Source organism: Misgurnus anguillicaudatus, chromosome 7 (genome assembly GCF_027580225.2).
Source record: "Misgurnus anguillicaudatus chromosome 7, ASM2758022v2, whole genome shotgun sequence".
In the NCBI taxonomy this organism is placed as follows: domain Eukaryota; kingdom Metazoa; phylum Chordata; class Actinopteri; order Cypriniformes; family Cobitidae; genus Misgurnus; species Misgurnus anguillicaudatus.
The window spans coordinates 8,717,347-8,789,435 of NC_073343.2; the positions used below are offsets into that span (position 1 = coordinate 8,717,347).

A 72,089-nucleotide genomic window follows, 5' to 3' on the forward strand; every position below is an offset into this window, starting at 1 on the left:
ATCAGATCTCATTTTATGACTAATTTGTCTCATTTTATGACTAATTTGTTTAGAAAACCATGAAATTCCAAAAGGATCACATACTTTATCAAGCCACTGTATATATCATTATGTACCTTGATATGCAATTACCCATAGAGTAATAAAGCAATAAACCCCAAGAAGCAGTGGGTTACCAGTGCATTTTATAACAGCTAAGGGGCGTTGTTAGGCACGACGCGAAGCGTTATAAAATGCACTGGTAACCCAAAGCTTCGAGGGGTTTATTGCGTTTATAAAACGGTTACTTCATATGCATAACGTTAGCGGGATTTTATAAAATAAAACACAAATAAGTTGTAATTATATTAGTATAAATATTACTCTTCCGCCAAACAAAGTAGTTCCTCAGAATCAAGTGTGGCTGCAACAGAGCGCAGTTCACAAACAACAGAGACGCAGCAAAGGCACAATGAAAATATGATTAAAGACTGTGGTGTTTATTTCATAAATCAACATTCATCTAATTTATACATTAATATTTATATCGTGCAACTGTTTAAGTGATGATCAAATATGTTTGTAAGCCTGCTAAACTTTTTCCCCGTCAGCGTTTTTTTTAAGTTGCCACCCAGTTTTAGTTAAATGCCTTACAGAAAAAGGATCTTCTTTAAATAAACATAAAATATCAAATGAAAGAACAGTCCATCCGCTTTCCAACAACATCAAAAAACTTTCATCCTACCTTCATTTGTTGTCTTATCAGTTATCACCTCTCAAATTTTCAGCTAAAAGCGGAGATAATTCCATTTTTGTGAGGAACTTAGAGATCAGATTCAGAGCCTGATCAAAACACACGCTAAATCCACCACAACGCTGTTGTGTCGAGTGAATGCCTCAGTGTTTAAGTTGGATAAGATTGCCCTCTAGTGGATAATAGCGGAAATATCAATAAGACAAAAAAAACTTCAGAGAACGTTTTCTCTTTATTGATGAAATGTTTTATTTATTGACATTTATCTGGATATCGCCATAATTGTGCAAAGGTAGAAAAATTAAAAAATGATTAAAGACTGTGGTGTTTATTTTCATAAATCAATACGCAGCAACAGTGGCGCAGTGATACTTGTGATGCGGTCTGAACCGTGGGTTTACCGGGGTATTTTATCACGGCTTAGAACGCGTTTCAACCAATCAGAATGAAGAACCAGAACGAGCCGTTTTATAATATTATTTTTTCTGTCCAACTTGTTTATGTAACATTAAGTGCTACCATTCAAAAGTTTAAGGGTCACATATAACTATAATAGCAAATTTATTAAAACTATCGAATAACACAAATTATAAAACGGCTCGTTCTGGTTCTTCATTCTGATTGGTTGAAACGCGTTCTAAGCCGTGATAAAATACCCCGGTAAACTAAAAAATCCAAAACAAATCAAAACAAAAACACTATCTGGTGGCAAAAATGCATAATAGTAAATGTATTAAGAAATTGAATTTGTTAGTTTAGTTATAGTTATAGTATAGTATGAAGTACTTTTGTACCCGTTTACCACTCAATTCCTCAACTACACCATTAGCTTGCCTGAAAAATATAAAATGTTTATGAAAAATTCACATAAATTATGATCTAAATTTGATTTAAATTGTTTTTAGATATTGATCTAGATGTATAGATGTTATGTGTTGAATTCTGCCATTTGGTGTTTAGAAAAAAACATAAAAGAATTACAGTTTAGGAAATAAATAATTTCGACCAGCAGATGCCCATAGAGACCCATTCATTTTACTGTATGTGGCAAACTGCGCAACATCAGTACTTATTGATATATTTTGTGAATTTATGTTTATATAAACATTAGAAAGGACATTAAAAATAAATATTATTTCAAATAGTAGATTTTTTTGTAGTTTTTGATGGATTTTAAAATGTCTGTTTTTACAAAATGCCACAGAAATTTTACTGAATGTAAGTGTGTTTGTGTCTGTGTGTGTTTCCGTGTGTGTCCGTGTCCGTCTGTTGTCTTTTTGTGTGTGTCTGTTTTATTGTGTCTTTGTGTGTGTGTGTGTGTGTGTGTGTGTGTGTGTGTGTGTGTGTGTGTGTGTGTGTGTGTGTGTGTGTGTGTGTGTGCGCGTGTGTGTGCGCGTGTGTGTGTGTGCGCGCACACGGGTGTGTGTGTGTGTGTGTGTGTCTTTGTTTTGCATCTGTGGCTGTTTTTTGCCAAATTCTGTAAAAAAAATATTCTCTGTGGCAGTCATACCTTTGTGTGTTTGTTTGTTTGTGTGTGTGTGTGATTGAGCATGTCTTTTCTATATTGCATTTGTGCTTTAGTATCAGGCCTACCTTTCTGTGTTAAAATTTTCAGATTTATTCTGGATGCATTGATTTTTTTGACAAATAAAATGGAAATATATATATATATATATATATATATATTTTTTTTTTTTTTGCATTTTCCATTCATTTTAATTGGGGTCATTTTTACCTCCAAAGGGCCTCTTTTGGTGAATTATTTTACACCTCTTTAGAACGACCGAATCAAGCCCAGTTTTTTTATATGAATCTTGACAGATAATCTGGAAAAGTCACTAAATCTTACTCCACTGTGATGAAGGGAACCATGTTTTTAACTAAAGAAAAGTGGCTTGGGGTAAGATTGACCCCAAGGGACTTATTAGGGTTAATTAAAGATTTAAACAGTACATTTACAAAAACATTGTCCTTTTTTAATGTTAAAATAGCTTTGTGGTCCTCCTACGAGATGTCAATCTCAGAAATGGCCCCAAGCCAATTGAAGTTTGAGAACACTGTTCCCATTACAAATACCATTATGAACCATCAGCTGTTTAGCATATAACAAAAAAAATTTATTTTGGGCCAGATGATATCCCACCCAGCAACCAACACATTATCACTTAGACCACTAGAGAGCATTAAAGCTGCCGTTTCCATTTGTTTTGGTGTAGATTTAGCAGTGTAATAGCCTACTGTAATAATGCAGGGAAATCATTTACAGTATAAATATATCTTAGAATTTCTGTGATGGTTTCTATTGTTTATTTTTCAGGAGGGGTTAGCTGTTAACTCATTTTGACTCTTTTTGAACTTTTACCAAATTTACTCAGCAAACTGCATTTTACTTTTTAAAATGAATGGTCAGTATAATGTGACTGGAACTGTGAACACCTGAACAGATTGACCTATATTACTCAACATCTTACTCTTACCACAAACATCACATTCCTCGCACCTGACTCTCACACCTCGCTGACCGTCTGGAGCGTGCCCCTGCTCTCCTCACGAAGGGTGTGTCCGTGCACAAACTTTTAGTAATGACAAAGCGAGTTTTTCTGGTCTCCGATGGACATTGAAAAGACGGACCCGTGGCTCCGTTACTGCATTCATTGGTGAAGCGGATAACGGCAGCGTTAAGATGGCAGCGGCCACGCAACAGTCGATGACGAGTCTGCCAAGCGGATTCCGCGTGTGCTCCACCGCACCGGACATCCTTTACATACCTGAACTGGTGCGTGAGCATAACAATATTTAACAAAGATTTTTTTAAACATTATTATTATTATGGGCTTTTAAATTTAGTATTTAGTTTTTATTTATTTAAATAAGAGGGTGAAATGAAGAAAAATCATGTAAACAAATAAAAAATATATTGTCAATTCTAACAATAATTTTATTCATAATTATTTTAAAATGTATTTCTAACATTCTTAAAACTAAATGTGCTAGAAGGAAGTCTTCAGATCCATGCATTGACGCACCATTTGTGGTTCCCAAAAAGCCTTTATTTGTTTTTTCCTTTTTTAAATCTTCTTTTCCATTACCTTTGGTGCAACAGAAGGTTTTGTGGATGTTAAATGTTCTTTTTCAAGAGCTAAGTTTTTAAGACTATGCGTATTGTTTACCATGAAGTGAAGTGTGTTTGTTATTGGATGCAATTGAGTGCTGGGATGCTTCTGGTGACATTTAGGGGTGGGTTTGGGTCTCAAACTTTGACACTAGGTTAATAAAGACAGTGCGCAGTTAACATATAGAACTTGTAGACCTGCAACCTGATGAAGGGAAGTGTGTTGTTTATAAGAAATAATGTGCTTTTAGGTTCTAGCACTTGTGGGGGTTTATTTAGGAGCTTGTGTATCAGTAACTCAAAATTAAACCTGAGGTAAATGTGTGTTTCAGTGAAGTGATAGAGATTAGATATTATGTTTTTTATTAGGTCGATTGGGGTTTAATCAGTAAGTGTCTGTTTATGAATTTAGTCATTTGTTGGGATTTCTATGGCTACTGAAAACTCATGTGATTAAAAAATATATGTAGGCTATATAAGTGCTCAAATGCAAAACCCTAAGTGCGTCTGACATGTTTTCTTGTAAACAAGCATTTTTATCATACTCTTAATGGATTCTGCAAAATAAGTGGATATAAAGCAAGCATTTGATGAATATATAATTCGTGCAGAGAGCATTTTCTTTATTAACCAATATTCTCACTAATATATTTTTTTTGTATCTGAGCTCCTTATATGTAATTGTGTAAATATACATTTCATGCATAAGCAAAACTACGATCTAAAAATATACTTGGTTGGACATTTTCTATGTTCGTTTAAATCAGCATTTGTGTTTGGCCAAATTTTACCCATTGGGTTGAAACAAACAGGCTTTTTCTTAAAGAGCCTGGGTGGTTTGTGTGTATGCAGGATAGAAAAACAGAATATTTTAGTTTGAGTCAGTATATTATTAACATTAATGGTGTGAGTGTTAACAATCTAAATGTAATAGTCTAGTTATTTGCATGGTTGCACTGTGAGTATGCGCTAACAGACGTTGAATGTGTATGCATCTTCAGATTTGTGGAGGGCTGGTGTGGATCCTGGTGTCTTCCACACATGTGGAGCCCAACAACCCTCTGGGATGGGTCATGTTTGTGTCTTTATTCTGCTTTGTAATGACCTTTCTCTGGTTAATCACATTTGCCTGCGGGTGCTTCAAGAAAAGCAGCATCTGCCCTTTGCTGGTGAGTAGAGAAAGTTACATTGCGTCTGTGTTTGTATGAGCTGGCTTCGATTGTGACATTTGTGTGCAGGACTTTCTTTATCATCTGATTGCTGCAATGTTCTACCTGAGTGCCTCAGTTCCCCTGGCCAATGTGACCATCAACATGAAAAATGCAACTGCTGTTGCGATATATCCCTTTAACTACTACCAGATCGACATTGCAGCCGTGGTATGTACACACATATGTATCTCCAACCTGAATTTTAAGCAAGTACTTATTAAGCTAATACTCTATGAGGCTGTTTCCCCGGACAGGGTTTAGATTAATCCAAATCTAGGCTTTAGTTATAGGACAGAAGTTCCTCACAGCTACTTTAACTCATTTAGTTTAAATGACTTAATAAAGACTTTAACGTTTCACAGCCGTTTGGAGTTCAGTTAATGTTTCACTGAATTTTTAACCTCTTTCCCACAGGTACTCTCCCACATTACCACATTGCTCTACTTTATCCACTGCATCCTTTCTGCTTGTCGATGGAAATCCATTTGTTGTTAAAATTACATGACAACAGAAAAAGTAACTTGTAAAACTGCTAAATCTGTAAGAGATGAATCTCAGGGCTTAGTCATAACTGAGAGAGCCCTCCAGACAGAAACCCAAAGTTTTTTTCAGCTCTTAACTTAATAGAATTAACCAACATGCTAGATTACTTTTTACTTTATTAATAATGTATGTTTATTAAAATATGTGTTGTATATATGCAAACTTTTCTGTGAAGTCTCAATCTAATTTTGAGATTAGGAGCATCGAAGTTTGATTTTAATCATTGATTTAATTTTAATTTGCTAAAACAAAAATGATGTTTGGGTTTTCACAGACTTGTCACGCCTTTAGGAGACTAGAAACTTTTAAAAGTATAATACACTGTGAAAAGTGAACATTGGATCTACCTAAATTATATAAATTGGCAAGATATTAAAATATTTAAGTTTTATCTAAGTATTTTCTCACTGAAAATTTTAAGGTGTAAAAACTATTAAAAATTACTTCAATTCTTAAAACCTGAACAATGTAAACTTTTTCAACTTCAAGTTTCAAATTTAATTCAAGTTAATCCAACTTTCACTTTTTGCAGTGTACATGACATGAGCAGGTATAAATGAAGGGATAGTTTGTGAATTTTGTGTACTCACTGAAACTTTTTTACTAGATTAATCATTTTGGTAACACTTTACATTAAGTTATATTTGTTAACAAATATTTAATGCATTAGCTAACTTGAATTAAAGTCGCCATGAAAATAAAATGAAAAACTGTAATTTGTTTTGGAATATTGTGGTATTTTTTTACAAACGACTTATCTGTGAGCTTCATTATTTTTTAAAAATCCATGTGCCCTCGTAATCGTTAATCAAAAAAACGCAAATCTCTCTTTACTTTGTTCATATGGTATGGCAGGTGGGTGGGGTCCGTGAGAATATAGAAGCGATTAGCAATTAGCAACACGAGCCAACTTCAAATGATCCAATCAGATCTCGATGGACAAATTCAAATCCACCCCTGACTTATTTCATTTCAGAAGCCGGTTTCACTCGGACATACGTCACAACGTGGAAAATAAGGCACATCCGTTTCATGGCGACTTTAACAATGAACACTACTCCTACAGCATTTATTAATCTTTGTTATTCATGTTTTTGGCATTTGCTAATACATTTTTAAAATCAAGCATTGTAACTGTTAACATGAACTGGTGCACCATGAATTAACATGAATAACTGTATTTACATTAACTAACATTAACAAGAAGAAACACATGCTAAAAAATTATATTGTTTATTCATGTTCATGCATTTACATTAATACAACCTTATTTTAAAGCGTTACCATTATTTTTTTAGCTACAAAATACTATGAACTATTACAATAAAAGACAACAATCTGAGACTATATATGGAAGGTATCAAAAATATGTATCAAAGTATTTACAGGGTTCCCACACCTTAGTTAACTTCAAATTCAAGGACCTTTCAAGGACTTTCTAGGTCCAATAACCTCAAATTCAAGGACTAAATGTGGGGACACATTTTAAGTCAGAGCAAGGTTACATTGTGTTACCTTTTAAGATACATTGTTACAGTTCCCTTTCGAGGGAACTCGCGCTGCGTCACTGTGGTGACACTTTGGGGACGCCTCCAGGGGTAAGGGAATTTGAATGTGTATATCAAATTCAATCAATGGTGAGGCTTAATGACAAAGGCAGGGTGAAGCGGGAGCCAGGAATTATATCACGAAATATTGCCAAAGACAGCGTTACAGAGACGCAGGAAGTATGGCAAAAGAGATGTTCCCTTCTCAGAAAAACAAGTGTTACAAACGTAACCCGAGACATTTTCATTTGTCAAACACGACTATGCAACAAAGCATTATGGTATGAATCAACTTTCGCATACAGAAGATATAAGCATTTAAAGCGAACAGTTTAGCATGTGTGCTTAAAAAGTCTAGAATTTTTATAATATTATCCTACACTACACAGGGAATGATATGGATTTTTTTCCAGAAAACTTCTTGCATAAAATAGATTCATGCACTTTCAATGACCTGTATCTATATATCTATATTTTCAAAAACTTCCCAGGGCCTTGAATTTTTTCCCAGATTCACGAATTTTTAAGGATTTCAAGGACCCATGGGAAACCTGTATTTACAGAAAACATGTATTAAAATATTTACAGTCTTTATGGAAGAAAATTTGTTTTTACTTAAAGTTCCACATTCAGTGTGTCTATCTCAGCCTTACTTTTACACACAATCAATGTTATTAACATGTTGATGTAATGAATGGCAACATAGTACAAACCAATAAAAGACTCAAGCTTGCATGTAACAATCAACAGACAATAGCATTTAGGAAGGTTTGTCAAGATAGATGAATATTCTCTGAAAGACTTTTTAATCTTTTAATGAATTAACTACGATATTATGTGTTTAATTACAAAATTAACAACAATTATCTGATAAAGACTTGATATCTTTATTTTTGTGCCAGTTAATTGCTGCTTATTACTGTACGCTAACGCCATCAAATCTGAAAAAAAAAAATACTGATACATTTAACTATTTTATGTTGCAAAACAGCAAGAATTCAGATTTTTAGCTAAATTTCAGAATTTTTTATTTTATTTTGAAAAATGTGCAGATTTGTTTGGCAAGTCAACTAAATTATCAAATATTTTTTATGATTTTCACGCAAATGCAACAGATTTTCCATCACTCCTTGATAAAGCATTTGACTATTATGTAATATAACTTAAAATCGTAAAACTGTGTCCACAAAACAATTTTACATACAGAAAATATAGCTTGTTACTGGAAAAGCGACCCTATTTTAATAACAGCTTAGCTATTGGATACTGAATAATGAAGATAAAAAATGTAAGATGTTATTAAAAAACAGTTGGCTGTGTCACAAAAAACCTTAACAAGATTAATAAACTATTACTTGGGTGAAACAGAGAAACAAAGGCATCTTATAGGTCTTTTGTAAATTTATTGATGCTCTTACAGTAATGTGTCACATACAGGTAAGTACAAGCAGAATCTGGAAAATTGAAAAGCAGGATTTCATCCGTCTTCAAACATTCACGTCTTTCCATGGGCTAGCAACACACCAACACTCATTCCTGTGGGTATGCAGCATTTCCATACCCTTAAATGATAGTTTAGGAGCATGCTTTCAATCCAGGCACCTGCTCCCAGCAAACAGCGTTACAGCCTACTAAACAGGATGTAATTGTTCAGTCAAGTTTAGATCACCAGATGGTCCTTTTGACCCCTGCCCAAACAGATCTTTTAACCCCCTGTGCTGCCTTTACTTCCGCCCAGTGCAAACGTGTGTTGGGCACCTCATCCTCCACTTCAGGCTCCTTACGGGCACCGAGTTGTGGCCGGGCCACTATGATAGGCAGAGGACCCTGCTCGTTCCTGAACTCCACCACGTTAAGCTGCTTTTTATCAGCTAGAGTCTGATGAGTCTCCTGTAGAGGGGAAGAGAAGAGGAAGGTGGTTGTGTATATACTGTATTTAATGTACTGAAACTCACTGTGGATAAAATGTGTCTACCAACTTCATATAAAGTGTAAATGCCAGACAGACATGTCGGTCTGTCCCAATTTCATGCGATTATGCCCATTTAATTTCCCGTTGAACAACTGCTTATTATGTGATCTTTCTCATCACAATTCCCACTTCTCATGGGAGCCAATCAGCAAGCACTCTTAAAATGTGTGGATTTACATTGATTTAGCTTGAACTCTTTCTGGTTGTTATCTATTATAATTTGGCACAAGTGTAGCGGGCTAACATCATTAGAGTAGTCAGCACAAAATGATCTGTCTCTATGAAGACAGGACTGTTGGGGAAATAAACTACTATGCACTGGCTGTGCATTGTGTCCATGTCCAAACCACAGATTTTACACCACTTTAAAAAAGGTCCCCCTTTTGCTTGGGATTTTTTTGGGTCCTCCTTATCTGTTATTCTTCCTCAAACTAACATACAGCGCAGTGGCGGCTCGTGACTGCTCATCCGAGGAGGCGCTAATTCAAAATAAGTGTTTGGATTGTCACGTGTGTGGTTCCCTTTTCCAAAATATGTGTCCTGCGTGTCGAGAGATGCTGTGTGCATCACGTGTTTTGTCAAAGTAAGTGCCTGCTGCACACGCGTCAAAACCGTTTATGACAAAAGAGACGCTCACGTTCCCAAAATACACGCAAGACACTTCCTCAACAGTAAACTCTGATTACGCATGAGATTATGCGAGTATCTGGCAAACGCGAGTGTCTCTTTTATCATAAACCCTTTAGACGCGTCTGCATCAGGCACCTATCTTGGCAAGACACGTGATGCACACACGATCTCTTAAAGCGCAGAACACATATTTTGAAATTACGAACCACACTCATGACAAGCTACATACATGTTGTGACAAATTTCGCATTGGCGCTTCAAAAAAAGAAGTCACCAGCCGCTACTGATACAGCGTCTCACTCAGTCGAACACGAATTGGCCACGCTCACTTTTTTTACATACGTTGGTACTACAATGGTAAATACTTTCATACTGCCCAGTCTTAATAAATAATGGACAAATTTTTTTTAAGATGTAATAAAGATGATTGGCTATGTGGCTGCAGTGTCTCCTGACTGGCCAGGCCATGAAACAGTGCCCTGGTGATGTTGAGGAGGTTGACAGACCCCTCCACTTTAGCATACATGTCCTCGATTCCAATCAGCTTACAGAGAGTGATTACAGCCCTATGACAGTGCAAGCCATAACCTGAGAGCATATGGAGAAAACATGGCACATCACATGAAAACATGGAGACCACAGATGGGGTAAGATGGCAGGTCTTAAAGGGACACTCCACTTTTTTTGAAAAAATGATATTATGCAGTGCCTGAAAATAGTCCCCCAAAGTAACCAAAGGGACTACTTTCGGGCAGTACGTAATATCACTATGCCTGCTGCAGCCATGTTACAGCCAGGGTTCTTCTCCCACATTTCATTACTAAGTTGTCAGAGATGAGATGCGATCAAGGTGCGAGAGAAATCCTATGGGTGAGTGCGGTGAGATGTAGCTGGCTGCAGTGGAAACAAACAAGCCTGTGGATTTGAGTCTTGAGTCGCAGACTTCTCAAATCAGAGCATCATCAAATTTGTGGGTTATATTAGGTGTGAAGAGAAATTTGAAATGGGTACCACCATATCAAGATTTTCAAATTTTTTCATTGAGGGGTATACATGCCCCTAAGACTGTGGTGTGACATTCACGCAGAAATGTAAAAAGCTTTAACACACATAACAGGAAATGGGCTTGCTGGTATATAAAAATTGCTTTGTTTGTGTGTGTGTAACAATGTCCATTACCTTTGTTCTGTTTCTTCATTCTTAGTGTGGTCCTTTTAAAGGTGGACTCGATGTCATGATATACTGCACATAAGGGTAAAAAGACAAGTATTAAAAACAGGCTAATTGGAGGCATATTTTTTATGTTTTAAACGGTTTCTGCTTTTCTCGTTCAAGAGTCACTTTTTTGTTGACATAATCTTTAAATTCTTCATGAAAGCCGTATCAAGGTATGCCACTAACAGAGCTAGAATAAGCATGTATAATCATATCAGAGGTGGTTCTGCAGGTTAAACTCATTGCAAATGAAATGCTACATCAGAGTGAACTAATTCCTGTGTAAATGCATTAAATTACTTTTAAATACAGGTTCATGATTCAGAATGTTGTTAAATAAAGCTTCTTTAGACTTTATGTCCTTGGCTGTTATACGTCTTTGATGGATCTCAAGTATGTTTGTTTGCAGAGTAAATTCTCTTCTGATGCCACTGCAGATTTTTTCAAATAACATATGAGACAGCTATTAAAAATAAAAACTGCAACAAATAATCTATATAATTTTAGGGGTCCCCAAAAATGTTGTTAGAGGACCCACCTAGGTAGGTACAATATCCATATTAAAGGGACACCCACACTTTTTTTAAAAAAATATACTCATTTTCCAGCTCCCCTAGAGTTAAACATTTGATTCTTACCGTTTTTGAATCCATTCAGCTGATCACTGGGTCTGGCACTACAACTTTTAGCATAGCTTAGCATAATCCATTGAATCTGATTAGACCATTAGCAATGCGCTCAAAAATAACCAAAGAGTCTTCAGTAAGACAGATGGAAAACAAAATAAAAGTTGCAATTTTCCAGGCAGATACGGCTAGGACTATACTCTCATTCTGGCGTAATCATCAACGACTTTGCTGCCGTAACATGGCTGCAGGAGGCACAATGATATTACGCAGTGCCGGAAAATAGTCCCCTGCCATTGAAAGTTACTTAGGGGACTATTTTCGGCTGCTGCGTAATATCATTGCGGTTATTTTTAAGCGCAATGCTAATGGTCTGATCAGATTCAATGGATTATGCTAAGCTATCATCTAAATTAATTCCAAAAAGGTAAAAATCAAATGTTTAACTGGAAAATGACCATATTTTCAAAAAAAGTGGAGTGCCCCTTTTAATACCCATTCAAGTAATTGTATATGTAAATATAGGAAAAACAATGCACATTAATTCTATATTAGTGAAGAGTAGCTGTTATGAATGGAATAGAAGTTTAATTGCAATACCAAAATATCTTATGGTATGATATATCAAATCCAGTTTCATTCCTAGTCCAAAAGTTCACCCAAAAATGAAAATGCTGTCATTATTTACTCACTCTCATGTTGTGAGTAGAACAAAGAACGAAAAATACAGGTTTGTAACAACACGAGAGTAAGTAAATGATGACAGAATCTTCATTTTTGCGTGGCTTATCCCTTTAATTAGACAAAATAGTTTTTTTGGGTGTCATTCACCGTAACAGCAAAATAACTCGACACATTTATCCCAGCGTGTGAACCATAGTTTGAAAAACACTGAATTATCTTCAGTGGAATATTTCTGCTAAACCACACAATAACATTTCAGTTTCTGCAGGGTAACCACAGAAGCAATGTATGACTCACTGGTATGGTTGTTGTATCTCTCAATGTAGAAGAGATAATGCACAGCACGGTTCTTTGCCTGTAAAACACACAAAAATGAACTGTAATCCGATCTGGCTTGATGAAGCAGAACTGAAAAACCAAACATTTGAAGGCTCAAATCCAGCAAATTGTGTCAGGGGAATTAGAGAGGTATTGAGCTAACAAGTCTGTTCCACCATTATTGCACCTTTGAGCAACTCATTTAACCTGCGGTTGCTTTGAGTGGACCGTGCAGTCACAGTGTACTTTATGCTACATTTGGTGAACCACAGAAAATCAGGTTCTTGATCGGAATGTCGTCTTGTTTTCAAGTAAAAACAAAAATAAAATCCTTAACGCCAAATCTATTTCTCTCACAAAAACTGCAAGCGGTTTATATATAGTGCAGACTTTTCATTTGTTTTTATTTGTATGTCACTTAACTGTAGGCGAATTTAGATACATTACTGTATTTAAATATTTGACATAAAACTATAAAAGGTGGGTTTCCCATACAGGGCTTATCCAAGTGCCAGAGCGAAATGCATTTCTGCATGTCTGCAAATGGTAACACTTTGCTTGAAGGGGTGTGCATAAGACTGACATGACACCTTCATAATTATGACATGACACATGTCATGAACATGAAGGAGATTTTATGCACATTTATGATAACTGTAATTAAGTGTCATTTGTTCAATTATGTTACTTTTAATGCAAAGATTACATTGTTTGAGATGTCTTTGTCATGACAACTTGACATTAATCAATACATTATAACTTGTCATAAATCTGTCATAAACACGACATAGCTGAATAATTATTAAACTTAAGAAACTACCTAGCTTTATGGGTTAACATTACATTAAACTGTCATTTAAATATCATTAAGTGTTAGTACTATGTCAAATAAATTCAAATACCTTAACAAAATGAAACAGACACGTCAAAAGATTATGCTTAACTTTACGTATGCACTGTAAAAAATACTTTGCTGCCGTAAAAAATTTTGTTGAATCAACTTGGATTTACAAGTCATTTCAACTTACTATTATTTATCTTGACAAGAGATGAGTTGTTATAACTACAGGTGAGTTGTTATAACTTATAAAAATAAGTTAACTTTTCTTTACTATATTTTATAAGTTGTGACAACTCATCTCTGTTGACATGCCTTGTAAATCTGAGTTGATTAACAAAAAATGTTAAGACAGCAAAGTATTTTTTACAGTGTTTGCACAAAACATAGTCAGGTCCATAAGTATGTAATTTTAGCTCTTTACCAAAATGTATTCCAGTTACAGTGATATTATGAATATTGGCTTACAGTGCACTCTCAGCTTTATTTTGAGGGTATTCACATCCAAATTGGTTCAAGGTTTTAATAATTACAGCCGTTTAATAAGTAGCTCCCCCTTTTTAAAGGAGTCAAAAGTAATAGGACAGTTGACTTAAAAGCTGTTTTATGGACAGGTATTGTCTATTTGTTAAATAACTTCCTCATGAATGACAGATGTTAAAGGTCTGGAGTTGATTTTAAGTGCGGCAATTGCATTTGAAAGCTGTGGCTGTGAACCCAAATCATTCAGGGACATCTCCATGCAAGTGATACAGACCATATCTAGGTTTCAGAAACACAACAAATCCATCAAAGAGATAGCAGGAACATTAAGAGTGACCAGATCAACAATTTGGTACATCCTGATTAGAGCTCAGCAACATAAAAATCTTGTACGTCTATATAGGATAACAGTGGTGGATGATCGCATTATCCTCTCCATGATAAAGAAAAATCCCTTCACAATGCCCAGAGAAGTGAAAAATTAATCTGAATGCTTCTGTCTTCTGTTACATCACCAAAAAAACACCAGTGATCCAGTGCCTTAGGAAAGCATGCATGGAAATGCAATCCCACTGCCTGAACACTATTTTAATGAAGATGTTGTCTGCTGATATCATGAGATGTTCTTGGCCTTCAGGTTGATATTAGTTTAATCTCTCCAAAAAAAGCTTTTTGAGAGCTTGTCTGACTTTTTTGGAGTCTAATCTCCCCTTCCTATTCTTGTGGCTTTTGTTTCTTGTGGTGAACCCTCTGTATTTCTCCATGTATTATCTTCTCTTTATTGTTTTGATTGACTATAGCCTCTTTCACACAGTAATTCTGGTAAATTACCATGAATTTACCAGAATGAATTTACCAGTAAATACAAAAATGTGCTGTTCACACATGCAGTGACGTTCCGTCTTTTTACCAGTAAGACATCATTCACACATCAGTATCAAAATACCGGTAAACTCGGAGAGAAAGCGGAAGTTACCTGTGGCGCGCGGCCGGCGAGCTCCGTCCGTGTCGTATTTGTAAACGGCGGGTTATGACTTAATATCCACGGTTCGTATCTTGTTGTTTTCACATCTGTGGCAAACGGTCGCGAAGTTGCTCGTGACCAAACAACATTGCGTTAGGCGGCGTCAAACGGAACCTGCGCGTTTGCACATTAGGCTTCACAGATGGTGTGCTAAAGACGTTGCCAATTTGGCAATTAGATGGTAAGCTGTTTTAAACAACTTTGGTGAAGAAATGTGGATGTTAACTTCAGGTGTGCTCAACTTTTAAGCAACATGTGTGTGGAAATGTCCGTAAACAGTCTGGGGGAAACCGCGTCACCTGTATAAAAAACTTTCTGATTGGCCCGCCCGATCTGTCAGCGCGGTCTGACGTCATCTAAATACGGGTAATGCTATATTTTTCGTTCACACACAGCGTTTACCGGCAAATTACCGTTAATCTTACAACCTGTCTTACTGGTAAATTTGGAGCATTGATTTACCGGAAAGGTTCTGTTCACACATGACATGTTAACTGCAATTTACCAGTAAATTACCAGTAAAGACTGTATGTGTGAAAGGGACTAATGACATCTTTACCTCCTGTGTTGTGTTCTTCATTTGTCTGAACGTTGTAAAGTGTTTTTTCTTTATCATGGAGAGGACAATGCGATCATCCACCACCGCCACCCCACACAGACACACAGGATTTCCATGTTGCTGAGCTCACCAGTGTGTTGTTTTTTTAATCAGGATGTACCAAATTGTTGATCTGGCCACTCTTAAATGTCCCTGCTATCTCTTTGATGGATTTGTTGTGTATTTGAAACCTAAATATGGTCTGTATCACTTGCATGGAGATGTCCCCGAACCGAATGACTTGGGTTCACAAACACAGCTTTCAAATGCAAATGCCACACTTAAAATCAACTCCAGACCCCCAACATCTGTCACTAATGAGGAAATCATCCAACAAATAGACAAAACCTGTCCACAAAACAGCTTCCAAGCCAACTGTCCTACCACTCCTGACCCCCCTAAAAAGGGGGAGCTACATATCAAACAGCTACAATTCCTAAATCCTTCAGCCAATCCGGACGTGAACACACTCAAAACAAAAGTGTGCACTGTATTGATAATATGACTGTACATGAAACACACTTTGGTAAGCAGCTAAAATAACACAAAATGTGCCTCTGTCCCAATATTTATGGACCTGACTGTAAAAACTGACAACTAACAGAACTCTTCCTCACACCTGAGGGTTCTGAAATTTTCTGACATAGAAGATAAAACAACAACAACAAATACATTTAATTTAATTACTTTTCCAGCAATATGGTTCCAATGCGGCATAGCTTAACCCATTATTGTACTGTTTTCATTTAATTTTAAGTAAATCCGTCTCAAAATGCAATGGAATATAATTTTATCAATTTTAATTATTATTATTATTGTTGTTATTGAATGATTGATTTTATTTCTTAAAGACCTGGAGAAAATTATTAACACTTAATGACAAATTATATTTGTACCACTGTAGTTGAGGTCAAGAAAAATATCCATGATGCTGTTATAAAACTATTTGACAGTGTTTTAACACTTAATGACATTTTAATGACAAATTCAATTTGTATCATGGGTAAAAAATGGTCAGTTATGTTGTCTTGGTAATATCAAGTTGTCATGACAAGTTATGATGTATTGGTTTATGTCAAGTTGTCTTATTACACGGCTCTCTGGAATGCTTGATTCTGATTGGTCAGTTGAGTCATTTGCAGGTTCGTTCTTTTCAAATAATAACTGCTCCAAAGTAATAACGCATAGCTGGTACTTCTTGTATGTTTAAAATTCCTCAGACCAAACCAAGATTTTCGTTTGGCGCCATATTGTGACAAACACTGGACAACCACAATTAACAATGGAAAATTTCGACATTAATTTTAACATGTATGCTAGTCCTGAATTAGGCTAAACCCTGTTTGGGAAACTCCCCCAATATGTATAAGTGAAATAAATAGGAATGGATTTAGTTGTTTGTTTGTTTTTTCTTTATCCCTCTGTGCAACTGCACCTGCCACAAAAAGACCCAACATAGATCCGTATTTTTATGTTTATGATGGAATGCACATACATGTCCAACACAAACTTATAGTCAATCTTTCTCTGAGGCATAAGTTATAAAATCTGCAAGATGTGGGAATTTTAATTAAAAACGCTTTATATGTTTAGCCTGTTGAAATAACATCAGCATTACAAAGAAATTGCTTATTAAAGTTTTCAGCCAGCTTGCAAATCAGCTCTGCCAAAGTCCATTTATACTGGCATTTGAGTGTTCATTTTGGACCTGCATGTGTCAGACCATCAAAATGAGGGCAAATTGTCTTGATTTCCAGTAAAATACACACATAAAAAATGTGATTTTATAATAAACGTGTACGCATGACTGTGCCTTACTTTTCTGAGTGCTGTGTTCCTGTCCGCTGCCTTGCCCAGTGCAAACCCTGCAGAGAAGTGAACCAAACAGCCCATTAACTCCGATTATGGCCATTCTGTCTTTTCACATAATAAACTGTGTTACTACAGGGTCATTCAATACACTTTATGACTATTAAAACACTGGCATGATAGCCAGACTCAGCTGAGGGTGAGATTATTAGATCTGTCTCTTCTCATAATGTCACCGCCATCTGTTACTACTAACAAGCCATCCAGCCTTTAGAGAGCCATTGTTAATAGACTGAGCATGTGTGTTTGGACTCACCTGCGGCCCCGTTTCCATTGCCCACAGCGACCAGAGCGCTAATAGATCTCTTCCTCCCCTCCTTTGCTGTGATGTTAAACACGCTCTTGACCTGTCAAACGAAGAACAAACATCACATATTGGAGCTATTTTTATGTGTACTTTCTCTATGCAGCCAGCAGGGGGCAGTATAACCACACTTGCAAAGGCTCCATCGAAATTAATCTCAAAACTGCAGTGGTGCTTAGGCATGCTGTAATTGTGTAATATGAAGCTCTTATAGACTAGAATTATTTTTATTTTACAACTCACAGTCCGATGCGGTACAAATGATGAACAAAGAAAATTACATGAGCTCTTTGATACACGAGTACCTTAAATTTTACATTTCAGATATACATATCTGATTATATCATGAGCCATCAGTCAGTTATTCAGTTTCACAATGCGATACAACTATTTTGCTATTTAGCAATGGCAATGCACAGACTGTCTACTAGGACAGACTAGCACAGGATTAGCTACTGTATCTTGGATGGAGGTCTGATGCTTCTCCGTGATTCCATTTACACCTGATATTAAACGGATAGTTTTTTTATTATTATCATTTACTCACACTCACTTTCTGAATACAATGGAAGATATTTTAAAGAATGCTTGTAACCAAGCAGATTTGGGGCACCATTGACATCCATACTAGGAAAAAAAAATAATAGGGATGTGCCGATCAGTTCACGTGGTTTCAGACTCGATCGGAATCGGACGTTACCTCCCGATCAGGACTCGGGACACATGGGTTTAAATTAGGCCAGGGTCGTCCGGGGCTTCAGCACATAGGCTGAAGGTCTTGCTCTGCTCTGTGCCAGTGTACGCGCTGCGCTGGTGCTTGTGAACTGACGAGAAGCGAATAATGACATGTTTTCATTCATAGGCTTCACGCTCGTGTGAGACTCATAGATTTGCTTAATTTAAAGTTCAGGTTTTAAAGTTTGGGTCAACCTGTGGCACAGCTTTAAAGCTGAAACTTATAAAATCCTATCAGAGGTCTAAAATGTCATTGAAACATACCAGTGGCTTTGCTGTCATCAGGATTAAACGTGCTCCCCCTCGAACCCCCCCTCCCAACAGAGTCCCCCAAAACAAATCCCAATTTAACCCCTGTACATACCGTGAGGAAAATAAGTATTTGAACACCCTGCTATACGTTTCCCACTTAGAAATCATGGGAGGGTCTGAAATTATCATCGTAGGTGCATGTCCACTGTGAGAGACATAATCTAAAAAAAATCCAGAAATCACAATATATGATTTCTTAACTATTTATTTGTATGATACAGCTGCAAATAAGTATTTGAACACCTGTCTATCAGCTAGAATTCTGACCCTCAAAGACCTGTTTGTCTGCCTTTAAAATGTCCACCTCCACTCCATTTATTATCCTAAATTAGATGCACCTGTTTGAGGTTGCTAGCTGCATAAAGACACCTGTCCACCCCATACAATCAGTAAGAATCCAACTACTAACATGGCCAAGACCAAAGAGCTGTCCAAAGACACTAGAGACAAAATTGTACACATCCACAAGGCTGGAAAGGGCTACGTGGAAATTGCCAAGCAGCTTGGTGAAAAAAGGTCCACTGTTGGAGCAATCATTAGAAAATGTTAGAAGCTAAACATGACTGTCCATCTCCCTCGGACTGGGGCTTTCATGCAAGATCTCACCTCGTGGGGTCTCAATGATCCTAAGAAAGGTGAGAAATCAGCTCAGAACTACAAGGGAGGAGCTGGTCAATAACCAGAAAAGAGCTGGGACCACCATTTCCAAGGTTACTGTTGGTAATACACCAAGACGTCATGGTTTGAAATCATGCATGGCACGGAAGGTTCCCCTGATTAAACCAGCACATGTCCAGGCCCCTCTTAAGTCGAGCCTGGGTCTTCCAACATGACAATGACTCGAAGCACACCAAGGATAACCAAGGAGTGGCTCTGTAAGGAAGCATATCAAGGTTCTGGCGTGGCCTAGCCAGTCTCCAGACCTAAACCCAATAGAGAATCTTTGGAGGGAGTTCAAACTCTGTGTTTCTCAGCGAAAGACCAGAAATGCCTGACTGATCTAGAGAAGATCTGTGTGGAGGAGTGGGCCAAAATCCCTCCTGCAGTGTGTGCAAACCTGGTGAAAAACTACAGGAAACGTTTGACCTCTGTAATTGAAAACAACGGCTATTGTACCAAATGTTAACAATGACTTTCTCAGGTGTTCAAATACTTATTTGCAGCTGTATCATACAAATAAATAGTTTAAAAAAATCATACATTTTTTTAGATTATGTCTCTCACAGTGGACATGCACCATGACCCCGCCATGATTTCTAAGTGGGAAAACTTGCAAAATAGCAGGGTGTTCAAATACTTATTTTCCTCACTGTATGTATATACTATATATATTCTCATTATTTTTTAACACATATATAGTTATGCGCTGGCACAGAGTTAGACCCTTTTGACTCCACAAAGAAACAGTAACTCGTACGGCATGACATCACTTTGTTGCAGAGATGCTACAGAAGTGCTCTGTTTGTTCACAGAGTTGTTGAATGTTAAAATAAGGTGAATTAAATAAAAAAATAAGGCTCTTCTTTATTCTTTTTTTAATGTATTATAGAAGTATCGGATCGGGACTCGGTATCGGTAGATACTCAAAATCAAATGACTCTGAGGCAAAAAAAACCTGATGGGGACGTCTATAATGCCCCAGATTTTTTTGGTTACAAGCATTCTTTAAAACATAAATACCTTCATTTGTGTTCAGCAAAAAAAAACTTTATACAGGTTTGGAACAACTTGAGGGTAAGTAAATGATGACAGAATTTTCATTTTTTAGTGAACTATCCTTTTAACATCTCTTTCGATTTGATCACAAGTGGATGGTACGAAAAACAGGTGTACACTATGATTACATTCAGATGTGCACTGCAGTAAATTGCAGTGTCAATGCTAATCTTTCTAGCGATCAGATCGCCCCCAACAAATTATAATACCAGATGTAAACAGCGCCTGTTACAAAACCCCCGTAATTTGATATGATGCCACTTGAGTGGAAGCACTAAACAAAAATGATGACAGGGAAATAACAAGAACAATGTTTATTTGAAAAAAAAAGTGAGAGAAAGATGGGGGGTAACTCCCACCTGCCTTCTGTACGTGAAACAAATGCCATCTGTTCCGACTGTTAAACACAAAACTCTCTAAAAGCAAAAACAATTCCCACTAATCCCCTTTTTTTTTCACACTTCACAACAACAGAGGTTTGTATACACACACACAAACTCACATCTGCTCATTAGCTCTACTTGGACTGGGTTGTGTTATTATCCAATCACTACAACTGTTGTCTTAACCCATAATTATCACTGAAATGAAACAACTCCACATCTCTACACTAATAAAGGAAGACATTCTTGTGTGTACGGTCTGCTTATAATAAATTAAATCTACATGGGCATAGTTTACACGCACACACATTTAACGAAATGAAAATGAAAAATACCCCAAAGAAACTAAAAGAGAAAATGAGGTCATCTGACGTTTACAGCTCATGATAAACGGCAGCAGAAATCGCTCAGATTGAAGTTTTATAACTATAAAAGTCTTCCTCTTTTTTGAATCCATCTCCATAACTGTTACATCTTTATATCACTCTTCTGTAACCATCAGCCATCTCTCCATCCCTTCTCTCTTTCTCTAATGTATCATCTGCTCTACAGCACCATGGCTCTCGTCCCTCTCTCTTGGCAGATGATTTGTCCTTGGGAGAGTTCCTTGGCTTTACAGGAAGTATTTGGTTTAATTAATATGCTTTAAAAGCACTTGGGTTTTTACGGTCTTTGCTTGTTCCCTCTCTAGGATGCCCGTGAGACTGAGGGAGGGCTGAAGAGGACCGCAGTGAAAAGCGAGGATAATGTCACCGAGCTTTTTAGAAACACTTCAAATGATTTTGCATCTTACGAGAACTGCACAAGCTTTAATTTCTGTGTAAAGTGTTCTGAAGTGTCTAACTAACTCCGTGCAGCTTGGTTTACATCTCAAACTCATGTGTTGCATACAATACATTTCAACATAATACAACACGTCCATACACAGACTTAAATTCTTCACACAACGCTATTGCAAAATATCAGAAAACAAGAAATATAGATTAAATCGTATAAACCATTATTGAGCTTTTTGTTCATTTTGCATCTAAAAAAAAGCAACGATTACCTAATTATTTTGTCCTTGCGTGTTTCACGAATACAAACTATCAGTGAACACTTTTGGCAACATATTTCTTTAATGCGTTGGACACTGAGGTCTGGGCAGGGTCTGACTCACAGTCTGATGCGGTTCAGTCTAGTCACTTTTGCCAAGAGCACTGACACATCCATCAACAAAACAGAAAGACAGCATGGAAGAGAGAGAGACGTACAGAGAGAGGAGAGAGTTCATTGACCACAAATCATCCAAATGATCAGCTTTTGTTCTGATTGTCGAAGTGTTCACGAGGGGGAAAGCTTCAGCTGTAAACCTGTCTACTTCTTTGCCAGTAAGGCTTTATGGAAATTAAACGATTAGAGGACGAAAAGGAAGACAGCATGCAAAGTTCAGCAGAACGAGAGAGAGAGATAGAAAGAGAGAAGACCCGAGGTGAACCACTATACTGTTTTCTATTCTAAACTCAGCAACATTTCTGCCAAATGAGTCTGGTGGTGCCAGCCTGGGGCTCCATATAGAGATTTGTTTATCAAACGTTCATTGTTGTGTATAATTAGATAATGCTCCAGACGCTCCGCACTACATGCTAATTTTATGCTGTGCAGATCTGCTATCCCGAATGCCTCCCATCAGGCAGTTAAGAGTATTCGAAAAACTTTGAGGAAATTAAAAGAGAGACACACGCATGCGCCTACACTTGAGACTCACACACACGGCAAAAAAAACACTTCCTACGAATATGGCAGATTATAGTTTAGTTCCTCCACTTAATATTGTAAATATTTGTTGCCATATTCTGAGCACTTGTTTTCCAAATTTTTATTTGAAATATGTACACAATGCATTAACGCTTATTCATTATGAACAAATATTACATCTCAAAAAATTGCCATATTAGTTTTTTTTATTGGCATATTAAGTGACTTAATTCCCCACCAGCCATTTTTTTAAAAGTTGCCCGCCAGCATTTTTTTTGTGATTTTCACAAAAGTTTCACAAAATGCCTTCCAGGAAAATGTTCTTCTAAAAATATATAAACATGAATATATCAAAACAAACAATAAACAAACAAACAAAACGGGGAAAAAAAACATTTCATACTATCTATATTTTTTTTATAAACTGTTAAATGTGGGTATTTTTTTAAGGATGTCCCGATCAAGTTTTTTTTATTTTGAGGAACCGCCGACACCGAGTCCCGATCCGACACCTCCAGTAGCCATAAAAAAAGAATAAAGAAGAGCGAAAAAACAGACCCGGGAGGGTCCTTATCTGAACTATTTCAGCTCTTTGCTAAAAAATTACATTTTTAGGAAAAACACCAGGGATGTCCCATCCGATCACGTGATCGGAAACAACCCTGCATATGTATCCTGATCGGGAGGTAACGTCCGATTCCGCTCAAGTCTGAAACCACGTGATGGGGCCCGATTTCCGATCACGTGATTGGATCGGGACATCCCTAGTATTTTCCTAAAAATATAATTTTTTTAGCAAAAAGCTGAAATAATTCAGATTATCAAAACATACACAGAGTTTAAAATTAGTAAGAAAAAATTTAATCATCGTATACAGATTAAAGACACACTATGCAGTTATTTTACCTTAATATAACAGCTTCAAAGTTATTTCGGTGGTAAACAAAGTCATAGTAAGGCGAATCATCCTCCTGTTGAAGCTCGGGGAGGACGCCGCTACCAAAACCAGCAATGCAAGCTTGAGAGAACCGCCCCTGACAAATCTTGCACGAATCACGACTTGCTTTACGGCAACGACGTCACACACATTAGGCTTGTTCGACTTCGTGTGGCGCTGCAAGAACCGACCGCCGGATGACGTCAAAGTACCGCGAGAATGATCCAATACGGCACTTTGACGTCATCCGGCCGTCGGCCCCCGCAGCGCCGCATGAAGTCGATCAAGCCTATAACAACAACTGCACGCGCGAATTTGAGACGTGAGGCTTAACAATTTAAAAGTTAAGAAAGCGCGTTCGGAAGTGAGTAGGAAAAGGAAAAGAGAATCTGACCGTGTTAGGAACCGGACAAGAGTCTCACTCGTTGGCGTGAGCTAAAAGACAGCACTGGATGGGATGCTGATCTGGCGATCTTGTTGATGGACTAGTAAGTAAATCTCTCATTTGTAAACTTGTTTGCGGTCTATGTTGTAGCACTTGCTTGTAGTATGTCATGCGATTATCATGACAACAGTTGTCAATATCTCACATAATTATCAGGACATAAATAAGCCTAGAGGTTGTAAATAGTGTAAACATGCACAATTTACAAACTATTATGATAAATAGCAATAATCATGTATAGTGACATTATAACGAACAATGTTATGAGATAATGCAAAGTACACAATTAACTTTGTCATGGCATTTTGTAATGTTTACTTGTGATTTAGCTGCAATCATGTAAAAACATTATAAGCTAGCAAACGCGGTACTTTATTATTATTATATGCACTCTACACTTGGAATAAACTTCTTATCCTATTACCCTATTACCATCATCTGTAGTTTAGTAGACTATGCAGTAGCCTAATATTTGTATGAAATTGTGAAACATTACCTGGTCATTATCTTTGGAGTACTACAGGTGGAAATTACAGTTGCAAGTATTCTCCAGCGACTCTAGGGGTCGCTGTTTGACAAAAACGACGAATTGCATCGAGCGGCTTTAATATAAAACCTCATCAGAAACACGTTTTTATTTTAATTTATGCAAATGTTTTCTCTTAATTGACAATGGTGGGAAAAGAGTTAAATTAGAATCCTGAAATAGGCAATACCATAATACTAGTTTAATCCAATCAAAGTCTGATATATTAAAATTAAGTTCCTGCCCTTTTCCATTTCCTATTCTGATATTCATATTCTCCTTCACTCAGAAATTTGTCCCATTAGCACTTAAATGAGCTATAAATGCAACTGCATTGTCGTGTTGCACTCACCTCAATGATGCGCGAGTCAAAATCTTCATACGTTTCTGTGGGAAGAAATCAAAACTTTTAATGACAAAAATATCACAGGTTGAGCTGTACACAGATTGCTGTTAAGGGCTCACGAAACCTTTTTAAGTATAATTAGGGACAGTGAGCGTGTTAAATGAGATTTGCAGAGGAGTCCGTTATGACCTCTGCACCCAGGGGTCTGCGTTTGCTGCAGTAACTCATTACAGGTCTTCAACTTTGCCTGTGAGAGGCAAGAATATTTCCTAGATTTGAAGGTGGGGGTGTTTCGTGGCCATTCAGGGGTGAAAAGGTTGGAGCATATCTAGATGTGATTTAGACTCCAGGCCTCAGTGTTGCTGGGCAATCCATCAAAAGACTACCAAAGATTGCACCTGCCTCCACTAGCCAATCAGAAAGCAGGAAATTCATTAGCATGGTGAGATCGTAAGTGGCAGAACAGAGATGAACAGCAGTGTAAATTACAAGGAGATTACATTTTTGGCATCTCGTTTTTGGAGAAGGGTGTGTGTCGAAGCAACCAAAGCATGCAAGTGTTGCATCATATGCATGTAGTGTGTAGCATGAGTGTGTATAGCATGTGTACAGTATACTTTATACAGTATACTCGCTTTTGAAATTAGAATAAATGAGACATTACGCCACTTATTTTCGCTAAGGTTGCCACCCGTGACTGAGATTGGACACAATTATTGTGATGCAATATTTCAACTTACGGCACTGATCTGTTTGTTGCTATGGATTTGTGACATCATTAAATAAACTTGTAGTCAAGAAAACCACTGGAGTCTTTTGGATTATGTAAATAATGGATGTATTTGGAGCTTCACCATGTTGACCCTCATATAAGAAGATAACATGACGACATTTTAATATAAAGTCTTAATTTGTGTTAAACTGAAGAAAGGAAGTCATATAACGATTTCTTCAAAGACAAAGTTAGCTGCCCTGTACTTTTCACACACCCTGAAATTCAGACACCCTGAAAGGGAACACTACTATCAGCAATGATATTAATAACTGAATGTTACTTGCTCACTAGGTTTGAAACAGCTAATATCTACAATCATAAACAATGCCAACACACACCTCCATTAGGGCCTGGGTCTGGAGGGCCCAAACTGATCCCACCCCAGGAGTTGCCAGTCCAGCCTCTCTCTCTCTTGATCTTGGTCTTCCTGCGTTTGTCCCATTCATCTCTCTGGCGTTCCAGGGCTGCTGTCACTTCCTTTTGCTCTGCCTCTCCTCGCTGTGAGGGCTTCTGGACAGAACCATCCTTATACACAGCAGTGTTCAAACCGGGCCACAGGAACCCAGCACGACCTGAGACGAGAAAGAAAATCAACAATAAACTCACCTTTGTGAGTGACGCCAGCTTAACAGAAGGTTAGATTCCAACAGCAGATATAAACTACCAAACTTAAAGTCTCCCTGTAGTCAATAATTGTATCAGTTAAAAGTCCACCTCGGACAAAAGATATATGTGTAAATAGATGCTACATTCAGCAGTTTAAGACACATCTACTAAGCAATGCACATGTGAACTGCGTTTTTGCAGCACTAATCTTAAAGCGCTGATGTTAATAGGTTAGAGCAGAGGTCCCCAATCACCGGGCTGCGACCCAGTACCAGATCGTGGTCAAGTTGCCATCGGGTCACAAGATCGTCCTGAAAAAAAGTGTGTATAATAGCTACGTAATAGCTTAATCGGGTGTTTTGTCCTTTAAGCTTCAAATCGATAATTTCTCTCTCTCCCTCTCTCTCTCGATTTTGAGCATACTTCTAAAACACAATCGATCAAATAATCGCAGAGGCATGACTTCATGAATCATTTGCAAATCTACCTAGCAAATCATGTCACTGCACAAAGACGTTCATGACATCGCAAATGACTGAAATGTAATTGCAGGCTTCTAGAAAACAACTACAAAATATGATCAAAATAAACTTTTTACAGCAGTAACCATATTTTAACGGATACACTTTCAACGTAGTTTTAAAAGGAACCTAAACATTTAGTCCTGTGTCAATCATCATTAAAAGCATATGGTAAAAAGGAGTTTGCAGCTCCAATTTTGCTGGCATCTCTCCTCCTTCACAGCTCATTTTTTTTCTTCTGTTCTGTTACTTGAACTTGGGGCTCGAGGTCGACTTAAGGTTTGAGCTGCCTTTGAGAACAGCAAGTCAAGTTCGTTTACCACTAATTATTAAGACTAAATGGGCAAGCAAACTCATGAAACAATGAAAGTAATCCGCCAAAATATGGTTTTACACGTCTACAAAAATAAAGCCGTTATTAATTTCCCTAATGCATGGTTCTTTGAACTTTACCTCCATTTAAAACGTTCTACATTTCGCAAAGGAGAAATTTCAGCACTTTGTTTGAACAGCAACTCAGCAATTTTGCACATGGCTTGTCTTCATTAAAATGAAAGGTAGATACTATTTGGACATTGTAAATGACAATAAAGGCAAAAAATTTCTTATGCAGTATGCAACTTTGATGGTATGCAGAGTTTTGTCAATCATATACAGATGGCGTTCACATGCAGCAAAATTTAAAGTCCTGTTTACATGAGTGCATTTTCGTTTTAAAATGATGTCTATCCTTGTCTATGTTGTCGTTTTTAAATAAAATCTCTGTCCACACTACACATGACCGTGATATTGTGTAGTGTGTGATAAGCATTGACATACTAGGGTGGTCTTTATAATGGGTCAAATTTTTTTTTATGTTTAACTCTCACCCCTTAAATGTGTTAGGATATTAATAAAAACACACTGTGCAAATTTTTTAATTGTTTCTACAATATCTAGAGGTTGCTCACAGCCTTTGAATATTTCAGAAATCACATATTTTTACAAAAACTGTACCCTTTAAAAACGCACAACACACATAAAACTTGCTTCTTGGAGGGTAACTTTGTTCCAGTTATTTCAGTCTCTTCTGATCCGAGTAACCATATAGCAGCTTCCTGTTGCTTCAGCCATTGTCTCAGTGTATATTCATGTCTATCGTGCTTCATTCACACTCAAGCTTTCTTGCTTTGAAAGACATATCACAACTAAAACAGGAGTTTTAATTGCATAGAGCATGGTCAAATAAGTCCATTGCTGCCATAAGTATATTATATATATAATACATGAATGTGTTAACCTTTAAAGGTCTTGAGCAACCTCTAAATATTAATTAATATTTAAAAAATATATTTATTTATTTATTCAAACATATTGGCATATAAGTAAATAAAGACCACCCTACTGACATACGTATTGTAAAACTTAAATTAGTACCATACTGAAAACATGACTGTTGTTATGTTCAATCAATGATCTATTTACAATTGTAAATACTGTGTACCTTCTCCCAGGTTTTGGCCTTTGTTGAGATCTCTTTTCACTTTACGTTTGGTTCTCTTCCCTCGTCCCTTTCTGGCACCAGCACCGGTCTCAGCTAAAACACCTCGCCAAAGTTGTTCAGCTGTCACTGATTGGGAAAGACAGATGTCAATCAAATACACACTCTCATCAATTCAAACACAGACAAATAAGGTAAATAACCAGTGGGACAAACAAAGAATTAACTAATTACTAGTTTCAGATGAACATTTGCACATTAAAAGTGCCTATGTTAATTTCAGCTGTTGGTTCTATGGACTTTCATCCTTATTCTGAGTGTGTGTGTGTGTGTGTGTGTGTGTGTGTGTGTGTGTGTGTGTGTGTGTGTGTGTGTGTGTGCGTGTGTGTGTGTGTGTGTGTATAGAGGCTGAGTAATGTGGGACATTGGGAGTTGTTTGATGTTGTTCTGATTTAATAAGGACTTAATTAGATGAGACCGAGAGGGCTGCCAGGCCTAATGAAGCATCCACTTTTAACAAAAGCAGTTAAAGAGAAACATCACAATTCTGTGTGACAGCCAGACATCCCCAATATACACTGGCTCACACAAAACCAAAGCATTCAGACACACACACACTTATGCGTAATGATGCAGTCACGTCCTCTGCAAAAGACATGCTGCACAAACATCCCTCTGTTGTTTTAAAAGTTAGAAACAGATGGTTAAAGCAACATTTTCAAAGCTTACACTATTTAACAAAGAGGGATGTTAAAACTCTTTAGGAGCAGGACTACAAATGAGCAGATCATCACAGTGAAATTGCACAAACAACAAATGTTGCATAATTTAGAGATAAAAGGCTATTAAAAATGTTTATGCTTAATTTGACCAAATTATATGGTGAAGCAGAGACTTCAAATGACTTGCTGATTAAATCACTGTCTGTGGTTAAATAATATTTCTCCATATTAGTAAGATGGGGAAGTCAAGTATGCATAAACCCATATCATGCAGTAAAAAAACATCCATGATACAAACTACATAGTGCACACAAGCATAAAACATTTAATAATTTTTTGAAGAACTTTAAAGACTTATAAACCTTTTACTTTTCACAAAAATATTACTGTGCATCTGATTGTAACTAAAGCCTTTTGAATGATTATGTGCTTTGAAGATTGATAACTGAAAGGCATTCAGCAGAAGCTTAAATCAGAAGCAATTTACCATCCACTTACTGCAGGTACAGTACTCTCTAGACAACATGGGGTTAAAAATCATGCCAAACCACAAAGGCACCATCATTTACACCTGATTTTGTGACATTCACACAAAATCAAAACCTCAACACCAAGTCTTATCATAATCAGCTGTCAGTTTGTTGAAGAAACTGCCATGTCTGTTCTGCTGCAGGGCAGCTGTGACTGGAAGATACTGGGTGGGACTGCGTCTGACAAAGTGGGAGAAGTGAGCGGCGCCCCCTAGTGCTCTCAGTGTTCCAACACCTGTTGACAAGAGAGAAAGCAAGGACAATTCTAAATGCAATATTAGGATTTTTTGTACCGATACTGCCTAATAAAATGGACAATGAAGCCAGCTGTACAGAGTTTAGGACCCTGATTTAAAAAACTAGGATAAGAGATTATAACACAACAGCTGTCCTAATGCTGGTTTGACAAATAGCAGAAATCAAATAAACATATGTTTTCTACTTTAGCATGTGCTTTGCAGGGCCTTAAATATCAAAGCACCTTTTAAGAAAATGCATGTTATAGATTATTAGGGCAGTCACTGCTTTAGATACAAAAATATCATGTTAATGTGTAGATTACAGTATGTTTAGTGCTTTATTTCTTTTTTGTTTTGCATTTGGTGCAGCATTAAACAGCCATGTGTGTGACTGTAAATTTGATCAGAGGGCTTGTCAATAAATACGCTTTAGTTTGCATTTAGAAAACGTCCAAACCAATAAAAAATTCTGCCTGTTAGATCTACCTGCTATTGGAAGAACGAGGTAAAACAATTCTCAGATACAGCAATTGTATTAAATACAACTGTCAGAATGTTATATTGTATCATGTGAAGAACCTTACGATTTTCAAACCTCATAGTACCATTATTGTATCTGCAGTAACCAAAGCAATTTAATGACATACAAAACACGTGTTTATTATAAAATGTAACGTTACATGCTCTAACTGTTACTGACAAGAAGTAACACCTTTTTAAATTTCCAAGGTCTGTACTTCCTCAAGTATGCACGTTTATGCAATTTTAGTTATTATTTATGGAGACATTCTGCAACATATACTGTAGATCAGAGAAACTGACTTTTTTTAGCAGATTTGTATTTCTGCTGTGTCTGACAGGGACAGTGAGCACGCTCCGGTTAGCGTTCTCTTCAAATTTATCCTCTCGCACTTTAATTACATTTAAAAACAACTCTCTTTATGCTGAAAAGAGGAGAAAATCACGAAAGAATAAGAAGTTTAGGTCAAAACTCACCTTCATACGTTAACCGGAGGGCACAACACAGCCTTGTGACCGCCGCCATGTTTAGCCGCTGCGGGGTCCTTCAGCGCCGAGCATGCTGTCCAAACAGGTGCCTGTCCAAAAATGAATAATCAGCATCTAATAAATGACCTTATTTGAAAGCAAAATACACTTAATGGATAAATAATTGCAGATACATTTTAAAAGGTAGTATTAAGGGCTGTTCGCATTTTTTTCAGGTATCTCTTATACAATTTAGTGCCTGTTATTTTGATTTGGGGTGTCAGTCCCTGCTGAAAAAAACAGCATACCAGCAAAACCAGCATATTGTGTTTTGGTGCTGGTTTGCTAGTGAACACCAGCTAAACCAGAATTAGCACCAGCTAAACCAGCACCAAACCAGCATTAGCACCAGCTAAACCAGCACCAAACCAGCATTAGCACCACTATCCCATGCTGGTCATACCAGCAAGACCAGCATATGTTGTGTTTTGGTGCTGGTATGCTGGTGACCACCAGCTAAACCAGCATAGACCAGCATAATTCCCATGCTGATTTGATGCTGGTTAATTCAGCAGGGTTGTGCATTGCTTTTATAAAAAAAATTAAATCATCAGTCATAACTAAGAATTGAACAGTTACTTGGCACCTGTGCTTGGCACATGTGATATAATCCATTAGCTAAGAATTTCTTTAGTAGTGCCAATAGGCTAGGCTACTAAATGTATGGTATAGTATCTACATACACCATGGGAATGATGCTGGTCTATGCTATTTTTTTCAGCAGGGCTCTACAGTATCTGTGGGTCATGTGGCACATAACACCCATCTGTACTCAGCTTCTGATAGATGTGTGCTTTAGAGTAAAGGGATGACACCTGTGAGCTCAGCAGAGCCTAGCCTCACCCTTTAAGCAGCCCTATTATAAAGTGCACTCGGACTGTGTCCTGCTCAAACTACGGATAAATCACAGGGGAACCTGCCAGTGAGAGGTAACTGAACTGAATCTGGGCAAAAGTGCTTATAAAGAGGAAAGAGAGAGTGGATATCAAGGGAGATAAGTGAAAGTCAGTCATTGAATAAACTGTTAGGTTTTGTGTGAGGCTACATTCTGGACCTTTAGGGAAACTGGTATTAGACAGACTTCCAAGGTAGACTTCCAATGGTTCAACTTAAAACAAATTCAATGTTAAAAAAAATCTAATAAGCTTTAAATATCTTAGATATTTAGTTAATGTGTGTATTCCTGCTTCATGAATTGCTAAAAATTGACATTTATAAACATTTACTTTATATCCATGAATTATATGCACTTACTGTGGGATTTCACATAAATGCATTTAAGTTTGCTGAATGTAATACAAACATTGAGTTTCAACACACCATGTTGTAATCACTGTAAAAAAGATTTGTCGTCTACAATATGTTGGGTTTTGAATGCTGGTATGCTGTTGTCCCCAAGGTACTTAGCATCTTATAGGTAAACCAGCAAACCCCTTTGGGCAATAAACTTTATTAGATAAAACATGCTGAATAACAAGTTTACCAGTTTTTTATTTTGTTTTCTGCAGGCAAACGAGCATTAGCTAGATTAGAATCAAACCAGCACTAAACTATCACTAAAATTCATGATGGTCTAATCTCACCATCGGCCTCCAATTACTATACACAAACATGATTTTTAGCTTTTGGACACAGAAAAGAAAGAAGATGGTGGGGTGACAGAAGAAAACACTCCAGAAAGTCATGAATGACAGGATAGAGGGGAAGGAGGAATGAATAACAAAAAGCATGAAGTGATGCTTCAATGAAAGTGAAGCTGTGAACCAGACTGTCAGAGAGACGCAGCTGATGGGACAGAGTAGTAGAAAGTAAAGGAGAGGAAAGGAGCTTGCAGAGCTGTCAGGCTGATAAATGTTGTCTAAAACTTAGCATAGTGTTCCTGCATGCATCCAAACACAAGCTTTTCCAATTTCCTGTGTGACAGCCCAAGCTGTCGTCAATGCGGCAGGAAACAGATTACAGAGACTCTGGAAGGGCTCAGGCAGCGCAGCGTGGCCATTTAATAATCATTATATCTGCAGGAGTCAAAATATTGTTGATAGATTATACAGAAGGGAAACGATTGGTTAGGATGAGAACGAGTGGCCAATAATAAACTGACCCTTGAGGAGTTTGATTGCTTTCACATCTTTTATTCCAACAAACTACTTCAAAAAGCACTTTAAACCTCTTATATATAAATGTGTTGTAAATCCAGTGAATGTGTGTTGCGCCACAAACCATCAAGTTTATGAGCACTGAAATGTCTTATTTATGGTCAAACGGCAAATCAATTATGAATTCTGGACCTCACTTTTACAACATAATCCAACTTTAATACAAGCTACAGAAGTTGTTGTTTACTGGGGTTAGAAGTCAAGCAAAAACAAAAAAGCCTATAAGTCATGCATTCGCTGGTTTTATGAAGTAACCAAGAAAAGAAAGGCACGAATTTTATGAAGGAAGCCAAGTTTAAGTTCTATGAGTATATATAAAAACTCCCGGAGGACAACAATCTACCCCATTCTGGATCAACACACGAATCCATATTAAAGGGCCCCTAGCCCGGGTGTTTTCAGCAATATAAAAATAGTCTCTGGTATCCTCAGGATGTGTCTATAAAGTTTCAGCTCAAAATACACCACAGATCTTTCATTATACAATGTTGAACATGGCCATTTGTGGCTGCAATGAAAAATGCACAGTTTTTGTGTGTCTCTTTAAATGCAAAGAAAGCTTCTGTTCCCCTCCCAGTATGTAAAGTAGGTGGGTAGAGTGTTTACACATGTGCTTTTGACTACATCAAAACGTGTCTCTGACAGAAGGTTGAAATACGAACTCCGAAAGCGGAGTCTGTGAGCAGTTATGGTTGGGGTGTAATCAATGTGACATCACATTGCTAGGGGATCCCCAACAGCCTGTTTTGTAAAGGTGCAATTTGTAAGATATTTGCAGTAAAATGTCCAAAAACCACTAAGCCAGTGTTATATATTTTGTCCAGCTGATTACTATCAATATCTGTAATGTTTTCAACTACTTGTAAATCGTGAGAAAATTGCCATTCAAAACATTGACACGGGGCAGTGCAGTCTCCTTTCAATGACGTTAATATCCATGTGACCCTTTGTAACCCCCTCTACTGGCGTAAAAACCACATGACAACAGTGGTCGAGTTCGAAAAAATTAAATGGCGGCCAAGGAAGCGACTGGAGCACAAATTTAGTGTAAATAAACGTATATTTTCACTTTTTTACACATTTTAATTGCATTTCTAACTAGAAATTAGTATTGTAGTTTTCAAATGTGATTAGTTATCACAAAGGCACTTTCTGTTTATATTTCAAACACGCTGCCTTTGAAGTGTGTCTGAAAGCCTTTCTCTATGCTGCCTTCATGCCTCCGAAGTCATTGCCTCATGAGGCAGCGAGGCAACAAGTCCCTGCCTTGAGTTTTCAGACGCAGCCAGTGTCGTGGACAAATGCTGAACTATGCGTTAGCGCCTGTCTGGCTAAGCGCTTGCCGGACTTATGGATTACTCTTTACCGTCTGCCGCTGGTTGTGTCAGCAAAGACAGCTCCCGTAAGCGTACGGGCCAAACGACGACCCAAGAAGAGTTTGGAACAAAACGAGAGAAAGAATGAGGATCAATTTGGTCTTGCATTATCTGGATGGAGAGAGCTTCGCGACAACATTTAACCAGACAGAGATTCTGATCCTGTGTTTTACGTGATGGGTGAGTTGTTTTGATTCGTAACCCTTCAAAAAACGTATGCTGTTATATTGATCACATGCACATAGGGGGGCCATTCGTATAAAACTTAATTTTCTAATGTATTTTAACTGAAATGTGATGACGTATGCGGTCGAGCAACGCAACTTCCGGAGAACAAACCCGAAAATATGTTCGGGACGTGTCCGGCGGAACTGGCACGAATGGCCACTCTATATGCACATCAAGAGGTATTGTACAGCAATATAAATGGTCATTTTAAGACACTTCACAATAAGATTTGTACTGTCAATATATAATGTGAAAAATCATTGTAGATTGCAAGTTGAAAACGTAATTCTGTGCTGTGTTAACCATCGAATTTGGACTAATACTGTAACATCTATGACTAACAATTTCTTTGAACATCACATATAAACTTACATAATGAAATAAACGATGTCATCAAACGCAACATTTATAAGACTTGATTACCTTATCCATCAACGTGATTTCTCGTTCGCGTCTGATTGATGGCCATTAGCGGTTGAGTTAAAGACTACAAATCCCATAATTCCACGCTGCTTCAGAGCATCATTAAACAATGTCATTTGATGTTATTGTGTTTTGGCGCCATCTAGTGGTAAAAATTCTTCGTATTCCACCTTTAAAGGGGACATTTTACAATAATTTTTTAAGATGTAAAATAAATCTTTGGTGTCCCCAGTGAACGTTTTGGGTGTGTCCTTTAAAATGCAAATGATCTCTGCACTAAGTGGCAGTGCCGTGATTGGACAGTCCAGATTAAGAGGCGGTATTATCCTTTTCTGACATCACAAGGGGCGCCAAATTTTAATTACTTATTTGTTCACATACTTAGAATGGTTTACCGAAACTAAGTTACTGGGTTGATCTTTTACACATTTTCTAGGTTGATAGAAGCAAATGAGACCCAATTATAGCAGGTAAACATGGAACAAGTCTGATTTTCATGATATGTCCCCTTTAAAGGAGATTACACAAAGAAGAATAGATGGACTTGTATAATAACAGGATGTTTCTGAACACACACTAGTGACTCATTTTCTGAAAGAAACACATTTAAAAGTGCATTTTTTTAGGTTAGGGGGCACCCACTTTGCATGACTCAGATTATGCAAATAACATGTATGGTTTTTTTTTCCCATTCATATAAGCAATGCTTTTGGCATTGCTCTTATGCAATTACAATCTTTGTTCATATAATTGTTTGATTTTTGGTGATTTGTTATAAAAATGATTGACTGTAAATGACATTTTGTTTAACATCTCCTGTTGGGTTCCACATGAGAATGTTACACTGTGCCAACATTGTTGTGGATTTGTCGCGTTGCATAAAGCTACATCTAGTATTGACAGAATCGCTGATTGTAATTGGTTATAGTGTCTTTTGTAGCATCCCACCATTCGTGTCTGTGGTAGATAAGGTTTCACACTGGTTTAGAACAAAACGATGGTGAGTACATGACAGAATTTTAGTTTTGAGTAAACTTTTAAGTATGCATGTTTGCTTTATTTTCTCTTACTGTACTGTACTTTGTAGCATCTTAACCCAACGTATTCCTGGGCAGTGGCCCTTGTCGTGAAGCTTCTCTGCAGGGGTTTGAGTTTGCAATCACACACCCACCACCCCCATGGAGCGTAATTGGAGGCCTGTTGGTTTTATAATCATCAGCGGCGGAGGCCAAAAGCGCTTGCTCTCACCTGTGAGTTCATGCAATTTCTGAAATTATACTCTACCTGTGCGCAGCAATCAGAAACTACAGAGCACAGATAACAAGGATCCAGAGAAAATGGGTTGTGAAAGTACAAGAAATGTACAGTAGAGATATTAAAATGAGTATTCGACACATGGCAAAACGCACTTTTGCAATCACATAACACCCATCAATTACCCTTTTATCTTCAGTCTAATCACACTGATGAGAGATATTACAACTTTGCGACTGTGACATTTAATTACAATTTGGTGTGTTAAACTGAATCGAAAATTGGGTGTTTAATGCATTTTGCTACCTGCATCTGTAAGCTTTTTGCTGTAAGTTGTCAAAGAAATAGAACTGTTTCAGTTTGTCCTTCAAAGCAGATGAGGTATTTTTACACTAAAATATTGGGATGTTTGAGAATGTTCAAGCGAGATATAGATGGTCCTTTCATAAAGCTGCTCATCAGCATAAATCCTACAAGGCTGACAATCCAAAAAAATCCTTTTTGCCAGGGCATCTAAATAAAATCTGACATTTTCATTTCAGCAAATTTACTGGCCTTCGCAGGGTTTTAGTATCTTTCGCACACTCGCACACACAAAAATGTAGCTTGACTATGAATACACAACTATGAGCACATTCCACTCATTTTAGTGTTTTGTTTCATTCTTGCAGGAGTGTAAATGAAAATTCTACATTCTGCATCTCAGACTGATTTATTTAGAGAATATCAATATATAGAGCAGGCTGTTTTTGTTTGCGTATAAGTAAAAGAAAAACAATGTTTTTCCTCTGCTCCATCCATATACCAACAAGCAAAACAGACATAACAAACTTAATAGGGCATATAAACAGGTCAAAACAACCTTCTCTTGCTTATCACAGTAATAAATCACAGGTGTTGTGTAAAATCAAAGCCATAGCATAAACATTTAGTTATGTCCTTATTTTCAAAACAATTTTATATAAAGTACTGGCTTTAAAGTTAACATCAAAGAGCATTTGCAAGACCTGTAACCCTGTGATTGGACATAATATTATTACTGTATATTATGACTCAGATGGCCAATGAAAATAATCTACTACACTAAAGTGCACACACTATAATACACTATTACAAAAATACCCAGTATAATACAAGTACAAGGCTTGATTTCAGTTGTTGGGATGAATTATATACTAAAACCAATTATATACTTGGACCCAAAAGAAACAATGTCACTGCGATCCCCTAAAGCCCATTCTGTCGTAGCTAAACATTTGCACCCCAGTGAACTTTGACCAAATATTTTTTGTAAGAATCATTTTAATGACATATACTAAATCCTGGCCTTATTAGGGCATCCACCAGTTTGCCCTAGGTGGAGTTAAATCTGGTGGTGAAACATCTTTTCCTGTTTGCTGCCTTTACAGCTCAGCAAATCAAGACAATCTCCTGAATTCCAATCTGAATGTCAGAATGGGAAAGAAAGGTGATTTAAGCAATTTTGAGCGTGGCATGGTTGTTGGTGCCAGACGGGCCAGTCTGTGTATTTCACCATCTGCTCAGTTACTGGGATTTTCATGCACAACCATTTCTAGGGTTTACAAAGAATGGGGTGAAAAAACATCCAGTATGCGGCAGTCCTTTGGGCGAAAATGCCTTGTTGATGCTAGAGGTCAGAGGAGAATGGGCCGACCGATTCAAGCTGATAGAAGAGTGACTTTGACTGAAATAACCACTCGTTACAACCAAGGTATGCAGCAAAGCATTTGTGAAGCCACAACACGCACAACCTTGAGGGGATGGGCTACAACAGCAGAAGACCCCACCCGGTACCACTCATCTGCACTACAAATAGGGAAAAGAGTAGGGATGTCCGATCCGATCACGTGATTGGAAATCGGCCCCGATCACGTGGTTTCAGACTCGATCGGAATCGGACGTTACCTCCCGATCAGGACTCGGATTCATATGCAGGGTTTAAAATCCATTAAAGTCTCGCTCTGCTCCGCGCCAGTGTACCCGCTGCGCTGGTGCGTGTGAACTGATGAGAAGAGAATAGGCTTGTTCGGCTTCATGCAGCGCCACAAGAACCGGCAGCCGGATGACGTCAAAGTTCCGCGAGAGCGATTTAAAAGCAAACTCCTCCGTATGATTTCGCGGATCACTCTCGCGGTAGTTTGACGTCACCCGGCTGTTGATTGTTGCGGCGCCGCATGAAGTCGAACGAGCCTGTTGACGTGCTTTCATTCATAGGTTCACACTCGTGCGTGCAAGGAACCCACGACAAAACCGGATTTTTACCGCTCATTTAAACGACGCGTTGATCGTTTTTGTCACCATGTGCTCAGACGCAGCTCCGCGTCTCACTCAGAACCTCAAGAACGCGCATTCGCGCAGGATCATTTGACATTAGAGATGAGAGATAGAGAGAGAGGTAAGAATGGTGCCCACGTCGAGAAAACTTAATAGAAGTCTAGAAACAAAGTATTTAAGTATGAATAACCATGTCACTCATCTCATTACAATATGTTAACTGGATAACTGGATACAACTGATTGTATAGTTTAATAAAATATTGTATTTTGATTATACAGATTAATTACGACCTAACTATAGGTATTTTATAACTAACTGCTGACCAGCTTAGGGAATCTCTATGGCTATTTTATAAGATATATTGCTGAATCAGTATGTTGTTTTTCTTGTTAATTTAGTCTTTTTGGTAGCCTATCTTATGCATAAAATTAGTCAAGGAGGTTGATTCTTATAACTTCCTTCCATGTTTGATCAATTGTGCATAATGACATGTGCAACAAATGCATATAGGGTGTCAGACTCATAGATTTGCATAATTTAAAGTTCAGGTTTTAAAGTTTGGGTCAACATGTGGCACAGCTTTAAAACTGAAACTTATAAAATCCTATCAGAGGTCCAAAATGTCATTGAATCACACCAGTGGCTTTGCTGTCATCAGGATTAAACATGTTACCCCTCGAAGCCTCCATCCCAACAGAGCATCCCCACAAAACAAATCCCAATTTAACCCCTGGCCTGTACATATACTATATATATATTCTCATTATTATTTAACACATCTGTAGTTATGCGCTGGCACAGAGTTAGACTCTTTTGACTCCACACAGAAACAGCAATGCGTGCGGCATGACATAAGGAACATCCTGGTTCTGTTTTTTCGCTCTTATTTATTCTTTTTTTATGTATTATAGAAGTATCGGATCGGGACTCGGTATCGGCAGATACTCAAAATCAAATGACTCGGACTCGGACTCGAGGGCAAAAAAACCTGATCGGGACATCCCTAGAAAAGAGGCTACAATTTGCACCAAAATTGGATAGTTGAAGACTGGAAAAATGTTGCCTGGTCTGATGAGTCTCAATTTCTGTTGAGACATTTAGATGGTACAGTCAGAATTTGTTGTAAACAGAACGTGAACATGGATCCATCATCCCTTTCCACTGTGCAGGCTGGTGGTGGTGGTGTAATGGTGTGGGGAATGTTTTCTTGGCACATTTAGGCCCCTTAGTGCCAATTGGGCATCGTTTAAATGCCATGGCCTACCTGAGCATTGTTTCTGACCATGTCCATCCCTTTATGGCCACCATGTACCCATCCTCTGATGGCTACTTCCAGCAGGATAATGCACCATGTCACAAAGCTCAAATTATTTCAAATTGGTTTCTTGAACATGACAATGAGTTCACTGTACTAAAATGGCCCCCACAGTCACCAGATCTCAACCCAATAGATCATCTTTGGGATGTGGTGGAACGGGAGCTTCGTGCCCTGGATATGCATTCCACAAATTTCCATCAACTGCAAGATGCTATCCTATTAATATGGGCCAACATTTCTAAAGAATGCTTTCAGCACCTTGTTGAATCAATGCCACGTAGAATTAAGGCAGTTCTGAAGGCGAAAGGCGTCAAACACAGTATGGTGTTCCTAATAATCCTTTAGGTGAATGTATAAATAATGGAAAAGATTCTGTCTCATACAGTATGAAGTATTACATCAGATAATGTCATTTCATTTGTTGGTAGGTTCACATAAAAACATTGACGTCCAAAATGGAGGCGAAAGATCTATGGGAGATATAATACTTTGTGCATGGATATTAAATTAAATCTGCTTTAATTTGTCATGCTTGAAGTCAATAAGACTGATCGTACAGATCTGTCTGTTCCTAATTTATCATAACAATTTTAAGCTCTATAGATATGAATTAGGCCAATTAACAAAAGACAGGCAACTTCTGTTACAGAGACAGAGAGAACAAAGCACAACAGAAACAAATTACAGAGGAAAAGAGGGGGAGGATAAAGAGAAGAGGGAAGAGCTGCCAGGAAATGAAGGAGAAAGTGAACATAGAGAGGAATAGGAACAGACGTGCAGTAGACAGGTGGGAGAGAGGTGACCCTCATGCACAGTGAATGAAAGAGCAGGCCATTAGACTAACAGAAGATTTAAAATGACAGCAAGCGGTGCACAAATAAATAAAATGGGGGAGAAGCGGTGACCCTGTTGTAAGCAAAGGACTTTTGTGTTTTTCTATTCTAAAGTAATGTCATTTTCTATACCCTAACCTTTCCATGTCCTTCATTTTTGGTGATGAATGTTGGTTTGTGTAAGCAGGGTCTAAAAGTAACTTTTTGCCTCACCTCCCAATGGCTGGTGACTGACCATAAATAATTTCTACCATGAAGTAACATTATTCAATTCAAATTCATTTGAATTATCAACTAACATTAACTAAGATTAAAATATATTAATTGTAAATCCATGCTAGCTAGGTTGATATGCCTTTCAGTCACTCTTTTGTCTGTATTCACATAGAAGCCAGTCTCTTTAGTTTATCGTCATTGAAACGCAGAGGACTGTTATTAGTTTGTAATGTTTGAGCATCATGTTTTCGTATTGGTGAAGTTCGCATTTCTGCAGCCCTGCACAGAGCGGATTATGGCGTCAAAGTACCAAGAGATTAATTCATAAGCACTGTTCTCGACTCGTTTAGAATTTATAATAATGCCGCTGGTCAACTGGCAATTGACACAGTTTCATATAAAGTACTTGGCAACATTTGTTGAGTATAAATTTTAGGCCCGGTTTGTAAGTACAGGACTTGTGCAGTAGATGCGCACTAAAGCAAAAATTTTTAGTTAGCAATTACTTTGAAGATATACAGTAGGCCTACACAGTTTGCATTCAGCCATTAATAATTATACAATAGAGTGAAATGAGTTTAGCTGGTCATGTGATCTAACAGTAATGTGTTGGCTCCCAAATAATAGCTTTTAGCGGTTTAGCATTCTTTATCTTATTTAAGTGTTCTTAATTTTGAAGTGAACGTCAAGTTTTCCATACTCGAAATGTGACCTCTGTACACCCCTGTACCACATGCTCATACTGTCTTCTACACTCACTTCCTGTTGGTGTTTATTTAAACAATGCCCTGCGTCCAAAACGGCATACCGTCACAGCACGTACTGATAGATGAAGTACCTACTTATCAACAGTTAAAATAGTACGTTCTATATAGTATGAATTGGGTAGTGTGAATGAAATTCAGATGTAATCCCCCATGTTGATACATCAGTGACACACACACAATTTACGTCAGTGTCCCAATTCGAAGGTTGCGACCTTCAAAGGACATATTCTTCTTCTTCTTCCTTTATTTCTTTATGCCATTCCATTCCAGCATCTACGGCTATATCCATGGCGAGAACCAGTTAATCCCTACACAAGTTTTATTCAGACAGGTTGATCCATACACAGGTTAGAGGAGGGACAATTTGGCATCTCCAATTTGCCTAACTTGCATGTATTTTGCCTGTTGGAGGAAACCAGAGTACCATGAGTACAAAGGACGTATTCTAAGACTGCGAATGCATCACAGCAGCGCGACTGAATGCTGGTAAGGCTGTCCCGATTTACTGCTACTTAAAATTAACCTTTAAAATACGTCTTTATTTCTCCGCGCTGCCAAGGAACGAATGGATCCTTCACAGCCTAGGCTATCCCAAGATTCTTTGCGCGCCTGTAACGGCTGAATGTAACAGCTGGATATTTTAAAATAAAAGTGTTTATTTAGCAGAATAAACTTTCTTGTCACTGTTTTAAAATTATAAGTTATGTTTTGCACTAATATAAATCTGTGTATGTTACATATATTTCTGAGGTTGATTCATTTGATATACTGTTGATTAGTTTAATGTACATCAACGTGTTGATTTTTCTGGTTTTATATTTATTCTAATAAGTCAGAAATGTCTCTCCACTGTGTCCCGCTGACAGGCACGGCGTGTGCGCACAGCAGGTGATGTAACTTATGGATCCTCCGAAGGCTATACCATCTCATTTCAGTTCTCTCCAAAGAACGAGTACTCGCTTTGGAGGACGAGCCTTTTGAAGGAACCATCCTTCGAATTGGGACACAGCTTTGTGAGATCAGTGTTTCCCAACCAGGGGGCCAGGGCCCACAGGGGGGCTGCAGCATATTTCCAAGGGGGCCTCAAGATGACTTAAAATTATTAAAATTATAAAATTATTACAATTATTAAACAAGCAATAAAATAAGCTAAAACAAGGAAAAATTCAAGATGTTTCTTAACATCTGTCTAGTCATTCTAAGCTCTAGTTAATTTTATTTGGAAAAAAATCAGTGAGTGGGGGGCCTTTAAAGGGATAGTTTACTTTAAATGAAAATTCTGTCATCATTTACTCATCCTTATGTTGTTCTAAACCTGTATGAATTTCTTTATTCTGATGAACACAAAATAAGATATGTTGAGAAATGATGGTAAACACACAGCAGAGAATAGACTTCCATGGTAGGAAAAATAGTTTGGAAGTATTGTGATAAATGATGAAGAAAATATGTTGATAAATGATGGTAAGCACACAGTTGACAGTACCCATTAAATTCCATCATATTTTTTTTATTCTACTATGGAAGTCTATGGTCACTCTCTGCTGTGTGTTTACCATCATTTCTCAAAATATCTTCTTTTGTGTTCATCAGAAAAAGAAATGCATACAGGTTTAGAACAACATGAGGATAAGTAAATGATGACAGAATTTTCCTTATTAAAGTTAACTATCCCTTTAAATATTGCTGTGGTCAACTAGGGGGCCTTGAAGTGAAAAAGGTTGGGAACCACTGACTTAGATGCTGTTAGAAAAGCAACATTTAAGCACAAAGAGTGCACAAACAGTTTCCTATATGTATTTACATCTGAATAGTTACCACTTTCCAACGTTTTTGAATATGATGACACCTATCCTACTTCTTCATTGGGTGACTCCTCTTCCCTGGGCTTAACTAGTAGGTCATCTGGGTATTTTTCCCACTGTTTTCCGAATGCTATGAAATCGGACATACTGTACTGCTTGCCTTGCTAATTGGTTTTCGCCTATATAGTAGGAAAGTAGGTGGTTTAGGACACAGCAATGCTCTCTCCATGTTCTGATTGGGAAGTATTGTCAGTTTATCTGTGTTCCTTGTTATGACCATTGTGCCTGTTTTACCGGATTACTGTCTTTTGGATTACCCTTTGTCTTGTTGCCTGGTTGGACTGTCTTTTGTTAACCTGATTTAGTCTATCTGCCTGTTCAACGACTCTGTTGTATTCCCTAATGATTTTGATTGTTTACCATTTCACCCCACTTTCATGTCCCGCCTATTACACAGTTGTTTCCAAAATGTTTCCCACACACAGATCAGATTTCATATACTTCAATGTTCATCAATGATTTGGTTCAAAATAAGGCACAGTATGATGTCTGGTGTTGCTGTTTTTTTTTTAAGTGTAAAAGATTACTGCATGAAGACAAAAGAAATGAGACGGTGTAGAGGAAGACCGAAAGGAAGAGTGGAATGGCAGGATGAAGTGTGTGTGAAAGAGAGGGAGAGAATTACATTTAATTTATGATATTTCACTGTGTGAATCAGTCTGATCCAGAATGTGGTTAAGCCTGGACCAGACCAATATCACATCTCAGCGTTTACCTCCACCCACTGAAACTCTTCATCTCGTATCATTCTCTCCCTACTGTTATGTGCAGTTAAGAATCATAAAGAGAGATTGTTTCCACTTCTCCTGTATCATTTTAACTCCCAGCCCACTTCCTCATTTCCCCTTATTCAATTCATCTCTCTCTCTCTCTCTCTCTCTCTCTTTTTATACTGGGAGGGAGCCAGCCAAAGTTAGAGCTGGTGAAAAAAGTGCTTTCAACCTATCATACTTCCATTATTCAAGCTTGCATTCAGGGGTTATTACGTTTCATGAATTATGAATGAAGTTAAATAATTTAGTGCTTCATAAAAATGGTTCTGCATTAACACTGAACACAATTAGCTAAGCTAGCGCTAAACGAGGCGGAGCAAAGATCCCACAACAGCCACACAAAGATTACATGAATGTGTGCGTGTGAATGAATATTTATAACAATATATATTTATGCAGTACATATTTATAGCCATTTTTGAGCGTGAAAGAGTATTTTTGTTGGCATTTGTGTGAAAGAAAATACATGTTGGGAAAAATGTGCAAATCTGAACATGACAGTTAAATTTGCATAAGTGAATTAAAAGTGATTTGCTTATTTATTTTTCTTAATATAGTCCAATTGATAATCCCCGCAATGAAACCTTTATTAGTTATTCAGTGCATTCATCAACCAACTGCATAAATATTTATGCATTTTTCAGAACTATCATTTTTGCATTGCAATACATTAGGCCATTATTCTGATAAATGTCTACATGTCATGTCTTAATAAATGCACATTTTACTGCATCTCAGTCTTTAATTGTTGATCCACAGTAAACAATGCTAATATGAACCCATTAAATGCATGGGGGTGTAATTTATGTACCATGTGTAGGAGTTTGCAACTAAAAGGATGCACAAATAGCCACTTTTATACACACAGAAGTGATATTACTGTAGGTTATTGGGTATTTAGCTTAGTGACCAGAAATGTTCCCCCTGTCAGGACTGTGTGCCCGTAATGTATAATTCATTAATTCAATTGGCCCGTTTAATAGCTAGTTGTTTGCCTAATGTGAAGTCATATTATGAGCATTGTCTTTTGTGTATTAATACACCAGTCTGGGAAACATAATGACATAATGAATCATCGTTGTAATGAAATTGTGGGGCTTTTGAATAATTTGCACGCACCTTAAGCGTACTGTACGGAGCATTAATCTAGCATGTTAACTTGGCAAACTCGTATGCAAGCAATGCAGCAGGGAATGATTTACAGCTCTTGCCAGGTCATCCATTCCTAACAGAGTTTAAAAACTGCTAAGTAAAGGGGTTTTCAGGCTTTTATTGCAGGTGGGCATCTTAGCATATTGGAAACATTTATAAGAACTATTGATCATCACAGAATAAACCTATAATTCAGGAAATGTGCTGTGAAAACAAGTCTTAATGTATTATTCTTTTTTTATTATTCTTCTGATGTAAATGAATTAATGTATAATGTAACAAATATAATTATGGAGTTAAGGATATTTAGAGATTGTTACTGGGAAACAAGACAAAGATGCTGCAGTATTTTTTTTATCAAATCAACATATATTTTCACGTAACTTGAAAAACCAAGTTGTTGTAACTTCATGCTGCATATTTTTTTTACAGTGTGGTTAAACAAAGTTGAGTGTCAAGTATTGCTTTGAATTAAAAGCACCTGCTTACATGCTCAGAGAAAGAAGTTCAAGCTGTCACTGGGGTGGTACCCTTTTAAAAAATTTATTTTTATACCTAAAGTGTGCATATTAGTGCCTCAAAGGTACAGTACATATTGGTACACAATGCATACATTCAGTGGGTAAAATAACCCTGGTGAAAAACAAATATACTTTATTGTATTTCAAGTATATTTAACTTTGCAATAGTACATTACAAATATACTTACAAAGTAATGTACTTTCTTTAAACATATTTAAAGTATGCTTACAACATATTTGCGCGTATTTTTTACAATTAAACTTTTAACATACTTCAAAATAATTATACTTTAGTATATTTTCTAAAAGTATACTTTAGAAAAATATACTTAAATTTAAAGTTTTGTGCAATTTTTAAAGTATACTAAATTTAAACTTATTTTAAAATGTATTTTAGGTATACTTTATCGGTATGCTTAAAGTTATCATTATAATAATGCACTGACAGTATACTTCTAAAATACATTATTTAGTATTCTTTAGAAACAGTATATTTTAAGCACATTTTGAAAGTATATGGGGTGTACAAATGTAAATTATTTTATGGAGAAATAACGTGGGCTTAAAATTATGAGAGAGCATGTTCTGTTACATTTTATATTGTAGATGTATACATTTGTAATATACTATTAACATAATAAGGTACACTTTAACTTCACTATAATCAAGCATTGGATAAACCAATGAACTGTGTTTTACCACAAAATAACCATGGTTTTGCTAATAATAATCAATACACCAAAAAAAAACATGGTTACTAAACTTTTACCACAAAAAAAAAACATTCATTTTCGTAAGGGGAATATGTGTTTGTTTTTTTGTAGTTTTTGAGTCAATTGCATACCGCTTTTAGCTGTACACATTAATTAACTTAAACAGTTTTTGTAAATGCATTTCAGAGAAAAGTGAATTCTGAGATTTGAATAATGCATCTGACGTGTGGGATGACGTCACGACGCACGTATTTTGATTTTAACCAGTCGTTCAAGACAGACGGATTCAGTCCCAAGGTACGTTAAAATATCTTAAAATTAATATATTTGATTATCGTTTGACCATTCTGAAGTTTATCAGTAGACTATCATATTTCGAATGCGAAATGTTGTCAATAACGCGGTGTCTAACTCGCTATTAGTGATAAGCTGCTGTGTAGCTTAGCTTAGCTTATAGCTAATGTTTAAGGTTTGAAAGATAGCACTGTTAGCCAGTTATATCGAATTAGTACACCCGATTGTTTTGTTAAATATATGTATTGGTGTGTATGTATATGTTAATGAAAAAAGGTAGCGTCAGAACATCTGTTTTTTAATGTAGCGTGAAAGTTAACCATTTGTTGACTGTTTAGAGGTTGTAAGGCTTTTACCTAACTGTATTTAGTATTAATGATGCTGCATTCTTTCCTCAGAAGCTAAAGTTTTTCAAAGACATTTGTAGGGAGGACTTTGCAGCTAATGGTAAGTCATTTTAAACTCTTAAGATATAATAATTCATTCGTAGTATTAAATCAAGCTTCAGTTTAGATAACGTTACATATTGAGGCGGTTTCCCGGACAGGGATTAGACTAGTCCTAGACTAAAATAAATGTAAGAGCTGTCCAAACTGAAAACAACTTGCACTGACATATCTTAAAATACACCAGTGTCCTTTGTTTTGCCTCAAAATGCACACAGGTAATGTTTTTATTAAGGCATGTTTTTTTAAACTAGTTATATTTCTTAATTAAACTAGGGCCTAGTCCTGTTTTAAGCTGATCCCTTTACAGGAAACCACCCAATTGTCTGCTTGTTGCATTTTCTTTCTGACAAGTTTTACATTTAAATTTAATACAATAAAATCTTTCTTTAGGAGCTGAAGTATTTTATGTAAGGAGGATTTTGCAGCCCATATAGGCAAGTCATTATAATGAAAACTCTTAGGGGTGGTTTCCCGGACAGGGATTAGCTTTATCCAGGACTAGACCTTAGTTTAATTAGGATAGTTTTAACAAACATGCCTTACTAAAAACATTACTTATGTGCATTACGATGTAAAACAAAGGGAACTGATGTATTTTAAGTTTTTTCAGAGCAAGTTGTTTTCAGTTTGGACAGCTCTTACATTTATTTTAGTCTAGGACTAGTCTAATTCCTGTCTGGGAAACCGCCCCTTAATATATATGATGACATTTTAGTCAAGCTCTAGTTTAGGTAAAAATATATCTGCTATACAATCTCTGCCAGTAAACTATAGATTTAATACAGTAAGTCTTAAATAAATGTAATGTTTTAATATTAAACACTTTTTAATTGAGCTTATTGTCTATCTTTTTCAGATTTCCTAAGGCTGAACCAAAACCTGCCAGACTAAAGTTAACTTGGGAGAGAAAGACGTTGTAAACTTAATCGTCTTGACATTCTTCAATGAGTAATTGTTCAATTTTTAGGCAAATACTGTACACTTTGAATGCTGTGAATAAAACTATATTTTAAATATATTTAAAATGAATTGTTTTTGACTGTTTTAATCAGCTTTTATTTATTTGGAAAAAATTATTTTGGTTATGTTACCAGCAAGTAATCTATTCCCAAAATAGCACTCTTTAAGTTAACTAATTATTAACGCACTTGAAGTATACTCATTACTAATCTAGCTGCAGGTATGTAAAAGTATACAAAATGTAATGTACTTGGCATATTCATTTTTCACCAGGGCAGTTTTTAGAATTTTGGATTGGCCAAAAATATATAGAATGTATGCAAACAGTCTATTTAAGGTATACTGATTGTATGTTTGCAAGACACTCATAATACATTTGTAATGTACTCCTAACATAAATAAAACACACTCTAAATCCACTTATCAAGCATGAATTTAGCACAAAAACAGTCATGTACTTAAATTGTACTAAATACACTTAAAGTTGTTCCACTTTAGCACACAAAAGTACACTAAATACACTTAAAGTTGTACTTTGTTACAATTAATATACAACTAAAATATATTAAGTACAAAATTAATTGTTCCAAAATAGCACTCTTTAAATACACTAACCAATAGCACACTTTAAGTATACTGGTCATTAGTGTGACTGCAAGTATACTTAAGTATATCAAAATTAAATATATTTAGCATACTATTTTTTCACCAGGGAAGTATTTGAGACATCAGCATTTTTATCAGTAAGGGGATTTCTAAGTGGGCTATTGACACAAAAATTTACACCAGATGTAGCCATCAAGCCAAATATTGAATTCATACTAAGAAATCAGAACATTTAAGTATACAAGTTGAGTCATAATAAACAAAGTGAAATGACACAGGGAATAAGTATTGAACACACTTTATTTAATCCTTTGTAGAAAAGCCTTTGTTGGTGATTACAGCTTCTAGACACCTCTTGTATGGAGAGACCAGTGGTCTGCATTGCTCAAGAGTGATTCTGGCCCATTCTTCCACACAACTGGTCTTTAAATCTTGAATGTTCCTTGGGCCTCTTTTATGAACTTTGATCTTCAGTTCTCTCCATAGATTTTCTGGGCCATTCAAGCAACTTGATTTTCCTTCTTTGAAACCACTTGATTGTTTCCTTAGCCTTGTGTTTAGGATCACTGTCTTGCTGAAATGTCCACCCTCTTTTCATTTTCAGCTTCAAATGGTAGCAGATTTTTATCCAGAATGTCTCGGTACATTTCTCCATTCATCCTGCCTTCATATGAAGTCTGCCAATACCCCTTGCTGAAAAGCAGGCCCAAACCATGATACTTCCACCCCCAAACTTAACTGTTGGTATGGTGTGCTTGGGGTGGTGGGCAGTGCCATTTTTTCTCCAAACATGGTGTGTAGAATGACTGCCAAAAAGTTTAATTTTGCTTTTATCTGACCATACTATAGTCTCCCAATAATCCACAGGCTTCTCCAAATGCTCATTCGCAAACTTTAATCGAGCCTCAACATGCTTTTTGTTTAACAATAGAGTCTTGCGTGGTGAGTGTGCATGGCGGTTCAGTGCATTGCTTATAGTTTTCTTTGAAACAACAGTACCTGCTGATGCCAGGTCTTCCTGAAGTTTGCCCGAGTGGTTCTTGGCTCTTGGAGAACTCTCCTGATTATTCTTTGTACTCCTCGGACAGGGATTTTAAATGGAGCACCTGATCGTGGCAGGTTTATGGTGAAGTGATGCTCTTTCAAATTCCATATAATGGCCTCCACAGTGCTCACAGGAACATTCAGCATTCTGGAAAAAAAAATGTGCCTATAACCATTCCCATCAAAATGCTTTTCAATGATAAGATTGTGAAGATCTTGAGAGAGTTTTTTGCTTTTACCCATTATTTCCTGTGTGCCTCCTGGGTAATGAGAAGCCTTAGGCCATCAATTAGGACTAAAGCAGCTGATATCAATTAGTACTGATAGGGGTCAGGGTTTTTCTCAATACTGACAGATTTCAGGTGATCTCCTGGATTCCTATGCCATTTTGCACATTGTTCTCTTCATGTGCTCAATACTTATTCCCTGTGTCATTTCACTTTATTTATTATGACTCAACTTATATACTTAAATGTTCTCATTTCTTTGTATGAATTTAAAATTTGTCTTGATGGCTACATCTGGTGGAAATTGTATGTCAACAGCCCACTTAGAAATCCCCATACTGATAAAAATGCTGATGTGTCAAATACTTATTTTCCCTGCTCGATCTGTACCTATATGGTACATATTAGGGGCTTTTTAAAGGGTACTGGCTGAGTGACAACTTTTCTTCCAACACAGAAGGTAACTTAAAGTGTTTGTGTTTACCTTTTACTTATTCACTACATTAATGAAATAGTGAGCTTTTAATTTTCATTTTTAATTTGCATTTGCCTGACACACAAAAAACAGACAGATGAACGCGTTTATATGTAAGACAGATAAACATTAGAGATTAATAGCACATTAAGACCAAATAAAATAGAGGGATGAATTGTATTTCTGCGAGAGAGAGAGATAGAAAAAAGTGAGAGAGAAAGAAGTGATGCATATTCTCTGATAGATTTCTCCAGTCATTTCCATTCATCTGAGAAACACAAACAAGGTGCCAAAAGAAAACATACAGTCATCAAGCATGTCGGTATAGAGACACACTTCATCTCACATGAGGAGTCTTCATTCACTCCATTACACAAACACCCTGTGGCGTGACAGAGTTGAGTAGTGTGTCAATAGAGCAGCAGCACATGTGTCCCTGTATATCTGATGTTGGAGGTCTTTTCTCTTTTGAGTGATTCTGTTGTAATAACTGCTATGAAGTAGCAATCTTTAAAAGTAACCCCTAAAGTAGTAAAGACCTTCTCATTGTCCTACTTTCCTTAACCATTCACAGGCCATAAAACCAATTAAAATTTAAATGCATGACTGTTTTGTTATGTCTGTAAAGACGACTCGTACTGAATTTTAACTTAAACTTTATTGTTGTCATCAGCTTGCTTCACATCACTGAACTCAATGAAAACACTCACCGTCACTTCCGTTTTAAAACTATTAAAGTGACCGGTGCTCATTTATCTTATGAATGTAATAAACACATTACATTAGCTAAACATCATATTATTATTGCAACTGAACACATAACATGTTTTACCAATCATTATTACATATTCAGATCTTTAGTGACCCGGATTGTTATTTATTTACCACCCAACCCAATTTGAATGATGGAACAACACTATAGAGACAGAGCGCAGCGCGTCATAACCTGAAAACTACGCCCACCGAGGGGGAAAACCCATCCGTCTCCGTTGACTTTGTATTGTGTGGGGCTGCCTCCTTGTCATTTCTGGCTTATAACAAAAAACAGAATAATGCCTAAAAGCTGCTGTGTGACAATATGTACAGCTAACAAGCCAAAAAACCCAGAAATAAGTTTTAATAAGCTGTCGACCCCAAAAAAACGGGCATTTAAAGACACAAAAATGGAAACAGGTAACTTTTCATAGTACTACTATTATAGAACTGCGTCCACTAGGGGGAAACGTAGTTGCCGATCCACTTTTTTCTCCTTTAAGGCTGGGTTTTACGCCTCGACAGCATATAAAAACTTATTTCTGAATATTTTGGCTTGTTAGCTGTACACCTTGTCACACAGCAGTTTTTAGGCATTATTCTGTTTTTAAGTTTTATCTGTAAATACGTTTTTATAAGCTGTCAACCCAAAAAAACGAGCGTTTAAAGACACAAAAGTTGAAACAGGCAACTTTTCATAGTACTCCTAATAGTAGAACGGCGCCCACTATGGGGAAACGTAGTCGGCGATCCACTTTTTTCTCCTTAAAGGCTGAGTTTTACGGCTCGACAGCTGATAAAAACTTATTTCTGAATATTTTGGCTTGTTAGCTGTACACCTTGTCACACAGCAGTTTTTAGGCATTATTCTGTTTTTAAGTTTTATCTGTAAATAAGTTTTTATAAGCTGTCGACCCAAAACAACGACCGTTTAAAGACACAAAAGTGGAAACAGGCAACTTTTCATAGTACTCCTAATAGTAGAACGGCGCCCACTAGGGGGAAACGTAGTCGGCGATCCACTTTTTTCCCCTTAAAGGCTGAGTTTTACGGCTCGACAGATGATAAAAACTTATTTCCCGGGGTTTTTGGCTTGTTAGCTGTACATTTTATCACACAGCAGCTTTTAGGCATTATTCTGTTTTTTGTTATAAGCCAGAAATGACAAGGAGGCAGCCTCTCGTCATACAAAGTCAATGGAGACGGTTGGATTGTTTTCCCTCCGGTGGGCGTGGTTTCAATTTTGCATAACTGCGCTCTGTCTCTATGTTGGGGGGGCGTGTCCGCTGTCTGCGCTGAAACCACACCCACTTGGGGAAATGCTTTCTCTCTCAACTTTTTAGTACAGCTACAATCTAAATAGGTGCTCGTGATTGTTTTTTGGGCGGGGCCATGCACGGTACCTCAAGTGTGTCAACGAGCCACCATTTTAGGCCTGCCTTAAAATCCTCAGAAATGGTAAAAAATGTTTAACAATCTATATAACGTTCTGACATTTATGTGTTTAGAAACAAGCTTCATGATTGACTTTACAGGGACTTTAATAGTTACAGAATAATGAAACAAGGCATGTTTTGTTATAATTTGATGTTTTAGTTAATCAGACTGATGTAAGTGGTGACATTACACACTAATAAATCAGAGCACTGCAATATTTTCATTAAATATTTCAGTACATTTATTCATCCACCTATCCATCCATCCATCTATCCATTTTCCAAAATTGCTTATCCTATGCAAGGTCACAGGAGGGTTGGAGCCTATGCCAGCATCTTGAGCCACAGGCAGGGTACACCCTGTATAGTTACCCAGTCCATCGCACGGCACTCACAGACAGACAGATAAATACACACACAAAAGAAATCTAGATATGTCACAAGCCAGGGGCTGGCTGCTCGTGGTTAAGCCACGCCCCTTCTCAACTTCCACCTCGAGGAGGTCCCCAAAACCAACCCAATGACCAGACAACAACGAGGACAGGTAAGTATAAAAAATATTCTTTATTTATTTAAATAGTTAAAATGTATGGGGACTTGGGGAAAGGGGAATTAAAACTAAAATCAGGCTCTGCCCTCCAGGGGGCCACGGCCGAATGAATGACAGAGGGTAGGGGGGGGTTTGCGTCGGGGAACTGGCTCCCGCCTCTGGTTCCCTCTGCCCGTGGCGCGCTCCTCTTCCTTCCTGGAGGCAGAATAAATCACAATCAGTGTTGGTATGGACTTTTCTTGTCCGTGTACCTGTATACAGCGCACGGCGGTTCGCCGCCTATTTCCCACAGCTCCTTGCTCGTTGACTCACTCTCCTTCCCTGTTTTCTCTCTCTCCACAGACTACAGCTGGGACACGGGGACACGGTGGATCGGTCTCAACGGGCTCGCTCACCTCTTCACCGACTGCAGCCTCTTGGTACGTATGGTTCTCCTTCCTAGCTCGTTCCTTTAGCACTCACACTTGTTCTCTCTATTCCTTCGCAGGTGACAGCTGGGACACAAAAGGCACAGTGAATCGACTTTCAATGGTTCTCTCACCTCGTAGCTGACTACAGCTTCTGGATAGATATGACTCTCTTCACAGCTCGGTATCTTAGCGTTCACACTCGCTCTCTTTCCCTCCACAGACGACTCTGCGCGGGTTACAGCTTCGGGGTAGGTATGGCTCTCTTCACAGCTCAGTATCTTGGCGTTCACGCTAGCTCTCTTACTCTCCACAGACGACTGCTGGGACACAGGGACACAGTGAATCGTTTTCAAGGTTTTCTCACCTCTGCGCTGGTTACAGCTTCTGGGTAGGTATGGCTCTCTTCACAGCTCAGTATCTCGGCATTCACGCTAGCTCTCTTTCTCTCCACAGACGACTGCTGGGACACAGGGACACAGTGAATCGTTTTCAAGGTTTTCTCTCACCTCTGCGCTGGTTACAGCTTCTGGGTAGGTATGGCTCTCTTCACAGCTCTCACGACACACTCCTCTTCCCTATTAATCAGCAGACATAACAGGTTATATGGTATTTTACAGGGTGGCGGGCTTACGCTGGCTGGCTACGCAACACGTCGACTGGACAGTGGTTTCAATGGGACGCCGGGGACCCAAACCCTCTCGGCGAGCTCGTTGGTTTACAGAGGGGCGAGAACGTCACGCCGGCACACCGGGTCGAGCGCCACCCTTTCCTCGAGACCCGTTGGTCAATCGAAAACTGGACCGGGGCGCCCTTTCGTCGAGACCTCGGGGCGGCGGATCTCTTTCGCCTCTAACTCTGTGATGATGGAAAAGACACAGGTAAGGTAACAATATTATATGTGATACTCACACACACCGCCAATCGCACAGTTCTTCACCGCCACTCCAAAACACAAGTCCGCCAAGCGTTGGCTGGGAGAAGTACTTCGAGATGCCACTCCGTGACTTTTAAGACTGAAACACACTACAGCATAATCATATACAGGCTTTATCTAGGGCCGCTTTCCTCTTCGTCGTCCCGGGACGAGTGACTGGAGGCAGGGTTACGTCTGACAAGACACAGCAATCTCACTGCAATACACAGCATTACACAGCACCACTTCAAGTGAAAATTTCTACATCCAAAGATTCACCCACCACGCTTAGTGCACACAATAGACACCCGTCTTCTTCCACTTCGCTCTGGGCGAGAATATGGAGGTGGTAACACGGCCTAGTGTTTGTTTTTCGTCACTGTAGCTGCTTCCACACAAGGACCCTTCGGTTCACCCACCACGCTGGTACAGGGGTAGGGCCACTCACTCTCTCTTGAAAACACTCAAAACGACATACAGGTCAAGTACATGCAAAACACCTCCTTCACGGGATTTTGTTACTCACAATTACTGTACTTCCTTCGTCCTAGGTTGACTTCACACTGCAATGACTCCAGACGCATAGACAGGGCGTTTTCCAGCCACCAACACCACTTTTCCACAGGTGTATACTCACAATGGTAAGTTTCCTCTTCCTTCGTTTCTCTCATCCAGCATCAGTATCCGTCTAATATTTAACCCATAAGGTCTTCGATATCTTCATCAATGTAGATCTACGATCCAAACGAGAGAGAGAGCAAGTACAGCAATCCAAATAGCGTATCCGGCGAGCCCAACTCAGCGCTACGATACACACCAACAAACAGGGATAACATCAGCCAAGACTGTGACAGTACTCTCCTGGGTGTTGCTCTCGTCCAATCACCCGGCGCTCCTCTTAATAACTCCCAGCTGTGCGTAGTTTGGCTGATTACAGCGTTCGCGACGCTACCGGATGTCCGGTGTTTTCTCTTACCGGTCCGGGCGGAAACATCCGGGCGGAACCAAACTTTCCCAACTTTTGGTTCCGCCTAAAAGATCGTCACTCCTGTGACAGATACATCAGGTACAACACCTGTCATTCAAAGGAAAAAAATGCTTAATCAAATACTGACTATGCAGCCTGATCACGCAAGAGTTCGTATCAGTTGGCTAATTCGTATCAGTTCATACGAAGTTAATCGTGCAAAATCGTACGATTCTTGTGAAAAAGCAACAACGAAACCGAATCCCCAACCTTGCCCCTAAACCAAACATCACAGGGGTCAAGGCAAATTGTGCCGAAACTTACGAATGTGGTTGTATAAATTGATACGAATTTGCCAACTCGTAAAATATGTACGAATTCTCGTGAGATAGCGTGAGAGTCGTGAGAAAGGCCCATAATGAATTTAAAATGGAAACTTCTCTTTCTTTTTTGTCTGTCTTTCTGATTCCTTTCTTGCAATCTTTCCTCTTCTCTGTTTTAAAGTGCATGTTGATTATTTTAGCCCGTGAAGTTCTGAACTGCTCTTGGCTTGATCACAGCTTGAGCTCTGCTTGAGCCATCAGCTTTCTGTCACACTCTTTTATTCCCACAGATGAATTTGCAGCTAATAGTAAGTTACACTGCCTATAGGGACCAAAACAAAGCACTGCTTTGCAATAAATGCTTGCTAAAGGCTGTTAAGATCTTTTAACTGTGACCCAGTCTGTGAACACCCTGTTGTCATCTTTGTGATTTACTGTTTTCTACATAAAATCATTCTAAATAATGCAAAGAATACTTTGTAAAAATTTAACCTTGATTTTTTTATATTGACTGAGTAAGGCCAAGTCAAAGGTTAAAGGAAGCCAACTTTCTGACTACTTTGATTCTCCTTTATCTCATAATTAGATTATGAGATTTCAGCCTGGATTTCACAGACAGAGTCATAAATGTACATACCAAATGATGCAATGTACATATCGGGCAGACGGTACAGGCTAACATCAAGGTTAATGGCAGCTTTAAGAGATTGTACACCCCAAAATGAAAATTGTGTCATCATTTATTCACCCTCATGTTGTTCGCCAGCCACACAATGTCACAAGCGCTCTTGGCAAACAGAGGAGAGGTTTCAAAAGGACATTGACGCACACACGCGAGAGAGTTTGAGTCTTCTCAGACTTTTCAGTTTGACAAAAACACATTTACATTTAGCTGACGCTTTTATCAAAAGCGACTTACAATTGCTATATATGTCAGAGGTCACACACCTCTGGAGCAACTAGGGGTTAAGTGTCTTGCTCAGGGACACAATGGAATGTCACAGTGGATTCGAACCCGGGTCTCTCACACCAAAGGCGAATGTCTTCACCACCCCCTATACCCACCACATTCATTTTAAATTACCCAAGACGCGATGCCGCTATTATTGTACCCGACTCGTGTCCGAGCAACCTGATCTCACAAAGTTCCGTGTTATAGTCACAGAATATTTTGCTCATTTATCCGTGTCATTGCCACGGATCTCCGCATCTTTCTGTGTCCATACCACGGAGTTGCTTTTCCGTGTCAGTTTCACGTATTGGTTACTCAATTGTTTTTCCTATTTTTAAACCATTTTCGGGTGGGTTTGGGGTTAGATTTGTGGTTTGGGTTAGGATGTCACTTTAACTATTGGTTTATATTTTGTTTTTTCCAGATTTTTAAACAATTGTCGCCTAACGTTAGGGTTAGAGTTGGGTTTGGAATAGGATGTCATTTTATTTAACCCACGCAAAATGCTAAGAAAATAGTAAAAACAATTGAGTAACCAAATACGTGAAACTGACACAGAAAAGAAAGTCAGTGGTACCGACACATAAAAATGCGGAGATCCGTGACAATGACACGGATAAATTAGCAAAATAGTCTATGACTATAACAGAAATTTGTGAGATCAGGTTGGTCCGAGGCACACGTGGAACTTTTAGACCCGATCGGGGTCTCGGGTCGGAAGACCAAGACGAAGACTTTAAGGGACCAAGACCAAGACAAGACCAAAGACAGTCGAGACGAAGACAAGCCAAGACCATCAAAAATGATCTTGAGATCAGTCTTGAGTACTACAACATTACCTTTAGGGATAATTTCTCATATTCACTGAAAGCATAACAAATAATGCCTAACATTAACAACTCGTACAGACTTACTGAAGAGAATACTGAAGAGAATTAATTAAACAGCTTGATGGCATTGATATGTAAAGTGACTGCTTTGTTACATGTGCATCATGACTGCAGGACTTAATGTTACTTACAGTCTTTAACTGACAAGCCATGCCGAACACCGATATTTATGTGCTGAGAAACAAAATCAATACAACTTAGCTGCAGTATAACAATGGCGGCTAAGTCGCAACATAACCTCAATGAGAGGAGAGAAAAACAAAGATTTTCTGTCTCAAACTTGTTATTGTAATCCAGGCATGGTAATAACGTTGCCTCGCTTGAGTCGACCGAATATAAAGAAAATCACGTCTTTAGAACATTCTCCACGGTTCAGTCATCACAAATATAGTACATACTCTGGAAATTGCATGGCTACTTATTTGTTCAAGATCCATAGAAATATCAAATACTTATTTTCCCACAGTTGCAGAATCATGTGTGACATCTGAACTGCACTGAAACTAAATGTCTATATCTTTGACAGATGTCAGCGGGTGCATTCGTTTCGAGTTGAGCTCGTGTCTCATGGCTCATGCCGCATTGATCCAGCAGTCTAAGCTTTGCCCGTGACTCACCCCTGATATTTTTCCGTTTTAAAACCTTTTCTGTGTCTGACAGCTGGTGCAAATGGTGCTACCATATGAATAAAGCTCTGATTCATTGTGTACTTCTTAACATGATCAATGCAATGATGAAAGGATGTAATTTGCCCCCTAAGAGGCCAGGTGGCGGACAGCAAACTTTAGCCCGTAATTTCAGCAGATATTAACAATATGTATCTGTCTTATTAAATATCACAACTCTTAAATCTCTTCCCTAAAAGAATCAGAGGCAAAGTCACTACCCTCCATTCAATTTTAACAGGCTCTAAATGTGCCGATATAGCACTGAGTAGTAGGTATTTAAATTAAGTGATCGCTACCTTTTTCAACCTAAACACGCGGATGTAAAATATTAGTAAATTAGTCTCATTGTAGATTGTTTACAAGACTCAGTGTTGTTTGTCTGGTGCACTTAGAAACTCAAATTTTATCACCCATGAATAACAGGCGGTAAATGGAATTTTGATGACAAGAAATGTTTGTCTACATTTTCTATTGATGCAATTGTTCATTCAGAGCACTTATATTCAGACATGAAGTGTAGACCAGCACATTTTAGCACTTTAAAGAGACCGTTATGGCATCTAGACTGCAATGTAGGAGTGATTCTTTATAGTACCGGTGAAGAATGTCAGATTGTGCTATACCCTACTGCTGCCTTTTCCACCACTTATTGTTTGCATACCTTTGCAGGAGTATTGAGTTATTGCTTTAGTGAATTGGGTGTGCAAATTAAAGTTGTGAAAGCTGGCACAGTTTAACTCCCAGAGGTCGTTGCAGAGAATCCCTGCCAAAAGATAAGAAAAGATAAGTAAATATACTTAAATGAGAGAATACCTGAGAAAAAGATTGATCATGTGTGTACCTCAGGTTATAAGGCAACCTTTAACATTTTCTATCCCTCTTTTATTTAAAGCTGCGACTGACAATTTATTGTTTTAAAGCTAAAGTCAGCACACTAACCTTTGCTCCTGTATGGCAGTTTTAGCGTGTTAGCGCCCACTCATGCATTCTGAGGCAGTAATTATCGCCGTGTTAACCATAAGGGGATTAGACAGGCTTTAAAAGTCCTGTCTCCAGGTTTAAAGAGCTTTGACTCATAATCTATCTCTGCATCATATCCAAGGCACATCTCACACACACGCTTGCACGCATTTTACAGCATTATCCCACATACAAGGTGTTGCTATTATGCTAATAAGAGTCATTTTGTTGGTTTTCTTTTGCAGAACATAAAAAACGTTTTTATATTCTGTGTCGTCGCCCACGTCGACGTGCAATTAAACATGCAGACCGCTAGTAGGCAGTCTCCACGCGTGTAACCCCCAGTAGCAGTGCAACAGCCAAAGAATACGCTTGGCCAGTAAATCTACCAAAGAAGAAGAAGAAGCAGTTTGTTGTGTATAGCTGTATCCCAATTTGAAGGCTGTGACCTTCTAAGGACGTCTAAGACCGATTGCGTCAAAGCAGCATGACTTAAGCCTAGTAGGCTAAAGCCATCCCAATTCGAAGGATGCTTAAAATGAAGCCTCAAAATGCGTCCTTATTTCTCCGTGCTGTCAAGGGAAGAACGAATGAATCCTTCACAGCCTAGGGTATCCCAAGATTCATTGCGCACCTGTATCACCTGGATATTTTAAAATAAGCAACTAAAACCTTTATTAAACGGGCACTCTACTTTTTTTGATAATAGGCTCATTTTCCAGCTCCCCTAGATTTAAACATGTGGTTTTTATCGTTTTAGAATCCATTCAGCCAATCTCTGGTTCTGGCAGTACCACTTTTGGCATAGCTTAGCATAATTCATTGAATCTGATTAGACCATTAGCATCGCGCATTAGCAGGCGCAATGATATTATGCAGTGTCCGAAAATAGTCCCCTGCTATTAAAATAAACAAGGGGACAATTTTTGGGGCTGTGTAATATCATTGCGCCTGCTGCAGCCATGGTACGGAAGCAAAGTCCTTGATTACTACGTCAGAATGAGAGTATAGTTGTCAGGTATGGCAGAACACGAACCCAATTGCAGACAGTGGTGGTAGAAAATACTTGAATTTATTAAACAAAACAGAAAAACAAAACCCACAAGGGGGCAAAATGAAACACGCAAGATCAACACTATACTGATTAAACTAAACTAGACTCAAAAACAACACAGAACACTAACGTCAAATATACAAGAACTTGACTAGGCATTTCAACCGACAAAGTACTCACAGGGAAATTGACAATGGACAAGCAACGAACACCAAACACACTGACATTAAATAGGAGAACTAATGAGGGGAACAGGTGAAAATGAGGAAATCACACAGAGCAGGAACACCTGTGAGAGAAGCACATGTGAACCTGTGAAACAAACACAAATCACTAACAAGACAAAACACAAATATATTTTTATATATACACAAACATATACATATATACACACACACATACACACGAGAAAACAGTACACTAAATAAACAAGACAAAAACAAAGACTAGAAAATGCAAGGGAGCGGGGATAAATGACGACAAGCAATGACAAGAGAAAACAAGGGAGCGGGGAAAAGTCACAAGACACGGGAAAAACGTGGTATGAGAAAACACTAAAACCACGTTCTCCCACACAAAACATTGTACTGTCAGAACCCTGCCACACTAGACTAGATATAATAACCAAACAGGACTCCGGCAGGGTCCTAACAGTACCCTCCCCTCAAGGGACGCCACCTGGCGGCCCTCAAGGAGAGACACAGGTCAAGACAGACTGGACAGAAGACAAAACCCATGAAAACATGACAAACACCAATAAAGGAAGACAAGACAGAACAACTAGAGGGTTAGGGTGAGACAATAAAAACAATAAACAAGGGAGGGGGGGCGGGGGAATAACAAAGTTAATAGGTGGTGGTCCAGACTGGGTGGGAGGGGGAGGGGCGTGAGTCCTTGATCCTCGGGGTATGGCCGAGGATGGAGTCCTGGCTGACTTGACGGGTTTCTTGGGGGTAACTTTGGGGGAGGCGGGTCCAGAAGTGTAAAAATGTGGCAGTGCTGGGGCAAGGATAACAGGGGGTGCTGCAGTGGGCTGGGAAGCCGCAACAAGAGGCACTGCAGGCGGCGAGACCACAACAGGAGGCGAGACAGGGGGCGCTGCGGCCGGAAGCGGTGGCGATACAGGAGCCAAGCCAGGTGGCGCTACGGCCGGCAGCGGTGACGAGACAGGTACCACGACAGGGGGCGCTGCGGCTGGCAGCGGGGACGAGACAGGGACCACGACAGGGGGCGCTGCGGCCGGCAACAGAGACGAGACAGGGACCACGACAGGGGGCGCTGCGGCCGGCAACGGAGACGAGACAGGGACCATAACAGGGGGCGCTGTGGCCGGCAGCGGAGACGAGACAGGGGAGGCTGCAGCCGGCTGGAGACCCGAGGACCCTTTCTTCCTCTTCTTCTTTGGCCGGGGTGCAGAGAGTGTAGGAAGAGAGGGAGGCACTGTGAAGGGCGTGACACTCTCAGAGGAGGACCCCCCGGACGTAGACTCCCAGGAGATCCTCCTCTCTCGCTTTCCACGGAGGCTGACAGGTGGGGAGGAGCTCTCTGGGTTCGGAGAGGTGGGTGTTGGTTCGCCCAGAGTCATTACTCCCACAACACGGCCCTCCAGGATAGATGGCAAAGAGTCTGGTGATGCGGCCTCGGCTGAGACCCTGGGCTTAGGTCGGTTCATAACATAGTTCATCATGTCTACTAAGCCCAGGGGTCTCAGCATACTAACTTCGCTCGGTTTGAAAGGCTCATCGAGGCAACTATTAAAAATGGTCTTCAGTTCTGCCTCATTAAAGTCAGTGCTCCCCATTGCCCACAAAAACTCCTCAACAAAAACGTTGCTGCTCCTTCCCCTTTGGCGACAGCTAAACAAAGAATGAGCCCAACGGGCTCTGTCTGCTGGGTTCTGGTTTGGCTTGTCCATCTGTCAGGTATAGCAGAACACGAACCCAATTGCAGACAGTGGTAGAAAATACTTGAATTTATTAAACAAAACAGAAAAACAAAACCCACAAGGGGGCAAAATGAAACAAGCAAGATCAACACTATACTGAATAAACTAAACTAGACTCAAAAACAACACAGAACACTAACTACAAATATATAAGAACTTGACTAGGCATTTCAACCGACAAAGTACTCACAGGGAAATTAACAATGGACAAGCAACGAACACCAAACACACTGACATTAAATAGGAGAACTAATGAGGGGAACAGGTGAAAATAATGAGGAAATCACACAGAGCAGGAACACCTGTGAGAGAAGCACATGTGAACCTGTGAAACAAACACAAATCACTAACAAGACAAAACACAAATATATTTTTATATATACACAAACATATAAATATATATATATATACACACACACACACACACAAGAAAACAGTACACTAAATAAACAAGACAAAAACAAAGACTAGAAAATGCAAGGGAGCGGGGATAAATGACGACAAGCAATGACAAGAGAAAACAAGGGAGCGGGGAAAAGTCACAAGACACGGTAAAAACGTGGTCTAATGAGACAACACTAAAACCACGTTCTCCCACACAAAACATTGTACTGTCAGAACCCTGCCACACTAGACTAGATATAATAACCAAACAGGACTCCGGCAGGGTCCTAACAATAGTTCCTAGCCATATCGGCTTAGAAAATTTTCTGTCAGTCTTAGTACACAATGTAACTACAGAAGAGTCAAGTTTTAAATACGAAAAATATTGAAACTCTTTGGTCATTTTTATGCTAAAAGTGGTACCACCAGACCCGGAGATCGGCTGAATGGATGCCAAAACTGTAAAAAACAAATGTTTTACTCTAGGGAGCTGGATAATGAGCCTATTTTCAAAAAAGTGGAGTGTCCCTTTAAATAAAAAAATTCTTACTGTTTTAGTATTATAAGTTGTGTTTTGTATTAATATTATTCTGTTTATGTTGTGTATATATCTAAGGTTGATTCATTTGATATACTGTTGAATAGTTTAATCTACATCAACGTGTTATTTTTTCCCATCTGTAATTTTTACACTCCAAAGTGTGCTCATAAGCACCCCCTTTGCATCCTTGATGCTGTCTTTGGCGAAGCCTGCACTGCAGCAGGCATTGCGCACTTTACCAACCTAGAAGACCTTGCAAAAGAGCAATCAGACCAATCAGACGTTGGAAGGAGTTCACACTGATGGGCAACTTCTCTTTCCGGCATAACGCTCGAGTCTGTCCCAAAATATGACTCTGGTGCGCCCTCTTGGTCTCGTGTCAAGGGTCCCTAAAGTCTGCACTACATTATGTCATCTAAGTGTGGACTCTCTAAGGACTCTCTTAGGACTCTAAGGAAGTCCATATGTCCAGAGTGTGCCATTTGGGACAAGGCCAAATGTACAGTAACTGTACTCAAACCCACCCCAAGGAGTGAGGTTTACTCTCACACACTAGCCGGCCTTCATTAAAAATGTGTCCTTCATATACCAAACTGCACTTCCCAAAACTGAAGATTGTGTCTTTACGCAAAAGAGATTCCTCTTACAGGAACCTATGTAGAGATGCTTTACTAATACTTCAAAATCCTATAATTGGATAAAGGATAAACATGATCTTGTTTGTGTTATGATGTTTAATTTAGTAGTACTGCTGTTTTAGATAAGGACATTCATTTATCTAACACAACTACTGTATAGGCTTGTGAGTGCAGTGTTTGACGCATGATTGATGGTTTTGTTTTGTGATGGAGTTCTACTAGATACTCAATCTCCTTCTTGCTTACCATTTCTCTCTCTCTCTCTCTCTCTCTCTCTCTCTCTCTCTCTCTCTCTCTCTCTCTCTCTCTCACACACACACACACACACACACACACTCACTCTACTGTTTACACCGAATAGCAAACAGCCTCATTCATCATACATTTTAAGAATTGATGCTAAATGTTTCATAGAAGCCAGCTGAACAGACACTGTAAGCTTTTCTATTCTCAATAATTTCAGAATATTTCATATTAAACCCAGATAAAGTTATGGAAGGAATAGACAAACAAATCCTTATTTCCAGAGACAGAAATGGCAAAGGAGGAAAACAGAATGAAATAAAAACACATTATGCAAATGTGTTGAGAAGCATATTTGAAGAAAACATGCCTCTTGACATATTCAACATGTTTACTAGTTTTAGACAAACATGTTTATCAAATCAAAATCACTTTATTGTCACATCACCAATAGCAAATGTGCAAGTGGTGAGTGAAAGTCTTGGGTGCGTGTTCTAGACAAACTGTACAAATCACACTGTTACATAACATACATTATACACAGATGTACACATAAGATATACACAATATACACATAATATACGAACTGTGTATAAACACAATATACACATAATACAGAGAACAAGATGTCCTTGTGTGGGTTGATATACATTACGTATAGATTAAATACAGTGCATTTATATATGTGTTATGTTGTCCTGATGTGATATGGCAGTATGTAGTGTGTTTACAAGGGGTTTTTAGCATGTTTATCTGGTCAGGCTGGGAGAGCATCTTAAACTAGATCAGACTATACCAGGGTAGAACAAACTATTCCAGCCCTTTATATAATGTATTCACTCCAACACCCCATCTGCCCTGACCCTGTCAACACACCAGTGGGCATGTGGATGGGCATCTTATTCATGTGGGTTATGGGCAGTTCTCCATTACTGCCCTCTGAGCACGAAACAGTGAACCAAAAATTTGTGATGTGTTAATAAAAGGCAATTTCCCAAGTCGTAATATCCAGTCTCATAATCCTACATTTACAGCTACAGATTTCTCTGTTTGCTGAGTGTTGGGGATTGGCTACTCAAGGGGGGTAAAAATCAATGAATCGATGAAGAAACTGAATATTTTTGAAAAAGAATGATTATATATGAACAACCTTATCTAATGCTACAGGATATTATACACACATACAGAATCAGGTGCATGCTGTCTGAAGAAAGGAAAAGGACACTTTAAACATTTCAGTTAATAAAAATAAACATTAAAAAATTTAATAATTGGCCATATACCAAAAGTATTAATTTTATTATATTTTTAACTCTTTCTTCCTGAGTATGCTGAAATGCATGTGAGTAAATCATCTGCAAAAAAAGTCATCTTGTAATAGCTTAAATGTCCCCAGCTTTTAAAGGTCACCTTATATGAATATGTTTGAACATAACTGTGTATCACCTGTATGTGTACACAACCACCATGTAATTATAAAAATCTGCCACTCCTTTAAATTAAATCCCCGTAAACCTCAGCAGTCTCATGGCACAAACTGTTGGCGTTTTCTGAGCAAACTGATGTCACTTTGCGCAGGCCCCGCCCACAATCGTCCAAAGACAAAGGTTAGATTATAATGTCTATTTTAAATCTTCTTTACATAATTCATTACCGCACATTTATTATGTACAATGAAGTATAGTGATTATAATAAAAACGGTGGGCCCTATCATACACCCGGCACAATGCAACACAATGCGCGACGCAAGTGTCTTTTGCTAGTTTCAACCCTGCGCAATTATGATTTTCACGTTTAGCGCCACGTTGTTTAAATAGCAAATGCATTTGCACCCAATGTTGCACCCATGGGCGTTCTGGTCTGAAAATGAGGTGTGTTCAGGCGCATTGTTGGAGTGTTGTTATTTTGAGGCAACTAAAATAGACTATGCCACTGACCAACTAAAACCTGGTCTAAAGTCTATGGTGCAATAGTGTTTTTGTTATTGAATGAGTGCGTTAGAAATATGCGTCTAACGCGACAACAATGCGGGTTTGCTTATTACATGCATGGATGCGCAGCAGCACAAAAAAGCTTTTAAAGGTGCAATTTGTAATATATTTGCAGTAAAATGTCCAAAAACCACTAGGCCAGTGTTATATATTTTATCCAGCTGATTACTAGCAATATCTGTAATGTTTTCTACTACTTGTAAATCGTGAGAAAATTTCCATTCAAAACATTGACACGGGGCAGTCCAGTCTCCTGTCAATGATGTTAATATCCATGTGACCCTTTGTCACCGCCTTTACTGATGTAAAAACCACATGACAACTGTGGTCGAGTTCGAAAAAATAAAATGGCGGCCAAGGAAGCTACTGGAGCACAAATTTAGTGCAAATAAAGGTATTGTCACAGGTCGGAGCGGACCACTAATGTCGTGAGTCCCGCCCCTCCCTAATTTCCACCTCGAGGAGGTCCCAAAAAAACCCCAATGACCAGACACACGAGAGAGAGTAAGTAAATTAAAACAAACTTTGTTAAATTATTTAAAAGGTAAAGGGGAGGGGGGAAAGGAGGATTAAAACTATGTTTTTCTGAGCCAGGAGAGGGTCGATCTTGAGTCGCCTTAGACTCTCGCGGGGACTACTGGGTAAGTCAATCTGTCTTCTTCTTTCGTTACGTCCACACGTGACTTGACCGTGAATATTCCGGTTCTTGTCCCTTGTATCTCCTAGCCAGCTGCAACAAAGCCTCTCAACTTCCGGTCCTGGGCGGAGAGAGTGAACACAGGTAAGTACGCAGGTATGTATATGGGCGAGTACCTGGATCGACAACCTTGGCAGATAAGCAGCACACGATCTTCAAACTGGGATGTCTAGAGGGTCCACAACTGTCCCGGGGGCAGGGCTAGGGGGACATAGAAGGTACACAGGTGAGTATTCGGGTATATAAGGAAGTACAATAGGCTGGGCTCTCAGCTTTGAAACGTCCAGGCAAAAGATGCAAAGGAAGCACGCTGGCTCTTGACTTTGGACGTCCACTTAAGTATATAGGGTGAGTACACTGAGCTCTTGGCGTTGGACTTACAGACAAGTATGCAGGGTAAGTACACTGGACTCTTGGCTTTAGACTTACAGACAAGTATGTAAGGTAAGTATACTGGGCTCTTGGCTTTGGGCGTACAGGTAAGTATGCAGGGTAAATACACTGGGCTCTTGGCTTTGGGCGTACAGTGAGTATATAGGGTAAGTACACTGGGCTCTTGGCTTTGGGCGTACAGGTAAGTATGCAGGGTAAATACACTGGGCTCTTGGCTGGGACGTACAGGTAAGTAGGTAGAATTGTACACTGGGCTTTTGGCCTTGGACGTACAGGTAAGTATGTAGGGTAAATACACTGGGCTCTTGGCTGGGACGTACAGATAAGTAGGTGGAATAGTACACTGGGCTTAACCAGACCTGACTCACCGGCCCGGAGGTAACAAACGTCTAGATTTAGCTCTGTGGGGCTTCAATGACTGGAGAGAATGTAGAGACACACACAAACTTCTGGTCCTCCTCACTAGGACGGACTTCTAGAGAGACACTCAGACGTGGACTTCCAACACGTAGTGACACAGTCCCACATCGACACAGGGCCCTTGGCTCAAACCTACAGACTGGCAGCAACAACACATGGAGGCTCTTTAACAATAGGCTACTTCAGGGAGCATGTAAGGAAGATACATCACCACTTGACTTGCAACAGAAGAGCGAGTAGAGGTACAGGACAGGGCTGCTGCACGTTGGGCCTAGCACGGCCACAGACGGAGTCACAAACGGTGGGTAGTATGGAAAAGAGCACCATACCGGGGATGTACGGTTCGAATCGGCCAATCGCTTCCATCTCCTTGCAGGGAACACACTGGAACACAATATTAGTGCAGGGGCACTCACAAGACAGAAATCTGCTCGTACTCACTGGTTTGTTGACACTCAACGTTGACTTTTCTCCTTCAAGGGTCTGGTGCACACAAGATGGCTAAAACATCCTCCTTCTTTCCTTCTAATACATTTCCAGGGACTTCTCCGATGTACACGATCTCTTAAAGTAAGCAGTGTATGTAAACACAAATGCCACAACAGGAAACGTTTTGAATACTTAACTCGATCTTTCTTTGGCCCAATCTTCCATGTACACGCTCCCAAATCCACAATATCCTCAAGGCTACGTCTCTCCAAGCCCACTAATTGCTCCGTCTCACCTCCAGTATTGACCGAAATATCAATCGCCTCTTCCTGTTCTTCCAATGCTTTATTTATACTCCCCCGCTCCATAGAGTTGCCCAATCCCCACGTTCGTTTGCACACATGTACCCAATAAAGCCCAAATCTAGTTGCCCGGAGTCACCGGAAGTAGCAGGGTGTTTCACGGACACTCGTCCGGGCGGAACTATTCCTTGCCATTTTGGGTTCCGCAATCTTAAGTCACTCCGTGACAGTATATTTTCACTTTTTACACATTTTAATTGCATTTCTAGCGAGAAATTAGTATTGTAGTTTTCAAATATGTGATAAGTTATCACAAAGGCGCTCTCTGTTTATATTTCAAACATGCTGCCTTTGAAGTGCATCTGAAACCCTTTCTCTGAGCTGCCTTCATGCCTTCGAAGTCATTTCCTCATGAGGCAGGGAGGCAACAAGTCACTGCCTTGAGTTTTCAGACGCAGCCAGTGTCGTGGACAAATGCGGAACTATGCGTTAGCGCCTGTCGGGCTATGCGCTTGCTTATGGACTTATGGATTACTCTTTACCGTCTGCCACTGGGTGTGTCAGCAAAGACAGCTCCCGTAAGCGTAAGGGCCAACCAAACGACCCAAGAAGAGACCAAACGACCCTAACAAAACGAGAGAAAGAATGAGGCTCAATTTGGTGTTGCATTATCTGGATGCAGAGTGCTTCGCGACAACATTTAACTAGACAGAGATGCTGATCCTGCTTGTGTTTTAGGCGATGGGTGAGTTGTTTTGATTCGTAACCCTTCAAAAAACTTATGCTATTATATTGATCACAACATTAGTGGGTAGATTGTAATCAGCGCGTCTTCCCGCGGACAATATGCACATCAAGAGAACACATCAAAAGACACTTCACAATAAGATTTGTACTGTCAATACATTATGTGAAAAATCATTGTAGATTGTAAGTTGAAAACTTAATTCTGTGCTGTGTTAACCATCGAATTTGGACTAATACTGTACCATCTATGAATAACAATTTTGTTTTGAACATCACATATAAACTTACATAATGAAATAAACAATGTCATCAAACGCAACATTTATAAGACTTGATTACCTTATCCGTCAACGTGATTTCTCGTTTGCGTCTGATTGATGGCCATCAGGGGTTGAGTTAAAGACTACAAATCCCATAATTCCACACTACTTCAGAATGTCATTAAACAACGTCATTGTTATTGATTTGATCTTGCGCCATCTAGCGGCGCAGATAATAGAAATTGCATCTTTAAATATGAAAAATTAAACGATTAAAATGTAAAAGATTATTATTGAGTCTCTTGGACATAAATGAAGACCAATTATGAGACGTTAAGGCGTAAAGAGCTGCTTCACCTGTAGCCTAAGTAATTTAATGTTTTTCTTAAACAAATGCATTTTAAATGTTTTTTAAATGCTTTTCCACGGATGTATTGTATATGATGACTTTGTACTGTACTTGTGGAAATGGTGAGATGAGAACCTTTTTAAAGTAATGCTTTTAAAAAAACATGGCGCTGTCCGAGTGCTGAAACGGTTCTCCACACGTTTGTAAATTCTTTATCTCTTGTTTGTATGTTTAGGGTGCAAACCTTTTCTTGCATATTTGCTAATTATTTTATGAGATTACAATGATTATGTAGGATATTAATACATTTACAGCAATTAAAAGCCTGCTATTTTCACTTCCATGACTAAAAGAAAACGTCTTTTAAAGGTTTTAATAAAAAAAAACAATTTCAATATAAGTGAAAACAACACAATTATTTAACATTAATATTAAATTGGGGGCCTCCTTTCTCCGCTTAGTTTTTCAGTTTACAAAGTCCGTCATCTAAATAGGGATTAGACATAACACCAGCGCAACTGGCTTTTTTAAGGGATGAGAGATAAGACTCTCATTGGTTTATTGCACGTTACGCCCAAAACACACCCATTACTCATTACAAGAATAGGAACAACCCTTTTCGACCGTGCGCTCAGCGCACAAACCATGTTTCCCGTCGTTTAATTACCAAAAGTGGAATCGGACACCCCCGTTAAGACCGTGTGCCGTGCGCTTTAGACATTGCGCTTAGATCGTTAAAATAGGGCCCGTTGTATGTTTTTGGTATAAATAACAATAAACAGGTAGGGAAGCAGCAGCTCATTTGCCTTTAAAGAGACACACACAAAAACAGCACTTGTTTCATAAAAAAAATCTGTTGGGTATCTGGACCTGAAACTTCATGTGCACATTAAGGGAACACCTGAGACTAATATTACATATTGAAAAATAATAACCTTTAATAATCATGCCCAAATGTAATGATCTAAGCCAAATTTTAATAATAAACTATTCTTTATTATCCTTTATTATTAACTGAAAATTATTCTTTTCACCATACTGATCATATAACCTGCATATTGTACATATGTCTTGTGTATGGTTACTAGAAATGTGTCAGTCAATGGGATTGACTGGTCTTGACATTAAAAGTTCAAATATGTGCCGAAGAAAAGTATCAATGAAACAGTTTTGTCTTTTTAATCATATGCTTAAGAAGACTTAAACATACACCATTGTGTGATTTAGCTAAAATATCCTGGTCATTGCTTCTTGCACATAGAAAACAAGAAAATTGTCTCCTTTTGTGTCATTTGGAGGACAGAAAGTCATACAGATTTGGATTAACATCAGGTTGAGTACAGTAACCGATGACAGAATATTTATATTTATGTGACTGTTGCACACACCAAAACACATATGCAATGCCAGGAGGTTATCTTTAGTTAGTATCCAGACCTTTTTATCTGTGTTCTGTGCCCAGTCTGAAGTCAGGCAATACAACGTTTCTTTCTGTCACACTGACTAAATATTTTTGCTTCTGTATCTCCTTCTGATAAATACTGTGTGTGTACTATGAGTATGATCAGTATCTATCCTATTTTCATGGCTATGTAAGCACCATGGCTCACTGCCTTTAATGAAACTGACACGCTACACCATACAGACACAAATGAATAGCAACCTTGATATCTGCCCTGCCCAACAGATCCAACATGCCCTCTTTTTCTCACCAGCCGTTTATTTCTATGCTCCCTTCAATCCATTACCAACTTCATAAGGTTTTAACACTCCTCTCACGAATGCATCCTCCTACTTCAGACCTTCATTTACTGAGGTCTCCACAGCTCATTCGGAAGAGCCATTTTCACACACAAGCACAAAACTGTGTGTGCTTGTTTCAAGGAGTCAATTGATTTTCATTGCATTGGTTTGGAGGTGCTCTTTCCTTCATCTAAAACATTGACATGTTTCACCATTGTGTGCCACATGGAGTCACACTCGGTCCACCTCATAAGCCGCTGTTGTTGTCAAATATACACACGTGCCAACACTCACAGAGTCGTGGGTTATTGGGTCTGTTTGTATGCAGCACACTACCTAAAGCCAGTAATCTATTTCCTGCGGTTCGCTTTTCCCGGAATGTAATAATGTGGGTGGAAGTGCTGACTTGGCCGCCTTT

The 72,089-nt window shown here is 38.5% G+C and overlaps 2 protein-coding genes and 2 long non-coding RNA genes across 5 annotated transcripts; 2 read left to right on the forward strand and 2 right to left on the reverse strand.

Moving 5' to 3' along the window:
• Positions 1 to 3,221: 3,221 nt before the first annotated feature.
• LOC129418094 (mal, T cell differentiation protein (MAL blood group) b) lies at positions 3,222 to 6,394 on the forward strand. The gene is made up of 4 exons (XM_055173019.2): positions 3,222 to 3,509; positions 4,847 to 5,014; positions 5,084 to 5,224; positions 5,471 to 6,394. Exons 1-4 carry the CDS (start codon positions 3,417 to 3,419, stop codon positions 5,549 to 5,551), a joined length of 483 nt encoding a protein of 160 aa, XP_055028994.2. The 5' UTR covers positions 3,222 to 3,416; the 3' UTR covers positions 5,552 to 6,394.
• A 2,135-nt stretch (positions 6,395 to 8,529) lies between these two features.
• Positions 8,530 to 30,820, reverse strand: mrps5 (mitochondrial ribosomal protein S5). 2 transcript variants are annotated; one of them, XM_073869385.1, is made up of 11 exons: positions 30,714 to 30,820; positions 29,575 to 29,713; positions 28,230 to 28,345; positions 25,958 to 26,191; positions 24,851 to 24,885; positions 17,660 to 17,750; positions 17,353 to 17,399; positions 12,571 to 12,628; positions 10,928 to 10,990; positions 10,195 to 10,336; positions 8,530 to 9,031 (listed from the first exon to the last, which is right to left on the reverse strand). In XM_073869385.1, the coding sequence occupies exons 1-11, from the start codon at positions 30,760 to 30,762 to the stop codon at positions 8,812 to 8,814; spliced, it is 1,194 nt and encodes a 397-aa protein (XP_073725486.1). In that variant the 5' UTR covers positions 30,763 to 30,820; the 3' UTR covers positions 8,530 to 8,811. The 2 variants fall into 2 exon arrangements, with proteins under 2 accessions (XP_073725486.1, XP_073725488.1); XM_073869387.1 differs by lacking the exon at positions 10,928 to 10,990.
• A 16,022-nt stretch (positions 30,821 to 46,842) lies between these two features.
• Positions 46,843 to 47,978, forward strand: LOC141365171 (uncharacterized). Its single transcript, XR_012370346.1, has 3 exons — positions 46,843 to 46,954; positions 47,350 to 47,398; positions 47,791 to 47,978. It is a non-coding gene; the product is annotated as an uncharacterized lncRNA (long non-coding RNA).
• A 5,468-nt stretch (positions 47,979 to 53,446) lies between these two features.
• Positions 53,447 to 55,029, reverse strand: LOC129446037 (uncharacterized). Its single transcript, XR_008645008.2, has 2 exons — positions 53,847 to 55,029; positions 53,447 to 53,646 (listed from the first exon to the last, which is right to left on the reverse strand). It is a non-coding gene; the product is annotated as an uncharacterized lncRNA (long non-coding RNA).
• Positions 55,030 to 72,089: the final 17,060 nt, after the last annotated feature.

Bases quoted from the DNA above. Each gene is read 5' to 3' on its own strand.
- LOC129418094 (XM_055173019.2), top strand. From the start codon at position 3,417: ATGGCAGCGGCCACGCAACAGTCGATGACGAGTCTGCCAAGCGGATTC. The intron at 3,510-4,846 runs GTGCGTGAGCAT...ATGCATCTTCAG, and splicing joins TCCTTTACATACCTGAACTG to ATTTGTGGAGGGCTGGTGTG. The intron at 5,015-5,083 runs GTGAGTAGAGAA...ATTTGTGTGCAG, and splicing joins GCAGCATCTGCCCTTTGCTG to GACTTTCTTTATCATCTGAT.
- mrps5 (XM_073869385.1), bottom strand. From the start codon at position 30,762: ATGGCGGCGGTCACAAGGCTGTGTTGTGCCCTCCGGTTAACGTATGAA. The intron at 28,346-29,574 runs TTATGATAAGAC...AGTGACAGCTGA, and splicing joins TTCAACAAACTGACAGCTGA to ACAACTTTGGCGAGGTGTTT. The intron at 24,886-25,957 runs GTGTGTGTTGGC...TTCTTCCCACAG, and splicing joins AGACCCAGGCCCTAATGGAG to AAACGTATGAAGATTTTGAC.